Consider the following 72,089-nt stretch of genomic DNA (forward strand, 5'->3'; position numbering starts at 1 on the left):
AAAATATTGGAAAGAAATTCAAATCCTAGGTCAGCCTAAAGATGAAATTGAGATCTACAGTTTCATACATAAGAGCTCTCTTTCTTCATTTGAAGGGAACTAAGATCTAAGAACAAGGAAGTTTTGGAGAAGCAAGCACAAGGAGCCTTCTATGTAGTGAAAGAGAAGCCTATGTGGAGTCTTCAACAAAATTCAACAACATTTAACAATATTCATCAAGCATTCATCAAGTATTTGTCAAGCATTCATCATCAATTAGGAGCCTTGAAGATATTGAAGAATAATAGGAGATCACTGACTGACGATTGGCTTGTACCCCTCCCTTAGGGGTTGGGTATGGTTTCATGTTGTTTTCATGTCTTTATATGAGCTTCATTACATCAATTTACATATTTAAATTCATTCTTTATATCACTTCGCATCATTGATTTAGAGAATTTACTTTGTCAATTACAAGCGTTTAGGGTTTACTCTATAGGGTTGCTCTAAATTGTTTGCATTCATCCTAGGGTCTTGCACACACATGAGATTCCTACACACACTATTTTACTATACAAATCAGATATTTGTGGAGGTGTAAATCACCAACATATGGTTTTGACCAAGGCAAAGCTCTATAGCCACCCAAACCCCCTTCTTTTTTAGTTGCAAGTGTAGAAATAGGTACCTGGAAGGCTTCTCGTATCAGCAAAAGGCACAAGGACAGTCCCAAGGCCTTGGATTGCCCCAAATCCATCTAGGAAAGGTGCATGGTTCCTTGTTCCTACCCAATATAGGGGCATGGAGCCCTAGTCCCTCTCAATTTTAGTGAATTTAACAGGGTTAAGGCTCAGGATCTCAGGTTTACAGCCTTTTAGTTGCAGCTCTTTGTCAAATCATCAGGGACATGGGAATGGTCCCTTGGTCCTAGTCAGTTTGTCTCATTTTTTAGCATCAAGTACACATCCAAATTAATCCCCCTTCTCTACTTTCATCATCTTAGTTTGAGATCTGCAAGTTTATGTAATTTCAGTTCATATATGCTTCATTGTTCATCTCCTAGTCTAGTTGATCAATCCTTCACATCTTATCTTCATATTAAACAAAAGGAATAGAAACCCTAAGAGATAATCCTTGGCTCTCTCTTTCTCACAAGAATTAGAAAAAGTGAGCTATCTTCCTAGGCTCTTTCATATTCCTAATGTGTTGGCTAAAGTGGGATTAGGTCCTAGTCACCCAGTCTCGCTTTTTCCACTCCACATTTTGGTGAACCCGACGTAAATCCAATCTTCTTTAATTCTGATTTATGTTCTTAGACCTAAGTGTTCTTTCTATTTCAAATTCAAATTTACATTTACAAGTTTCAATTCCTTGCAAATTTAAAAAATTTAGAGGTCATTTTTGTTAAAACCCTATTTTTTTCAATTCAAAATTGAACTTGTGGATAACTTAATTTGGATCATTAACTTCAGATCTGATTTAGGAACACATTTCACTCATAAATTTTATTTTCTAAATCAACATTTAGAGTTATTGCATTGGTTAAAATTGAACATTTCCTTCTATTTTGCATATTGTTGTCATGATGCATTCATTTCATAAATGTGATAAGGGGTTAGCTTCCCTTGTTTTAATTTTTCCATCTCTTAAAGAACCTCCTAATATCTATGACAAAATTTTAGTGCCTAAAATAGTTTTTACCAACCCCTTAAAAAATCTCCTATGTTCTAAGGATGAAGATTTGAAGAGTGATCTTGACAATTCTCCTAAAATGTGCCCTTCCCATTTAGCTATCTTAGAGGAAGAGGATGATATCATAAACACCTTTCTTAATGTTACTTTACCTTCTTTACATTATGCCTCTCTAGTTGAAAAGGTATTTATGGACATTGACTTATCTTCTCCTAAATTTGGTCTTACCAATGTGGGTATGTTAGTGCAACAAGAGGTTATGAGCACTTCTTTCAAAGATCTCCTTCCTAAGCATGAATCTTTGGAGAAAGATGTTCATCTCCCTCCTAGATAATACTCCCTTCATGAGGATAATTTTGTGCAAGAGGATGGTATTGTCCCTATTTTTCCTAGTGATGGAATTTCCTCTTTTGACTTCAACAAAATTCCCACTAGAGATGATGCATTAATGAGAAATCTTCTCCTTGCTTTGAAGCTTGTCTTACCCATAAAGATGCCTTGGAAAAAGAAGATGAAATGATAATCAATTCCCTTAATGATCTCTCCCCTAAAGATCCTATTGAACAAATTTTGAGGCAAGAGGATGATTTAAACACATGTAGTGATGCTCTCCCTCCTAAGGATAAAGAATTAATGAACAATATTATCCCTTTTCCCAAAATTGGCAATAAAAATAAGGACATCTTTGTGCAAGATATTTCTAATACTTTTTTCAATGACCTTAATATTTGGGACAAATAATTAGAAGAAGGTGTTGATTATTCTCTACCACATGAGAGAACCCTAGCCAAAGAGGGTGAAATCATGATTGATAACTCTCTTGATAGCATCTCACCTTCCATGAATCTCAATCATTTTTCCTCTAAAGGTAAGGCATGTCCTTCTCCCCAACTAGGTTCTACTCGTAAGGATACCTTAGTTCAAGAAGAGATTGTTAACATCTCTTTCAAAGGTCTCCCTCTCAAAGGTGAAACTTTAGAGTAATTTTGATCCTTCTCCTAGAGAATCTATTCCCCATGCAGATCCTTTGATGATAAAGGATGATATGACCTTTCCTACTAATATTCTTCCTTCTAAAACATAAATGTCTACTCCTAGTCTACCTCCTAAAATTTATCGTATCCATGATAACATTTTAGTGCAAGAAGAGACTATCAACAATTCTTCCAACAATCTTGTCCATTCTTCTTCTAAAATTCATAAGGACACCTTTCATATTCCTAAACCATCTTCAATAAATTTGATACATGTGAATGAAACACCTAATAAACCCCTCTTCACAGTTCAAGGTGCTTGTCCTTCTCAAAATTCTAATGTAATCCTATCTTAGTGGTCCAAGGTGGTTATGGTAATGATTTTTTTTGCACTCCTAAGAAACCTATTATTACTATGCAAGGAGGTTATCCTACTAAGAGCCCTTATGAGTATGCTAATAAAATCACTGAAGAGAGTTATCATACGGTTGCTCATACCTACAAAACAAGAAACAATAGGCAGCCTGATCCTCCTCTAGTTATCCCAGCTTCACTTCCTCCCTCTCAACCTACTCTTCCACAAGAACCTCATATATCACCAACTCTTAGTAAGGAGTATGATCTCATTGAACAACTTAAAGCTACTCTTGCCAAGATTTTTATTTAGGATATGGTTAAAACTTCACCTGCTTATCATGGGATGTTACAAGATGCTTTAAAAAACTTAGATGTCCCACCTGCAGTGACACCTAATAACATGGCTTCTTTGATTGATCCTACAAATAAACCCAAACCTCAAATTGTATTCACACAAGATGAGTTACCTTCTCATGAAATGCAACATCAATATGATCCCCTTATGATTGTGTTTATTATCAACGATAGTGCTATAAGATGAACCCTTGCGGACAATGGGTTTGGCCTTAATGTTTGCGTTGTGGACTTATTGGATAAGATTAATGTGGATCGTTCTCTCATCAAACATCCTTTTATTTCTATTCGAGGCTTTGATAATGTTTCTAAATAGTGTTTAGGTGTCATAACCTTTCCTGTTAAGGTAGGTCTTGTTATTTTACCTACACCTATTCATTTCATTCTTGGTAATTTGACATATAACCTTCTATTAGGGAGATCTTGGATTCATAGCATGCAAGTTGTCCCCTCAACTTTGCATAGGAAAATCAAGTTCATTTATAACAATTAGACATACACCTTGTTAGCTATTACCAATCTTCAAGAACCATTAAAATCTGGATCTTCTTGTTCAACTACTTCCCATTCTTCTCCCAATCCTTCTACTTCTTCAAATATATCTATTTCCTTTGATGATCTTGTTCCTTCTAGTACTCTTGATTCTTCTACTCAATTGGAATCTCCTCCCAAAGATATATTTTCTCTCGAAAAGGAGCTCTCATATGATGATTAGGGATCTCTAGATTTTAACCCTACTTTTGTAGGAGAGTATAGAGTATCTTGGAAAGGATTTAAGACTGAGAAAGAGAAATCTTAGGAAGAACCTAAAGAGAAACCCACTTTGTGGCTGCTTCTAATTCAAATAATTCTTCAAATCCTTCCTCTAATTCATATAGCACTGAGACCTATGAGGCGCAACCATCTCTTTATGGTCTTGGTTTTAACATTTTAGCTAAGAGTGGCTATAATGGCAATGGTTGTGGCACAAATGAACAAGGAATTAAAGTTCCTTTAGAACATAACACACATGAAGCTTCATTTGGACTTGGATATAATCCTTCTAAGCCCACCAAAGCATCTAAAAGACCATCTCTCAATGTGAATTATATATTTAGTAGTGATGATGAACTCACCTCAATAAAATCATCTTGTACTTCTTTCAACACTCATTCCCCTCACAATGAAATCTTGGTGATGAACAAATACCTCTATGAATCTCCTCAAGAGATTTCTAATCCCACTTATGAGACTTTATCTTCTACTCATTCTAAAATCCCTTCTTCTAGGAATAAGGATCTAATGAATTACACTTATCCGTCTCCTAAGATTTCTTGTGTGCAAGAAAAGTATGATTTAGTGGCCTATTCTTCTCCTATGAACTTCTCCCTTTCTAAATACTTTTTAACATTAGTCATCTTATACATGTTTTTAATCTCACTTATAGTAGAGCATTTAACATGTCATATTCAAATACCTCATTCAATCTATCATGTCTTTAAATAACATTAATGGCTATTATGTTGCTCATCATTATGTGACACTGATAGCTCACTTACCAAGGGCTCATTATCATTCATGATGGTACAATTTCACATGAAATCATACTTTTGGAAGAAACATAATAGTTTTTTTCTATTTCATCTCTTCTCTCTATATATGGGGGGCAAGAGTGATTTCAAACATCTCTTCTTCTTAAGATTAAAATTTCCCCTTTGTGAAGTAGTGTCTTCTATTAGGATCTCTTATTGATTGTAGAGGTGTATTCATATTTCAATTCCTTCTCTCATATTGGAACAAGCATCCCTAATGGGGATCTTAAGTACATATCCTTAATTGGGACCTCCTCTTTGGTGTTCAAAGTCTTTTATTATTCATCAATTTATTTTATTCATTGAGTAGTATCTTTTATAATAAATGTTGGAAATGTGCCTCTAATTCACTTGACATTGGTTCATTCTGATCGGGTTAACTCTTGCCGATGTCTCTTCTTCCATCGAAGCTCAGAGAAGTAGGTTTGACATTATCTCGATGACCCAAAGAAGTCTACTTTGGTCATCAGGATAACTTCGGCTTTCAAGAAGACTACATCAGCATTGTGCCGATGAACCAATGGAGCTATCTTAGGAGGTTCCAGTTTGGAGTTAAGCTGATACCCGATGAAGTCACCTTCGGCAATCAGGTTGATATCAGCAATTGGGTTGATGTGTTTGAAGTTATGCTGAAGTCCAGATGAGCCGATAAGGTTGCCTACCAGTTATCGGAGATCGAGGTAACATTTCATCTATTTGGCTAATACCCCGATGGAGTCGCCTTCGGTGATCGGGTATCATCGGGAGGTCGGATCTACCGATTGAAGGCTATATCGATGGTCTGATGGAGCCGACCATTTTTGGAGCTGCTTTAGTGAAGTCATCTACCGGTTCATCAGGAGATCGGAGTAACATGCTTGTGGTCTGTCCGATGGCCAATGGAGTGGAGACCGATCGCGGATGTGCAATGGAACTGAAGTCCAAAAAAGGTGAACACTCAGACACTAAGGATGAGATTGTCAGTGTATATGAATACAAACCGACCTGACTCTCTATTGCATGTGGGATAATTGGTTTTCCATGATTGCAGATTGTCAAAAATAGTTGGACTTCCCAACCGTCTCGAGTAGATGTAACGGTCGACCTGTCTGGTATTTGAAGCCGAATGTGAACCAAATGAATAGTTATAAACCAGAATAGCTATTGAGTGACCTGTAATTGAGTTTTGACCTATGTGGTTTTGTTTCATCTAGAACGATTGTTCGAAAGAGTGAAGGAAGTCTACAGATTGGACTTTATTGTATTTTTGACATATTATTAATAAAGTCGTTATCTGTTAGTGGTGGGTTTTCTCTCGAAAGGGTTTTCCCACATTAATTATGTGTGTTCTCTCTCTGTGTTGTTTATTTGTGTATGCTCGTGCTTGTGCCATTTTCTATAAATGTTGAAAATTTATATACACTAGTATGTTCTCCCTTGCAAACTGAAATTAGGAAAGCAACTTTTCGCACTTGCTTTCCTTACACGTGGTATCAAAGCTTGGCCCATTTTGTTATCCTTGTTGGGTAGGGTTGGTTTTTTGTGTTAGTTTTGTTTCAGTGGGAGTCTTGTAGAGTGTCTACTTGTTTTACAGGTTGAGATGGTGAGCACCTTAGGGCACATAGACATGGAGAATTTTAATGGTTCCATTTTTGAACTATGGAAACTCAAGATGGAAGATGTGTTGGTCAATAGAGATCTCTTGGGTGTTGTGACTACAACTTCTAAGCCTTCAGAAATGAAGCAAGAAGATTGGGATTTAGTTGACTGGAAGGCAAGGGGTCTAATCAAGCTATGTCTTGCTGATTATGTTTTGTTAAATGTCCATGAGGAGAAGACTGCACATCTTCTCTAGAATAAGTTGGGAGATATTTATCAAGGCAAATCCTTGGTGAATAAACTTTTCTTGAGGAAGAAGCTATACTCTCTAAAGATGGATGCAGGAACACCATTGGCGGACCAATTTAATGCATTAAACATGGTTCTTGCATAGTTAACTTCTGTTGGTGTGTCCATCCAGGAAGAAGAACGTTTCATGTTGTTGTTGTGGTCATTTCCTGACTCTTGAGAACACTTAGTGATGGCTATCAGTAGTACTACGACCCAGTTCAAGATGGATACTGTGGTTAATACTCTTTTGTCAGAAGAAATGAGAAAGAAGTCTTTTGAGATGACAAAAGATGCACTCTCTATTCAAGGCAGCCCGAAGGACAAAGATAAGAAGAAAGGAAAGAATTCCAAGGCTTAAGAGAAATTTAAATCTCTAGGCAAGAAGTCAAAGGTGAAGTGTTGGAACTATGGGCAAAAAGGGCATATCCAAAAGGATTGCAAGGATGAGAAGAAGAAGAAGTATTCTAACACTAAATCTTCTCTGAGTGATGCAGATGCATTTGTAGCAGCACTAGCAGTACCTACCTCAGATGACACCTGGTTAGTAGATTCTAGCGCATCTTTTCACATGACCTCCCACAAGGAGTGGTTCTCAAAGTATGAATCGTATGCTGGTGGAAAGGTATATTTAGCTAGTGATTCTACATTGGAGATTGTAGGGAGAGGTAGAATTAAAATTCAATTCCCATATGGTAGAGTGAAGGGGATCAATGGAGTTCTTCATATACCAGGTCTGGCAAGAAACCTTCTCTCTCTAAGTAAACTTAATGATGTTGGAGTATAATTTACTTTTGTATCTGGTAGTTGCAAGATGACTAGGGGTTGCATTGTATTTGCAAAGGGTGATCGCATTGGTACACTATATAAGTTAAATGTTGAACCTATATGTTGTAATGTAACTTCTGAAAAGTCTATTAAGACAACTGCAATGATGCATAATGCTAATTCTTTGAAAGCTAAACTTCCTGTTGAGAAAACAATGCTCTGGCATAATAGGTTAGGCCACATAGGTGAAAAAGGTTTAACAGCCTTGAAGAATAAGCATCTGGTTGAAGGTTTGGATGATTGTAGTTTTGAGTTTGATTTCTGTGAACACTGCATATATGGAAAACATAACCAAGTTCAGTTTTATTCCAGTTCTCATAAATTTTCTGACATTCTGGATTATGTTCACTATGATGTTTTGGTCTAGTGGATGTTCCTTCTTTTTCTAATTCTAAGTACTATTTATCTTTTGTAGATGATTATTCAAGAAGGGCATTTGTGTATTTTATTAAAAGAAAATCAGAAGTGTTCAATCAGTTTAAGGAAATTAAGAACCTTGTTGAAAATCAGACTGGGAGAAGGATTAAATGTTTAAGAACAGATAATGGTGGTGAATATTGTAGTTTAGATTTTGACAAGTACTATGTTGATCATGGAATTAAGAGACATAAGATTATACCTTACACTCCACAGCAAAATGGAGTCATTGAAAGGTTGAATCGGTCTCTAATGGAGAAAGCAAGAAGCATGTTGAGAAGAGCTAGGCTAGAACAAACATTCTGGGCTGAAGTAGTTGCTACAACATGTTACCTACTGAATCATTCTCCTACTTCAACATTGGTTGACAAAACACCTATGGAAGCATGGTCTGGTAAGAAACCTTTTTTAAGGCACCTTCGTGTTTTTGGTGCAAAGGCATATGCTCATGTGCCTGATGTGAATAGATATAAGTTGGATAACAAAGTAGTGAAATGTATTTTCATTGGCTAATGAATTGGTGTGAAAGGATACAAACTTTGGAACACAGTGACTGGTAAGGTTGTGTACAGTAGAAGTGTGATTTTTCATGAGCTGAAGCCTATTTCACTAGATCATAATATAGAAAAGAGAGGAGAATCTGAGGTTGAAATTCCTCTAGCCAAAGAAGAATCTCTAGAGATACCTGAAGATGAGGAGATTTCAAGTAGAAGAACATGATGATGAGCCTCCTATGGAACCTCAAGAAGCCTCAACACCAGAGTTGAGAAGGTCTACTTGAGAGAGGCGGCAACCTAATAAGTATACACCTAATAAGTACAGTCATTCTATGTTGAATGTTAATTGTGCTTATGCTTTACTTGCAGATACTGATGAGCCTAGGACTATCAAAGAAGCAATGGAAACCCCTGATTCAGATTCCTGGTTGGAAGCCATGAATGATGAAATGTCATCATTGGATAAAAATGGAACTTCGGATTTGGTGTCATTGTCTAAAGGAAGAAAGCCTGTAGGCTGCAAGTGGGTGTTCAAAAGGAAGTATGGTCCAGGTGGCAGCATTGGCAAGTACAAAGCAAGACTGGTTGCAAAGGGGTATTCTTAAAAGGAAGGTATTGCCTATGGGGAAATCTTCTCTCATGTAACTAAGCTGAAATCTATCAGATTTCTCTTGTCACTTGCAGAAGCATATGATTGGGAGATTGAGTAGATGGATGTGAAGACAACATTTCTTCATGGTGATCTTGAAGAAGAAATTTATATGTCCCAGCCTGAGCATTTTGTGGAAAAAGGTAAAGAACATCTAGTATGCAAACTCAAGAAGTCTCTGTATGGTTTGAAACAGTCTCCCAGAATGTGATATCAAAAGTATGATACATTTGTTTTGTCCTTGGGATTTGTGAGATCAAAAGCTGATCATTATGTTTACTACAAAACTGATGGTGATAGGATTCTTATCATAGCTTTGTATGTAGATGATATGTTGTTCATAAGAAACACAAAAGGTATGGTCTCAAATTTAAAATCACAGCTTTTTATGAAATTTGAAATGAAGGACTTAGGACCAGCAAATTATATTCTAGGAATGGAGATCAAAAGGGATAGATCTAAGAGGAAACTTTGGCTTAGCCAGAGAAAGTATATAATCAATGTTCTTGACAGGTTTCATATGTCTGACTATAAACCATAGGTTGTTCCCATCTTGCGGGGGACTAAGTTGTCTGTGCTTGACAGTCTGAAATCTCCAAAAGAGATTGAAGACATGAAAAGTGTACCTTATGCAAGTGCTATAGGCAGTCTGATGTATGCCATGGTCTGTACAAGACCAGACATTGCCCAACCAGTGGGAGTACTTAGCAGGTTTATTTCGAATCCAGGAAACCCACACAGGGATGTTGTAAAGAGAGTGTTTAGATAACTAAAGGGTACTTCAGACTTTGCATTGTGTTATAATGGTAACCTGAAGGATTCAAAGATAACTCTTAGCTTTTGTGGTTATACTGATTTTGATTGGGTGGGGGATATTGACAACAGGAGATCCACTAGTGGATATGTTTTTGTTCTGAATGGTGGAGTAATTAGTTGGATGAGCAAGTGGCAAGCTGTAGTCACTTTGTCCACTACAGAGGCAGAATACATGGTGGCCACACATGCTTGTAAAGAAGCATTCTAGCTTAGGCGTTTGAGTTCAGATATTGGTTTTGATGCAGGGCAGGTTGAAATCTAGAGTGACAGTCAGAGTGCCATATGTTTGGCAAAGAATCCTACTTTCCATGCCAGATCGAAGCATGTTGATGTTCAGTATCACTTCATTCGTGACATGGTGGAAGATGGAGAAGTTTATCTTAACAAGGTAGACACTCTGGAAAATGTTGCAGATTCCTTGACGAAACCAGTGAGCATGCACAAGTTCAGGTTGTGTTCAAATTCTATGGGTCTTGATACCCATGTTCCTCAGTAACGTCTGAAATGGTAATCAGTCCAGTGAATTCCTCGTCAAGTGGGAGTTTGTTGGAAATGTGCCTCTAATTCACTTGACACTGGTTCATCTTAGTTGGGTTAACTCTTGCCCATGTCTCTTCTTCCATCAGATCTTGGAGAAGCAGGTTTGATGTTATCCTGATGACCTGACAAAGTCTACTTCGGTCATTAGGATAACTTCATCTTTCAGGAAGACTACATCAGCATTGTGCCAATGACCCAATGGAGCTATCTTAGGCGGTGCGGGTTGTCATCAGCTGTCGGAGGTTCCAGTCTGGAGTTAAGCCAATACCCGATGAAGTCACCTTTGACGATGAGGTTGATATCGGCAATTGGGTTGACATGTTTGAAGTTATGCCAAAGTTTAGATGAGTTGATAAGGTCGCCTACCAGTTATCGGAGATCGGGGTAACATTTCATTTGTCTGGTCAATGCCCGGGTGGAGTTGCCTTCGGTGATCGGGTATCATCGGGAGGTCAGATATACCAGTTGAAGGCTATACCGATGGTCCGATGGAGCCGACCATTTTTGGAGCTGCTTTGGTGAAGTCCTCTATCGGTTCATCGGGAGATTGGAGTAAACTGCTTGTGGTTTGTTCGATGGCTGATGGAATGGAGACTGATCGTGAATGTGTAATGGAACTGAAGTACAAAAAAGGTGAACACTCTGACACTAAGGATGAGACTATCGGTGTATATGAATACGAACCGACCGGACTCTCTGTTACATGTGGGATAATTGGTTTTCCATGATTACAGATCGACAGAAACAGTTTGACTTCCCAACCGTCTTGGGTAGATGTGACGGTCGACCAGTCTGGTATTTGAAGCCGAATGTGAACCGAATGAATGGTTACGAACTAGAATAGCTATTGAGTGATCTTTAATTGACTTTTGACCTGTGTGGTTTGGTTTCATCTGGAACGATTGTTCGACAGAGTGAAGGAAGTCTGCAGATTGGACTTTATTGTATTTTTGACATACTGTTAATAAAGTCATTATCTGTTAGTGGTGGGTTTTTCTCCCGAAAGGGTTTTCCCACATTAATTTTGTGTGTTCTCTCTCTATGATGTTTATTTGTGTATGCTCATGCTTGTTCCATTTTCTATAAATGTTAAAAATTTATATATACTAGTATGTTCTCCCCTACAAACTGACATTAGGAAAGTGAATTTCTGCACTTTCTTTCCTTACAATAAACCCTTCTATTTTGTGAACGTGCATGTCCTTGATGAGGAACTCTTTCCTTCTTTTAGAAGAGTGTTGCTATAAATAATTTGTCTTTGATGTCATTTCAATCCTCCATTCTTTTCCAATTTCCTTTAGAGAGTTGCATTTGTTTCCATTTAAATCTTTCATCTTGTGTTAGAGAACTCTCAAATCCTCACACTCTTTATTGTGGGAATTGAGGTTTAGTCCTCTTTCTTACCAAATGATTCTCCATTAATTTTTTATCTTGTATCAAATCTTCCTGTGAGCATTTGTCATCAATCTTCTTTCACAATTCAAAGTGGTAAACATGATACCCTGTTTCAACTCACTAAATTAGCAAGTCAAAATAGGGGGGGCATATAGCTACTCGTGAATTTCATCACCTTCCTTAGTAAGCATTAGGTGATTTTTTGATCTAACATGTGGTTTTGTAGGGTGCGGTTCCTAACTATGTACTGTAGATACTATCAGGGGTTTCATCTGATAACTTGTTGGATATCAAACCTTAAAGATTAAACCCTAAACGCTTGTAATTGACAAAGTAAATGCTCTAAATAAATGATGTAAAGTGATCTAAAGCATGAATGTAAATATATAAATTCATCCTAGGGTCTTGCACACACACAAGATTCCTGCACACTCTATTTTACCATACAAATTGGCTATTTGTGGACGTGGAAATCACCAAGATAGGTTTTTGACCAAGGAAACTCCCTATAGCCACCCAAACCCCCTTCTTTTTCAGTTGCAGGTGCAGAAACAGGTACCCAGATGGCTTCTCGGATCAACAAAAGAAACAAGGATAGTCCTAAGGCCTTATATTGCTCTAAATCCATTAAGGAAAGGGGTGTGGCACCCTATTACTTCACAAGATAAGGGCATGGCTCCCTGGTCCCCCTCAATTTCAGTGGATTTAATAGGGTGAAGGCTTGGGATCTTAGGTTTGCAACCTTTTAGTTGCAAATCCCTGTCAAATCATCAGGGACAGGGGTGTGGCATCTTGATCCTGATCAGTTTGTCTCAGTTTTCAGCATTAGGTACACATCTAAATTCCTCCCCCTTCTTTTCTTTCATCATCTCAGTTTTAGATCTACAAGTGTATGCAATTCCAGTTCATATATGCTTCATTGTTCATCTCCTAGTCTAGTTGACCAATCCTTCACATCTTATCTTCATATACAAAAAGAATAATATAAACCCTAAGAGATAATCCTTGGCTCTCTCTTTCTCACAAGAAGTATCCAAAGTGAGCTATCTCCCTAGGCTCTTTCGTATTCCCAATGTGTTGGCTAAAGTGGGATTAGGTCCTAGTCACCTTGTCTCGCTTTTTCCCCTCCAAAAATATCTATGGGGTACACTCGAGTGGTCTCACTTTGGCTAAAAATCTCTTACAAATAGGATACTGCTAGCCTACAATGGAAAAAGATGCATATAATTATGTGAAGAAATGTGTCCCTAGTCAAAAACATGGCGACAAGATTCACACTCCATCACAAGATCTACGGCCTTTTTATCAAACCTTGGCCCTTATCACAATGGGGGCTCGATCTCATTAGGAAAATACACCATGCATCCTCTAAAGGTCATAAATTCATCATTACCACTAGCGAATACTTCACCAAGTGGGTGGAGGCCATACCTCTTACCTTCACCACTGGGAAGTAGATCTCTAAATTTATTTTGAACTACTTAATCTGCCTCTATGGAATCCCCAAAGTTATTATCACAAATAAAAGTAGACCTTTCAAGAATCAAGATGTTAAAGAGCTCTGTCAGAAGTTTGATATCCAACACCACTTCTCCACCTCGTATTACCCGCAAGGTAATGGTCAAGTTGAGGCTTCTAATAAAACTCTAATCAAAATCCTTAAAAAGACAGTCAATGAAGCTAGTCATGATTGGCATCTCTAACTCCATCCTGCTCTATGGGCTTACCGCACCTCCATTCGCACACCCACAGGTGCCACTCCATACTCCCTTGTCTGTGGCTCAAAATTTATCCTCCCCCTTGAGATCGAGATCCCCTCCCTAAGGGTATCACTGCAGAATATCCTCCCTAATGAGGAATATAGAGTCGCTAGGCTACATGATCTTTAATTGCTAGATGAAAGGCATCTCAAGGCCTTGAACCACCTCCAGGTATATTATAACCATTTATGGTTGACCTATAATAAGAAAGTTGGAATCTAGGAGTTTGAAGTTGGTGATCTTTTCCTTATGGAAAATCAGAGAAAGCTTCAAAAAAGAGAAAAGAAAGGCAAGTTTTAGCTTAATTGGCTTGGACCTTTTGTGATCACAACAAAGTATGGATCAAGAGAATAGTGGTTGGCTACTCCTGAAGTAGATCCCTTGGATGAGCCTATGAACATCATGAACTTAAAGAGATTCTATGCCTAAGCCCTCAAAAAGTCACCAGTTGTTTAAAAATTAGTGAAAAAAAAAAAAAAAAATCAATGAAAAAATAATTTAAAAAACCAGTGAAAATTTTTTTTTAAAAGCAATCATAAAATAAAAAATCATTGAAAAAAGTCAAAAAAAAAGAAAAAAGCAAGATAATTACAAAAAAAATGAAAAAAAATGAAAAAGTAAAGAAGAATCAATGCATCCATCAGTGAAAACCACTTTGTGGCGCTATGGGCAAGTACCTTGGTGAAAAATTGGTTTCAAGTGCTAAGGTAAATAATGTAGATCCATCATCTATCTGCACAGACTCAAGTCCCCCCCCGATTCCCATAATAAAAATTGAATATTCTGACGTCATCCCCATCCCTTACCAATGAGGAGGATTGTACAAGCCTATTTAAAAGGCCATCCATGCAGGATGACTCTCGCCATCATGTTCCCCTCTTTGCTTGCAACTGATTGTCTCCTTCATTCTACAAAAAAGACATTCTTGTCCCATCCCCCTTTCCCACTTGCAATCATCCATTTTTGTAATCCATGCCACTACATAAGCCTTCTCACATAGCATCCACCACCTTGCTTGCTACCGGTTGTCTCCTTCATTCTATCGGAAAGTCAATATGATGATCTCACCATCCATTCCCTCCCCAAGATAAGGAAAAGGAATAAGGTGTTTATGACCACCTCCACAGATGTCGTGATTCATTTTAGTGTCCTCCGCAATATCCCTACCCGCTTTCCCCACCAAACTATCCTCAGCAGGCTGGTTATCTATTCCCTCCCCCAGTATATGATGATGAGTCTTTGTTTGAATCATAAATAAAGATTTTCCCATCACACTGAGCTTCATCCCATCACACTAAGCTTCCATCCCAGTAAACTAAGCTTAATCTCAGATTCTTGAGCTTGAACTTCTTGACTTGCACGTTATTCAAACATCCATCCACATGTACTCCATCAAGTTTTTGCAGTCATGTACCACATCTACATTCATGTACTTATGCCACCTATTATATTGCCTATCTCATCTCAATAGTTATTCATGTCCATTGGGATGCATCCTTCCCCTATCCGATAGTATATTCACAAAACCCAAGTCCTACTCTTGGCAAGAGATATCAGTTGGCCTTGTGCATTTTTTCTACATGATTTGGTCTATTTGCTTTGGCTTGCATCGTTTGGTCCTATAGCTACTCCTACCCACAACTGCCAGGATCATCCTGTATCTTGGTATTTTTTGGATAGGTGTATACTAGGGCATGTTTTTGTGGTATGGTGTGTTTTAAGGTCACTCACATGAACCTGCAATCTTGTATCTACATCTATATGGTGTTTACATGTCTACATGCTAGAGATTCATGTTTGTCTGAGAGTCAGTCCACACCTTGGATTTTTCATAACATCCTAGTTCCTACAATCATTGGTGTAGAATATCCTTGGCAATATTAAAACTAGGTTTTCTCTCCACATTTTTCACAACAAATTCCTTCCATTCCATCATCTGCATTTCATCCTACCAATATGCATTCTGGAGACCTCAATTTATTCACTTTCTTAATTTCTTCTAGTCCTATGTTGTTGTACTATGGTTGGCACATTCCAAAAACTCAATTCATTATCATCTAGTCTCATTGTTCATTTAATTGCATTATCATCTAGCATTAATTACATTATCCATTTAAGTTGCATTATCACCTTATTATCATCATAATCATTTTGTTCATTTAGTAGCAATTAGTTGCATTATTCATTGCAAACATGCAAACTGTTACATACAATCTTGACTATCTATCGAAATGAATCTATCATGCATGTTCACAATTATACATTTTAGGATCACAATAATGTAAGGTTAATATAAGCCCATTCAAACATCAATATCTCATGCAATCATTAGTAATCACTTTATTCAATATAAAACATTTGAAAGTAATCTCATTACATCACATCCTTAGGTCATTTTCGGTCCATTTAATTTGTTTATTTAAACATTAATATCTCACACGAATGGTAAGCCATCAAGTAGTCCATACATCACTAACCGACTTAATTAGTCACATTTTGGTTTGTTATTTTTATTAGTGGCTAAATAAGGGTTTTCATTACATTACCCGACATATTTAGTTATTATCCATTTAAGTGCATTTCATTAATCAAATCATATTTATCACATCACAAAACATGCATAAAGCACAATTATTTGCATCACATAAGCATACACATTATCCAAAAATATGTGCATCATATACACATATCATCCACATGCATCCTACATCCACAAACATGTTAGCACCATCATAAATAGCATATGTATACATATAAAATCATCCATCCTGCATCACAAAATAATCAGATACCACCACTGGTTGCACCTCTTGATGGTCCTGCACCCCCTATAGGTAGCCTCATAGCCACTGATGCTCCTGTCTACTGGCTCTAGGTCCGGTGTTGACTTCGAGTCATGTGAGATTGGACACTCTTGATATATGATGCAACTCTCTAATCTGTCGACACCACTCCATGGTACAAGCCTCTATAATAGACTGCCTCCCTAGTTGAGCTCTCTGCCTTGCCCCTGTACTTGGTATACTCACTGAACACCTATGAGAATCCCGTGGGCTCTAATAATCGATGGGTTGCATCTCGCTCTACCTACAACCTCCCTGCATCTACCTCTATAATGCCTAGCTAGGTGCGGAGAGCATCCATCTCTCCATCCATCCTCTCCAGCTCTATCCTCAACTTCCTGATAGCTCCCCCACTCCTAGCCCCCTCTAGGAGCTAATCAATCTCGTACCTCTCTTGTCGCACAACTACCACCTCTGCCCAAGCTGCCTCCAAGCTCTCCACTAGGTCATCTGCCTCCCTCCTTAACTGGGTCACCTCTATTTGTAGGCTATCTTCCCTAGCTCGATCCACTTGTATGTCCTCCTCCGCTCTCCTATATCTCTCCCTGGCAACATCCAATCCCTGCAGCTCATCCTCCAGACTCCTAGCCCTCACTCAAGCACCATCCCTCTCCTATATGATCCTATCATGCTCATCCCTTAAAACCATCTCCTGTGCTTCCATCTACACCTATAGCTATACCAGTTCCCCCTCAACCTATACCTATATGTCCTGGATGTCCATAGACTGACCACCACCATCCCCTCCCTCTCCCTCTTCTCCAACCTACCCAATCTGCACAACCGGTGACTAGACTTGTACCTATTGTCTCCCTCACCCCCTCTATTGGCCCTGACCTCTCCTCATCTCTCCTCTCCTTTTCCCCTAACCTCCATCCCCTCCCCCTGTCATTTCTTACCTATCTACATGACCCTCATCCTATCCACATACAACCTCATCAATCAATGGTCGTAACTCATCCTCCTCTAGAACTCCAGGAATAGTGAGTCACACTGGCAAGTGAGCCTCTGACCAAACCTTGTACACATCAGTCATTCTTGGGTCCTCTCCCACCTCCCTCCACTCATCCCACACCCTGGTGGTTGCACCCTCTCAACTCACTTGTACCTCCAAAGGGCTAATAGCTTTCCCCCATGTCCCAGTCTCTTGAGTGATCCTCAGATATAACCACTCAATTTCCACTATATCCTGAATATTCCCAAACTATCGAGCCACCCAATGTGGCAAATAGTGCTCAATGACATGCATAGATCTGCCAAATTACCACATCTCTGACTATACCTAGTGCAACTGCCAATCTACTCTCCACCTCTCACAATCCAAATAGGGTCTCCATCTGAAGAAAATCAGCTCATCGAAGACCCTCCTCCAAAACCATATCGCTCCAAGCCTGGTGTAATGGAGCAACCCCCTGTATCAATTCACATATGGGAACCATCATTGCCTATCATGTACCCCCACTGGTCATGTCACTGCGATGTGCTCCCATGCCCATACATGCAAGAGAGTCACTCCTACAGAAAGACTGATACTCTCGATACAAAAACAAATGCATGACATGGTACAACTGCCCTAGCAATAGCCGCTATGCATGCATACTCCATACAATCGTGTACCATGTAGTACACACACCTACTCCATCTTATCACTAATCCATATCCACCAAGATGTGACAACACTCATCCATTGATCAAACCACAAATAACAAGCACTAGGCGTGGAATGTGCCTAATCTAGATCACCTTCCCAAGATGTAACTGTGTCCTGTCCATAAGCAACCTATCATACTCACACACTTGGTGAAGGTAGTACTTTGCTACATCTAATGGATACTCAAGAATAATGTCATGGATGGGGATCTTCAAGATCCTCCAAACATCAAGTAAAGTGATAGAGGCCTCTCTTGTAGGCAGGTGAAAGGCATAGGTCCTGCTATCCCATCTCTCTACTAATGCACTAATCATGGCGGTATGTGCCCTAATCCTTAGCTATTTTCTAATGAAACCCAAGCCAATCATGCTCAATATCTCTCTCTCATGTGCTCTCAGCTACCTATATAGCCTCATGGTGGCCGACCAGTACTCACATGATGGGAGTGGTCCTAGATCCTCCCGCACCTAGTTAATCCACTTCATTAACCCTCATATTCTATCCTAATCCTCTCTAATTCTATCCAATTCTAGTCTATAACCTACTCCTAGGGCATCTATGTTCCCCGTCAACCCTCTCAATCCCCATTCCCCCTATCATTTCCCCCCTCTACTCACCAAATGCACATGCTAATTCATTCAGGCACATGTGCTAACATCGTGGCACATGTGTTGCACTATAGTCGGAGGCACTAATCTATACTCCTAGGGCATCTATGTTCCCCGTCAACCCTCTCAATCCCCATTCCCCCTATCATTTCCCCCCTCTACTCACCAAATGCACATGCTAATTCATTCAGGCACATGTGCTAACATCGTGGCACATGTGTTGCACTATAGTCGGAGGCACTAATCTACAAACCTCTTTCCTTTGACCCTATTGACCCCCTAGTCACACCAACTAGTGCAAGTGCACTCACTAGCCGCATGTGCTTGCCTTGAATCCCCTAACCTCGCACGCGCTCAGGTTGCGCGCGGGCCCACCCACTAACCCTAGAGTGGTGGTGCTGAAATGACAATCAATGCCTCCATTATGCTACCCTATTAAACCCTATTTTTAGCCCTAAAATTCACTCTAATCTACCAAATCACTGAGTTGATCTAGGGTACGTACTGGTGGTCCATAGTGCCATGGTCTCTCATATCGTTGGATTCTCTCTATGTGGTGCTCGTGAATGGGAATGTGTGCCATCTCTCTCTCCAAGGGATTTGTGCTCTATATTCTCCAATAGGTATATGTGACAATGACCCCTCCTTGGGCCCCATATGGCTTATATAGGGTCCCCTGTGGCCTTGTTTCCTTGTCCTTCCCCCCGTTCATTGATTTTTCTTCTTCCTCCATTATTTCCTTTTCTTTTCCTCTAATTTTTCTTCCTTCTCCCATCGTTTCCTTCTTCTTTCAATAATTTTCTGATTTTTTTTCAAACAAATTGCTGAAAAATTCTCAAGGGGGCATATACCATCCACGTTTTTACACTTGGGCATCCTCTTCTTCTATCTTTTACCCATCACCAATTCTGCCACTACATAAAAGAGGGGCAAAATGTAGACATCCAAAATTAATTAAATAAAATATTTAATTAATTTTATCCTTTCTATGCAATTAATTGATTTAATTATGTTCCCTTCTTGTTCTCCTCAGTATTAATTCAATTTAATTTAATTAATCTTGTCATTATAGTCTAGGTAATTGATTTATTTAATAAATTAATTATTCCATATTCTTCTAAAGTCATCAAAACTAATTAATTCTCTCAAAATCCCCTCTTAGTTAATTAATGACAATTAATTATCTAAATCAAGGGACTCCTACAAATCACTTTTCTAAATCCTCCATTACCTTAATTAATTCTTCTAAAATACCTCATAATCATTCTTAACATTATTCTTCAATTTTAAATTACCCCACACATGCTCTCTCATCTTGTCAGATCCTCCTACAAATCCTACTTGTCTCCTAATCTCCCATTAACCCACCTAATCATCTCTTTTAATCATTTTCTAGTGGCTAATCCCCATGATTAGTCACAAAGCCAATTCATGGCCATTTATGGCTAAATCCACTTGTCCCCTCCTCACCTTCCACCTTAAATGCACCCAATTGGGTCATTTCAAGGATTTTAAAATCTCACATTCTCCTATGGCTCTCACCTTCCCAAGGAATTTTAAATTCCTTTTCTTATTTCATTCCCCCATGCATCCAATGTTTTGGGAATTTTTAATTCCTTTTTGTCTTTCCAATGTACTTAGGGATCTCTTCCCCATGTACATTGTAGAGTGTGGAGACAATAAATGCCTTTATGGAAAATCTCTTGGTCTCCAGACTTTTCATCTCATGTCCTCTCAATCCATGTGCTCCCTCTCCTTCAATCTCCACCCTTGATTCATCTTCAATCTTAACTGTCCATTCATCCTCTCTCAAATCTATGAATTGGGGTCTCCTCCCCTTCATTTTCCATCTCTAATTCAAGTAATCTCATGATGGCCTAATAACTCTAGAATCCTCATTTGTGCACCCATACTATAGTCAATTAAGCATCCATTATCACTTAGCATCCATAGAAATCCCCTTCATCTATCCATCTTACATCCATCAATCCAACACTTAGCCATTTGTTGTGCAATATTGGAGAGCTACCCACATCTAAAAACTAGACCAATCCAAACAAGTCAAGGAGGGGCACATTTCTTGACTTCAACAAGAGTCCAAATCGGAGGCACAAGAGGGAACCCTCTCTTAGAAGGTATAATTTGTTGGTTTATTCTTTTTATTTGGTTTCTTGTGTTATTAGGATTTAAGCTAACCATTTAACCTTGCTTGTGTTTTCCCTTGGTTCAACTTGATCATATTATTTGATCTGGTTTATAGTTCAGTCTTTCTATGCAGTGGTTGGCAAAGTTTGGTGTTTGATCCAGTGAGCTCTTATCTTTGGTTGTGGATTTGGGAAGATGTTTTTGATGTTTATGTGTATCCTCGTTTCATATGGTTCATGATTTGGTGTTGTGCAAGTTATCTTTCTAGTCCGAATTATTGTTGTTGAGTGTTCCTATGAGTTAGTGTGTTGATTGATGAAGATTTACATAAGTGGTGTTGGTGCAGCTATTATAGAAGGTTATAATGTGCTTGTTGGTGTTTCCTATTTGTGTCATATTTGTTTTGGTGGTCTACATTGATCTTTGTTCACGTTCTTGGTTATTTCGTTGATCTAATGATATTCTTCATGTTATGTGGTATTCTTGGTGGTGTAGCGTGTTGCGCTTGATCTTGGCGAGATTTTTGGTGGTGATGCATGTTTGGAGATTTTATTTAGGTCCATTCTATATCATATATATCATTATATTGGTCTAGTGGCTCATATATGTATCGTGTGATGTAATTTTATAATTAAGGTTTCAGGGTTTGGCCAACCTCATAGTCAAGGTTGATGAATTGTATAAATAGGTGGTATAGTCATGTAATTTAGGTATTGATGTGGCGTTTGTATTATCAGAGAATGGTGTATGTCTTCTTAATTGAATTTTGATGGTATGATGAAATAATAAGTATCCAGTCAACTACTGAGAGGGGGGGTGAATCAGTAGATAGAAAAACTGATAATAACTTCACCAATCAATCTCTCAAAGTAAACTTAGAACTATTAATGTAATACCACTGTCAAGATAAAAACTCATAAGATAAACTGGTTGACTGTTACAACAAATTAATAGTAAACAACTTCTTCATTTCTCAATACTTCTAGTTATCATGACTTATCAAAGTAGTTAAGTAGTTAAGAAAATCAACCATCAAAACATAACCACAAAAGCATTCACCACTTGACACAAATATTTTTTGATGTGGAAACCCAAATAGGTAAAAACCACGGTGAGATGCGACTCACAAGATAACTATCTAAACTCTTCTAAAGTTCACCCTGTTAGGAGCCTAGCCTATTAAAGCTTTACAAAAGTCCTGTTAAGAACTGATCCTATTAGGAATCAACCAATTAAGGGAATGACTACAATGCCTTGTTAGAAGAAATACCCTATAAGGAGTAACCTCGGTAGAGAATTTGAAAATACAAGCTAATGGATCACCTTGTTAGAAGATTTGAATAACACCAAGCTTGTTAGAGCTTACCCGGTTAGGGGATTTCAATTCTATTGTAATTGTAAGAAAACAATAGGAGTTTTCTAATCTGTCTGAATAGCACTACACTTGCTTGATCGGATCCATTTCATGCTCCTATCTGCCTTTACTCAAACTGCAGACACATCATCTAGTTTGGCAACTACACACTCAACTGATGTTTGCTAACTCTTTGCCAACTTGTTAAACTAAAAAACTTCATCAAACTTATAAACAAATCAATTAGGTTGGTAACACAACAAAAACCTAATTCTCATAGAGATTACAAACAAATCGGTTCAAGTATGACTGTTGGATTACATAGCAATCTCTGCACATCAATCAAGAAAACCTTGAATGCTCCTTGATCATTGCTTCATCAAACTTAGTAACTCATCATGTGCTTTACATTAGATGCAATACATTTTCTCATTCCCTAGACAAAAACCGTTACAACAACTTGCCAAAATCTCTTGAACTTAATCGGTTAGGGTTTATCAAAAACAATAGGTAGGGTTTACTGGTTACATCAATAGATAGGGTTTACACTGGTTACCGGTTCACTCCATAAATTCTTCCTATAACGATTATAGTTTCCTTCACTTGTTCATCCTACTGGTTACAAAATAATATTACAACAATATCATTACCAGTTAATTGACATCAATGACAACATAACATATCATTAATGCAATCTTCATGCAAATGCCAACAATCTCCCCCTTTGGCATTGACGACAATATAAATATCAATACCATTGATTGATGCAGTGATTGTGAATATGAGTCCTGGTTTACATTACCATGTATTCACCATGCTCTCTATGTCTTCTCTTGTCACTGGTTTTTATTCCCATAATCACAAAATTCTTCTCCCCCTTTGACAACAATGCCAAATTGAAAGTAAAACATGTAATGTCAAATTTCATTGTGCATCATCAATAATCTACAACTTGATGCTCCCCCTATGGAATAAATCCACTTCTACACCAATCCTTCTATAAAATTCTGTAGGTAGCTTCAGGACTTATGTAATCTACATTATACTTAACTGACTTCATGAAGAGGGACAACCCCTAGCTGAATTCTAAGATACTCAAAAGTAGTATTAGGCAGAGGTTTTGTAAAATTATTTGCAAGCTGCTCCTTGGTAGAAACATTCTCTATGATCACATCTTTACTTTTTACTTTTTCCTTCAAGAAATGGTACTTCAATTCAATATGCTTGGTTTGTGCATGCAAAACAGGGTTCTTGGAAATATTTATGGCACTTGTATTATCACATAAAATATTTATAGGTTCTAAAATCTTCATCTTAAAGCCTTCCAAAATGTGCATCCATATAGCTTGAGTACAATTCATGTAAGCTGCAACATACTCAGATTTAGCAGTAGATTGTGAAGTACAACTCTGCTTTTTACTACTCCATGAAACAAGTCTTCCTCCAAGAAAAAATGCTCCACCAATTGTGCTTTTCCGATCATCAACATTTCCTACCCAATTTGCATCTGTGTACACCTTCAAGTCAAAATTTCCTCCATATGGATACCATAATCCATAATCAATACTACCTTTCAAGTAACTAAAAATTCTTTTGGTTGCTATCGGATGTGTTTCCTTAGGATTCTTCTAGAATCTAGCAACTATGCCAACTGCATGAGCAATGTTTGGTCTGCTATGAACAACATAGTGCAATTTTCCAATCATTGACCTGTATTCCTTCTCATCAACAGATTTGGACTCATCTTCCTTAGACAACTTACAACTTGTAACCATTGGTGTCCCAACTAATTTACAGTCACTCATGCCAAATGTCTTCAAGACCTCTTTCACATACTTAGACTGTATGATGAAAATACCATTCTTCATTTTCTTTATTTGCAAGCCTATGAAATTTTTTATTTCTCCCACTAAAGACAGTTCAAACTCATTTTTCATTTCATCTGCAAAACTGTTGCTCATGTTATCATTACCTCTAAATATGATATCATCAACAAATACTTCGCTGACTAGTATTTTATCTCCTTCAGATTTGAGATATATGTTACTATCATCACTAGTTCTCAGAAATCCTATCTTCATCAGATGTGTATGAAACCTTTCATACCCGCTCTCAGTGTCTGATTTAATCCATATAAATCCTTATGCAATCTGCATACCATGTCTTTCTTATCAGTCAAAGTCTAATCATCTAGCTACTCAATGTATACTTCTTCTTCTAGTATCCCATTCAAAAATGTTGACTTAACATCCATCTGGTATACCTTGAATTTCTTATGTGCTGCAAATGCAAGTAAAGTTATGACACCTTCCAATCTTGCCACTGGTGCAAAATTCTCACCATAGTCTTCTCCTTCCTCTTGTGCATAACCTTTGCAAACCAACCTAGATTTGTTGCGAACTACAACACCATCTTCATTCAGATTGTTTCTGAATACCCACTTAGTACCTATCACTTTTTTATTTATTGGACAAGGTACTAGGGTCCATGTGTTGTTCTTCTCAATTTGATCTAATTCCTCCTCCATAGCTTTAACCCAATGATCATCACAAAATGCTTCCTTAGCAGTTCTTCATTCAATAGTGAAGAACATGCAAGAGTTTGTTGGCATTTTGTATAGAGATTGCATTAATGATATGTTGTCATTGCATTAATGATATGTTGTCATTGATGTCAAGTGAACTGTTAATGGTATTCATGTTATTGCTTATATTGTTGTTTTTGATATTGGCTAGTAACCGGTAAGAAGAGATTTGTGGAAATGTTGTAAACTGGTATGTAAACTTTGTGAGTTGAACCGGTGTAAAGGGTTAAACCTTTCTATGCAATGTAACTAGTAAACCCTATTAGCTATTAAACCCTAACTAATCTAGCTTGTTGGTTTATTATCTGATAAGCAGTAATAATGGAGACACGTGTGATCATTGTATGAGGATAAGTTCAAATTGTTTTGGCATGTTTGTTTTTTGTCTAGGGAAGGAGAAAACTGGATTGAATCTAATGCACAACGCGTGATGAGTTACAAAGTCTGATGAAGCGGTGATCATGGAGCAGTTGGAATTTTCTTCAAGAATGTGAAGAGATTGTCATTATTTCTAACAGTCCAGATTGTACCAACTTGTTTGTAATCTCGATGATGATAATTAGGTTTTTGTTGTGTTACCAACCTAATTAATTTGTATTTTTAAGGTCGATGAAGTTGTTTGTAAAGGTTGTTGTCAAGATTGATAGAAACCTGTTGAGTGTGTTGTTGCATAACTAGTGAATGGATCTGCACTTTGAGTGAAGGAAGATTGAAGCTTAGAAGGATCTGATCAAGCAAATGTAGTGCTACTCAGATAGATCAAGAAAACCTGTTGTTTTCTGATTATTACAGCAGAAGTGAAATCCCTTAACCGGGTAAGCTCTAACAAGCTTGGTTACTCATTAAATCCTCTAACAAGGTGGTCCATTAGCTTGGATTCTTAAATCCTCCAGTGAGGTTACTCCTAACAAGGTATTGTTCTTTTCATCAAGGTATATTGGTAAATCCCTTAACCGGGTGATTCCTAACCGGAATTAGTTTTTAACAAGACTTATTGTAAAGCTTTAACAGGCTTGGATCCTAACAGGGCGAAGTTCAGAAGAGTTCAGATAGCTATCCTTGTGAGTCTCATCTCACCATTGTTTTTACCTATTTAGGTTTTCCATGTATATATATTTGTGTCAAGTGGTGAATATTTTTGTGGTTATGATCTTATTTGTTGATTTGATTAACTTTTGATAATGCATGATAAGTAGAAGCATTGAGAGATGAATATGTTGAGTTATGATTAAGCATTGTTGATGTTTACAAGATTGAAGTTGTTTAATGTTAGTTGTCATAATAGTTAAACCGGTTGATATCAAGTATTCTTATGAATATTGATCTTGATAGAGATATGTTTACTTTGTGTGACTGAGTTTAAGTTTGGGAACTTTGTATTAGTTTTTCAATATACTAATTCACCCCCCCTCTCAATATTCTATCAAATACTTATTCTTTCATCATACCATCAATTCGTATTAGAGCATCTCAGGTCCTCTTAATCTAAAATCCTAATAGCTTGAGGGAAAGATCTTGCAGATCATGATGAAGAAAGAAGGTCTGAAGTTCAACAAAGATAACTATATAATATGGAGTGATAGAATGAAGATTTACATTAAGAGTCTTAGTAGTCAGTATTGGGATCATATAGGAACTAAGTATATTACACCTACTGGAATCCTGACTCATGATCAGAAGAAAGAATAGCAAGAAAATCGCCAAGCATTGTAGGCTATTATCAGTTCCTTGTCTGATGCTAAATATGTAGATGTTCATGGTCTTGAAAGTGCACCTGAAGTGTGGCAAAAACTTGAAGAGATTTATAGCAGTGATGAACATGTTAAGATTGCCAAATAGGAGAGTTTAAGAGGAAATTTTGATGACATGAGAATGTCTGAAGGTGAGAATATCTAGCAGTATGGTAAAAGGATTAAAGAGATAGTTGCAGCGATAAATAGTGCAGGAGGGAAAGTAGAAGATGCCATAGTGATCAATAAGGTACTGAGAACCCTTCTACTAGTCTATGCTATCTGAGTTGCAACTATTCAGGAGCTGAAATCCATTGACAAGACAAAGGTAACTCTTAACTCTATTATTGGCAAACTTACTGCTTTTGAACTAAATGGCTATGATGGTAGTGTATAGAAATCAAAATCTGCATTCTGAGCTTCTATCTCTAACCCATCTGTGAGAAGTAGAGATACCGGCCATAGATATGAATCTAGATCCAGCAGAGATGTTGAACATGAAGACAACTTAGTGGAACTTGAAGCATTGTTGGCAAAATGACTGCCTAGAGGCATTGGTAAATATAAGGGTAAGCTACCTTTAAAATGTTTTGCATGCAACAAGATTGGTCATATAGTTGCTAATTACCCTAATGGTGAAAATCAATACAAGAGAGACAAATTTAAAAACTATAAGGGTAAAGGAAAGAGAGATTGTCTTGTATCTATTGACAGTGGTATTACTGATGAAGAATTTGATGATGACGCTAGTGAAGATATTGTGTTTGTAGCTATTAAGGAAGAAATATCAAATAAAAAGGCACTAGTATCTAGAATGGATAAGTCTGATGATTGGATCATTGATAGTGGTTGTTCACATCACATGATAGGTGATCGAAGAAAATTTCTTTCCCTGAAGGAATTTGATGGTGGTGTTGTCAGATTTGGCAATGACTCATCCTGTATGGTTAAAGGTAAGGGAGTTATTTCTCTTAATGGGAAGAGAAATGCTCACAATGTCTATTGGGTTGAAGGCCTAAAGCACAATCTTATAAGCATGGCACAACTTAATGATAGAGGATACCCACTGGAGTTTAGAAATGGAATGTACAAAATCTTTGACGACAACGGTAAATTGATTGCAATAAGGAAACACACCAGAGGTAATCTATTTCATCTCAATCCTAATGTTAGCAACTGTTTGATTACAAAAATAGATGATAGTTGGCTTTGGCATAGTAGATTTTGTCATATAAATTTTGACAATATTGTTAAAGTAAGCAAGTCTAAGATAGTAAGAGGTCTGCCTCAACTAGACAAACCGGTAAATGCTCTTTGTAAAGAATGTCAGCTAAGAAAGATGACTTCTTCAACTCTCAAGAGAAAGTCCTTATCAATAGAGCACTTTTTAGATTTGGTTCATATAGATCTATGTGGACTAATAAGAACAAGAATTATTCAAGGTGAAAGATATTTCATGATCTTCATTGATGATTGTTCAAGGATGATGTGGGTCACATTCTTGAAGGATAAGAATGAAGGTTTTGGTAAATTCAATCCATTCAGAGCCTTAGCTGAGAAACAGAGTGGCAAAAAGATAAAATGTCTAAGAACAGATCAAGGTGGTGAATTCATTTCTGTGGAGTTCACTAAGAATTGTGATGATAATGGTATCAAGCAACAACTTTCTGCACCAAGGACACCATAGTAGAATGGTATAGCAGAGAGAAACAACCGGTCAATGGTTGAAGCTGCTAGGACTATGTTGATACAAGGATGTGTAGCAAAAACATTCTGGAAAGAAGTAATAATTACAACTGTCTACACAATGAACCGAGTTTTAGTGAAGAGAGGTAAGGACAAGACCCCATATGAGTACTGGTATGGGAGATCACCTGATGTTATCTATTTTAAGATATTTGGAAGCAAATGTTTTATTAAAAGAGGTGATCACATAAGCAAGTTTGAAGCTAAGAGTGATGAAGGCATATTTCTTGGCTATTCCACCAAGAGTAATGCCTATAAATGTTTCAACAACCAGACACAAAAAAATGTTGAGAGTGCTGATGTTCATGTAGATGAATGTACTGAAGTGACAGAAGGAACCCATTCTGAGAAGAAGGATGAAGATCCTTGCATTTTGCTTTTGTAACCTAAAAATGTTAAATCAGAAACCGATAAACCAAATCCTGATGTACTTTTTCAACCAGAACAAATAAATTTAGAAGAAGATGATAATGAAGAAGTTGAACTTGTAGAGAATGATCATGTTATTCCTAGGTATGTGAGACTGAATCACAGTCCTAAACAGATAATTGGAGATAAGGATGTAGGTGTACTAACTAGAAGGAGAATAAGAGAGAACTCTTGCATGATCTCCACCTTTGAACCTAGAAGTGCTAAGGAGGAATTTGATGATGATCATTGGGTGAAATCTATGGAGGAGGGGTTGGATCAATATGAGATGAAGAGCACTTGGACCCTGGCACCAAGACCGGTAAACAAGAATGTTATAGGTACTAAATGGGTGTTCAAAAACAAGTTAAGTGAAGATGGTGTTGTAGTTTGCAACAAGGCAAGATTAGTATGCAAAGGTTATGCGCAAGAAGAAGGAGAAGATTATGGAGAAACTTTTGCACCAGTAGCAAGACTGGAAGGTGTCAGGACATTACTTGCATTTGTAGCTCATAAGAAGTTCAAGGTATAGCAGATGGATGTTAATTATGCATTCTTGAATGCGACACTGGAAGAAGAGGTTTATATAGAGCAGGCTGATGGTTATGCATTGACAGATAAGGAAGACATGGTATGAAAATTGCATAAAGCTTTGTATGGATTAAAGAAAACACCCAGAGCATGGTATGAAAGACTTCATACTCATCTGATGAAGATATGCTTTGCTAGAACCAATGATGACAACAACATTTATCTCAAGACTGAAGGAGATGAAATATTGGTCAGCGAAGTATTTGTTGATGACATTATATTTTGAGGTAATGATGACATGAGTAATTATTTTGCAGATGAAATGAAGAATGAATTTGAGATGTCATTAGTAGGAGAAATAATTTTTTTTGATAGGCTTACAGATCTAGCAGATGAAGAATTGTATTTTCATTACTTAATCCAAGTATGTGAAAGAGGTTTTGAAGACTTTCGATATAAGTGACTATAAACGAGTTGGAACCCCAATGGTTATAGGTTGTAAATTGTCCAAGGAAGATGCATCTAAGTGTGTAGATGAAAAGGAATACAGGTCAATGATTCACAAATTACACTATGTTGTTCACAGTCGACCGAATATTGCCCATGCAGTTGTTATTGTTGCTAGATTCCAGAAGAATCCAAAGGAGGCACATCTGATGGCAACTAAGAGAAGTTTTAGATATCTGAAAGGTAATATTGACTATAGGTTATGAATTTCATATGGTGGAAATCTTGCAGATATCTTTACCAAACCTTTGCCTAAGACAACTTTTGAGTATCTTAGAAGTCAATTGGGGGTTGTCCCTCTTCATGAAGTTAATTAAGCATGATGTTGATTACATTAGTCCTTGAACCACTTGTAGAATTTTACATGGATTAATGAAGAAGTGGATGTATTCCATAGGGGGAGCATCCATTTGTAGAATGATGTTGATGCATAGTGAGAGAAGAATTACATGTTTTACTTTCACTTGTGCATTGTTGTCAAAAGGGGAGAAGAATTATGTGATTAAGGAGAATAACTATGTGTTTGATTAGGTGAATCAGCGGCAAGCTGAAGATAGACAAAGCAAGGTCCATACTTGGAAATGTAAACTAGGATTCCTATTCACCAATCTCAATAGCAATCAGAGGCATTGATATTTGTATTGCCATCAATGCCAAAGGGGGATATTGTTGGCATTTTGCATAGAGATTGCATTAATGATATGTTGTCATTGATGTCAATTGATTCAGTAATGGTATTCAAGTTATTACTGATATTGTTGTTTTTGATATTGACTAGTAACCGGTAAGAAGAGATTTGTGGAAATGTTGTAAATCGGTATGTAAACTTTGTGAGTTGAATTGGTGAACCGGTGTAAAGGGTTAAACCTTTCTATGCAATGTAACTGGTAAACCCTATTAGCTATTAAACCCTAACTGATCTAGTTTGTTGGTTTATTATCTGATAAGCGGCAATGATGGAGACACATGTGATCATTGTATGAGGATAAGTTCAAATTGTTTTGGCACGTTTTATTTTTGTCTAGGGAAGGAGCAAAGTGGAATGCATCTAATGCACAATGCGTGATGAGTTACAAAGTCTGATGAAGTAGTGATCATGGAGCGGTTGGAATTTTCTTGAAGAATGTGAAGAGATTGTCATGATTTCTAATGGTCAAGATTGTATCGACTTTTTTGTAATCTTGATGATGAGAATTAGGTTTTTGTTGTGTTACCGACCTAATTGATTTGTATTTAAGGTCGATGAGATTGTTTGTAAAGGTTGTTGGCAAGATTGATAGAAACTTGTTGAGTGTGTTGTTTCCTAACCAGTGAATGGATATGCACTTTGAGTGAAGGCAGAGTGAAGCTTAGAAGGATCTGATCAAACAAATGTAGTGCTACTCAGACAGATCAAGAAAACCTGATGTTTTCTAACAATTACAGCAGAAGTGAAATCCCTTAACTGGGTAAGCTCTAACAAGCTTGGTTACTCATTAAATCCTCTAATAAGGTGGTCCATTAGCTTGGATTCTTAAATCCTCCAGCGAGGTTATTCCTAACAGGGTATTGTGCTTTTCATCAAGGCATATTTATAAATTCCTTAACCAGGTGTTTCCTAACCAGAATTAGTTCTTAACTGGACTTATTGTAAAGCTTTAACAAGCTTGGCTCCTAATAGGGTGAACTTCAGAATAGTTTAGATAGATATCCTTGTGAGTCTCATCTCACCATGGTTTTTACCTATTTGGGTTTACCACGTATAAACATTTGTGTCAAGTGGTGAATGTTTTCATAGTTATGATCTTATTTGTTGACTTGATTAACTTCTGATAAGGCATGATAACCAGAAGCATTAAGAGACGAATATGTGGAGTTATGATTAAGAATTGTTGATGTTTAGAAGATTGAAGTTGTTTACTGTTAAGTTGTCATAACAGTTAAACTGATTGATGTCAAGTATTTTTATGCATATTGATCTTGATAGAGATATGTTTAATTTGTGTGACTGAGTTTGAGTTTGGGAACTTTGTATCAATTTTTCAATATACTGATTCACCCCCCCCCCTCTCTCAATATTCTACCAGATACTTATTCTTTCATCATACCATCCATTGGTATCAGAGCATCTCAGGTCCTCTTAATCTAAAAGCCTAACAGCTTGAGGAAAAGATCTTGTAGATCATGATGAAGAAAGAGGGTCTGAATTTCAACAAAGATAACTATAGAATATGGAGTGACGGAATGAAGAATTACATTAAGAGTCTTGGTAGTAAGTATTGGGATCATATAGGAACTAAGTATATTACACCTACTGGAATCCTGACTAATGATCAAAAGAAAGAACAACAAGAAAATCACCAAACATTAGAGGCTATTATCAATTCCCTTTCTAATGCTAAATATGAAGATGTTCATGGTCTTGAAACTACACATGAAGTGTGGCAAAAACTTGAAGAGATTTATAGCGGTGATGAACATGGTAAGATTGCAAAATAAGAGAGATTGAGAGGAAATTTTGATGACATGAGAATGTCTGAAGGTTAGAATATCTAGCAGTATGGTCAAAGGATTAAAGAGATAGTTGGAGAGATAAAGAGTGTCAGAGGGAAATTGGAAGATGCCACAATAATCAGTAAGGTATTGAGAAACCTTCTACCAGTCTATGCTATCCGAGTTGCAGGTATTTAGGAGCTGAAATCCATTGACAAGAAAAAGGTAACTCTTGACTCTATTATTGGCAAACTTATTACTTTTGAACTAAATGGCTATGATGGTAGTGTACAGAAATTAGAATCTACATTGAGAACTTTTGTCTCTAACCCATCTGTGAGAAGAAGTAGAGATACCAGCCATAGCAATGAATCTAGATCCAATAGAGATGTAGAAGATGAAGACAACTTAGAGGAACTTGAAGCATTGTTAGCAAAATGACTGCCTAGAGGCATTGGTAAATATAGAGGTAAGATACCTTTAAAATGTTATGCATTCAACAAGATTGGTCATATAGCTGCTAATTACCCTAATGGTGAAAATGAATACAAGAGAGAAAAATTTATGAAGTATAAGGGTAAAGGCAAGAGAGATTGTCTTGTATCTATTGACAGTGGTGTTGTCTTCAAAATCTGATTTCCTTTAACATCCTTAGAATAATACGGTTAAACTCGGTGCAGAAGAGACATTAAAGATAAGGAAATTCTCAAGACAACATATGACAAGGTTTGATTGAACCTTCTACACTTTGGACTTACTCAAAGCCCAGGTGGGTATACCTTTGTGAATTAAATTCACACTTTCAAACATAAACCCACAGCAAACCAGTCCAGAAAACCAGTGGATCTATTCACCTTGAAATCAACTGAAAACAAAGAATGGAAATTATACTTAAATTCAGCATTTCGATCAACAAAACATGTAATAAACAACTTCAATTAATACAAGTGCCTTATCCAAGGTCACAGAGTCATCTAAACTCAAATAAGACTCCTTAAACAAAACATCTTTATGCTTCCCGTTGGCTTGGTTTCTATTAATCCTTGTATATGCCTGACACCTACAAGAATTCATGCATTCCAAATTAAACTATGATCATCAAAATTCAAAGTCTCTTCCAAAGAGTTTACTGGTATGAGTGATCCCCGCATCTTTAATTTCCCTCCTAAAGAGAAAAGCTAACAAACACTTCTACTAAAATTGCTTTGCAATTCCATTCAAACAGAACAACCCTGGATTATTCAGAATGAAAGCAGTAAACAAATTTTCAAACACACTTGAAGACAACACAAAGCTTTACTCAAAACCGATGGTCTGTATATTGATATTTAGTTCAAGAAATATTACAAGAAATCTTGAGTATTCTCCATTAGACTTAGAAAAGCTCAGATAAATTTCTGCAGCGTTTTCTTACAATTCTTTGCGATCCCTCTTCCTCTAGTCCTGGTATCCATTTATAACAACATGGATGCACAAAGCTTCGGACTTCTTGAGGAGATTTTGTTACAATAATTTCTTTCAAAATTAAAGAGGTTACAAGCTTTTCACAAAAAATAGTTACAAGCTCTTTTCGGCCTCTGTAGTTTCTTCAACAGGCTATTCGGTTGCAACCTCTTCTATCTTTTCAAGGGTGCTCTCCAACTATTCTGGATCATGGGTGGCATATTTAATTGTCCACTCATCATACACCTCTTCTGTCGGCCATGAGAAATTAATCACTTTATCTTTAGTCTTAGTCAACCTTTTCCAAGAATTTCTCATTTTGTTGACTTCTGAATTGAGAAAGCCATAATGTGACTTAATTTTCTCTATCTCTTGTATTGTCACAACAAAGAAAGAAGCATCATCAAGATCAATAATTCCTTTAACTCTTGCTGACAATTTATCTTCTATCTCCTTAAGCCACATTTGTTTGTCTTTTAATTGATCTAGGCTAGCAAAAACTCCTGGGAGCAACTCAAAAACTTGATCAGTGTACTCCTTCTTGCACAAATTAACCTTCCTATCCACATTATCCACCTCTACTGCTAATTGTACTAAGACTTTAGTGACATCAAAAGTGGATTTGATGATGGGATTGGCCCTTGCCTCATTGCAAGATACACACATAAACTCTAAATCTTGCTCCCTAGGCCTCCATTTATCAAAAATAGGTGTCAAAATGGCCTTGTCTCTCCTGAGCTCATTCCATATATCCATAATTTTACCTACATTGTTGTAGAGCAATGAGGCATTTATTGTATCTACAAAACTGGAAATTGTAGCTCTTACTCTCTCCTCATACTTCTTTGCATAAAAGGCCTGAGCCTGTTTCAAGTTTTCCAATTCTTGAGGAGTAATTTCAACCATTTGAGAGCTGGAGGGTGCTGGAGATGGTGGAAACTCAATGATAGGGCTAGTAGGTGGAGGTCTTGCAGGAGAAGAGGAAATTATCAGTGTTGAAGACTCACCTTGGTGGTATTGTCCAGTCAATTGGCTCTGCAGCTTGGCAATGATGCTATCCTTCCCTCTTACCTCCTCCTTGGCATTGTTATAGGCCTTCAAAACTGTTTCCAACTTAACTTGGAGGGCCTCTTTCTCTTTGGCTTCCTTCTCTGCTACTGCAACACTAAATTTTGCAGTCTCTAACACAGTGCTAGTAGCCTCCACTACCCTTGTACTCTGCACTCTCTTCACCATCATTCCACCAAGGTAACTCGACCTTGGGGTGTCTTTGCTTTTCTTACTCTCATTTCTCTTGAGAGACCACATGATGAGTGCAGCATTGTCCTTATTGAAAGTAATCCCCTCCATGGGTTTAGTCTCTTTTCTCAATGCATCTAGTACCAGGGTGTCTGCTATATCCCATTCAGGTAAGATAAGCACTCCAGCTTGTGCTACCATATCTCTTCCCTGCTCAAGGGTGATGGTTTTGAATTCTTCCATCATCTCTTGCTTTATTTCCTCTTCCACCAGGGCTGGATCTTTATTGGGCTACTCAGCCTTTCTCGTTTCACATCTAGCATTATATTTATCTATGTGTTGTTTCCATATAAATTGCATAAATGCTTCTGATGTGACAAAATTGTTATCAGCTAAAAAGGCACTACTTGCCTGTTTTATCTCAGGATCCCACTCCTGGCCTTTGAGTTCAGTGGTAGTGACATCCATTTCAGCAGCAATGGGTTCTTTTGGCATTCCTTCCTCCACTTCATCATAAGTGTATGTAATTTCCCCTAGACTACCTAACTATAGGAGTTGCTCGGCTGTTGCTTGCTCATTTCCTATATGGATAGGGGATTGGGATGGGGAATACAAAGGTGTATCTAATTGCACTTCTTTCCCCACCCTTTGATTCTTTGGGCTTTCTTGGATGTCAATCACATCTTGTATCTTCCTCTTTCCTTTGGAGGTAGAGGGCTCCCCTATTGTAGGCGTCAGCACACTATAACTGGATTTCTTATGCAGTGTGCAATCACCAGGAGGGATTGCCTTGCTGGAAGATGACCTACTTAGGATCATTCTTTCCTTCTCAAGGTTGCTCTTGATTACAGCTTCCCTCTTCTCCTTCAGTGTTTGCATCACATCTTCAAAGCAAACAATCAAAAACTTTATTTTCTCTTCCAGTGGGAAAAAGCTAGACAATGGGTCATAGCTGGCGTCAAACTGATGCACAAAATCCAAGGCTTTCTTATAAGCCACCCACTTCTCTTTTCTTAGCTCCTACTCATCTAGATCAAACTCATTTCAGATGAGGTCTTCAGGAAACTAGAATTGATGAGGCCTACCTCTGCATGCTACCTTCTTCCTAAACATACCGTTGAAGAAGTCTTCTGGATCAGCACACCTGGACACTATAGTGGACAAATGATAAGGCTTGAGGAAATCCTCAAAGCAATTCTAGCCTCCTTTTGTTATTACAAATTGGTGAGCTATGGTAGCTGTAGGGAAAATAGTCCCTTTACCCCTGCCTATCAACTCTGCCTCTTGTAAGCCACCAATTTGTCTAAGGATCTCTGCGATTCCTACTTTGAGAGGGACCTGATAAGGTAGCAAAAATGGGGTGCCTCTACAACCAAACACTCTGAAAACTATGGAGACTGGATACAAGTAAATGTCACCCCAGTTATGAACAATTTTTATGTTCTCTGCGAATTCTTTTGGTCTTATGAATTCCAAAAGAACTTTGGGGATTCTTGGGTTCTCAGAGTAGAGGAGAGTCCTTATCTTTGATGCAAAATATTTATCAAACTTCAAAAAACTGGCATCCTCTCTATCCCATGACAATGCAGTACTCCATAATTGTACCGGCATTTTTTCTCCTTCCTTCTCCTTAACAAGGTCCAGTCCACTGGCAAAGTAATCACCATCTTTGAAGAGAAAAAGATGCATCAGGAGTGAGTACCATCTGAAAGGCCTATCCACCTTTCCATTCTTGATTTCTATTAACCCTCCATGAATAGAATCAACAATGAAAGAGGCATAATCAAATGTAATTGCAAGACAAGGATTCAAAATCTGAGCAATCATTAACAAGTAATGATTTGACATATTTGCTTCAGCATCTTCTCCCAAAACTTGGCAAAGTGCCCAATACATTCTTTTAGCCCTCAAGGTGAACATACTTAATGAAAAGGGCTCTTGAGTGTTGGGTCCTACAACTGTTAACCCTCCTATTTTCACAAAAAACTCCTTCAGAGGCCCATTCCTGAGATGACTCCTCTGTGCGCCATAAATTTGGGCTAATGATGTGAAATTTATAGGTTCTAGAAAATTGGTGAACTCATTAAGCCCAAAAGTTGTCCTGAACTCTTCAGCATTAATCTCAACAAGGGTTTTCCCATTTACATCCCAAATGCTTATTGTGTCTGGATCATAGTTGAGCGCAATTTGGGTCAGCAAATCTGTATCCATAAATACCCCTGGGACAACTAATTTCCGGACATCTAATTCCCAAATACAGTTTTGCAGGGCAAGAGAATTTCTCATTCCGAATCCAACTTTAAACAACCCCAACCCAGACAATCCAACTTGTGGGTCTCTCAACCAGTTACCCTTGTCATATAATCCTTCTCCTATCTTTAAACGGGGAGCCTTGGGCACTAACTCTTTTGCCTTTGAAGCCTGATTAGTTGACAACGTCAACTGTTGTAAAAAATCATCACATACACTCCTTTCTGAATAGTTAACTTTGCCAGAAAATTCTCTTTTAGGAGCCATTTTGAAAACTTAAGAAATGAATACCACTCTTAAACAATTCTATGATGAATCAATTATCTTGTCTAAAACACTACATAGGAATTGCTACACAAGAATACGAGAGAACCTGTTCTTCGCTTGAAGGAATTTGCTCTACAACTGAACCGACTTGCTCTATACCTGAAGAAAATAACTCTGCATCTACTCTTCTGCAAAATCCTTTAAAAGATATCTTCACCTGGTTGATAGGAAATCAAATATTGTACTCAAGGCATTAACTACAACATTGATTCTGCATGCTTCGATCGTCCCTTCGAAATTGAATTCATACGAGAATTCATATTTTTTGCTCCAATGGGTTACAACGTTCCTGCAAGTGTTTCATTTTGCTCTTTCGCAACTTCGCGAAGCATAACTATCGGGCAGCTTAGTCCTGCGAAATAGTGCCGACCATCCGATCAAAAGAAACTTGATCAAGCGTTAGATTAATTAACAACTTTGGCTCTGCGCCGGGTCCCGCTTCTCTATTGGCTATATGATACCACATGGCACCTAACCATTAGCCTTGAAATTTGCTTCGCATTCAACTTAACGTTGGTCGCGTGTCTTTCCTTTATACTGCCGGTTCCACCTTGGTGGGCCCACACTTTCTTCTTAGACCACGTGTCATCATAACACATGGACGACTCTCATGCACTCTTGCTATTTCATGGGGTATAAAGAACGAGCATCTTACCCTTGCAAAATAGCGTGGGCCGTCGGATCATCTCTTAAGTTGATCGGCTTTTAATCATCTGAAAAGGCTTTCAGGAGGGGTGGGCTTGCTGACTCACTGTGAACACCTAGCATCCAGTCACCGTCGGAGTTGACTTGTCACTTTTTCATTTGCCAAGAGAAAACCACGAGGCCCCAACAAACTCTTAACAGTTGTATCCTCTAGGGCCGCCATCATGACACGTGGACGGCTCTCATGCACTCTCGCTATTTCACGGGGTATAAAGAATGAGCATCTTACCCTTGCGAAGTAGCACGGGCTGTCAGCTCATCTCTTAAGTTGATCGGCTTTTAATCATCTGAAAAGGCTTTTGGGAGGGGTGGGGCCACTGACTCACTGTGAACACCTGGCGTCCAGTCACCGTCGGAGCTGACTTGTCACTTTGTCATTTACCGAAAGAAAACCACAGGGCTCCAGTGAATTATTGACAGCTGTACCCGCCAGGTCATCTCCTGAATGTGACCTGACTCACCTCTGGGGCCCACCTTTTAGCCTTTAATCCTGACCCACTGACTGTTGTAACTTACGTCATGTGCCACCATTTTACTCGCTATCATCAACCAGCTGGACCATATATGTGGCATGCCATGTCATTTTCACAACTTTGCTGGTTTTAAATTACATGCAACTTCGCCTAGCAAAATAACGCGAGCCGTGGATCCACCCGCGAGATGCGCACCAGTTACTGGGCCCGACAACATTAGGAGAAAAACATATAAGGCATAAATTTTTCGATTAGTTAACATGACCGCCTAGGCAAACAACAAGGGGGGACACTTCCTACGACCCCATGACCCATTACTTAGTGAATAAAGTAACGAAAGATTAGAAACCAGAGGGTTTAAAACAAACACAAGAGGATCTAAAATCAAAAAACCCTTAAACCCTTGAGGTCAAGAACAAAGCTGAAGCATTTGAAACTGCACCCTATTCCAAAAAAATCAACAAACCATAGCCAATCATGGGAAAAGAAAAACCCATTTTTAATCAGTGATAACAAGTGGTATTACTGATGAAGAATTTGATGATGATGCTAGTGAAGATATTGTGTTTGTATCTATTAAGGAAGAAATATCATATCAGAAGGCACTAGTATCGAGAATGGATAACTCTGATTATTGGATCATTGATAGTGGTTGTTCACATCACATGACCAGTGATCGAAGAAAATTTATTTCCCTGAAGGAATTTGATGGCGGTGTTGTCAGATTTCACAATGACTCACCCTGTATGGTTAAAGGTAATGGAATTATTTCTCTTAATGGGAAGAGCAGTGCTGACAACGTCTATTGGGTTGAAGGCATAAAGAACAATCTTTTAAGTGTGGCACAACTTAATGATAGAGGATACCCACTGGAGTTTAGAAATGGAATGTGCAAAATCTTTGACAACAAAGGTGAACTGATTGCAACTAGGAAACAGACCATAGGTAATCTATTTCATCTCAATCCTAAAGTTAGAAATTGGTTGATTGCAAAAATAGATGATAGATGGCTTTGGCATAGGAGATTTTGTCATATAAATTTTGACAATATTTGTTTACGTAAGAAAGTCTAAGACAGTAAGAGGTCTGCCTCAGCTAGACAAACCGGTAAATGCTCTTTGTAAAGAATGTCATCTAGGAAAGATGACTTCTTCAACTTTCAAGAGCAAGTCCTTCTCAATAGAGAACTTGTTAGATTTGGTTCATATAGATCTATGTGGACCAATAAGAACAAGAATCATTCAAGGTGACAAATATTTCGTGATCTTCACTGATGATTATTCAAGGATGATGTGGGTCACATTCTTAAAGGAAAAGAATGAAGCTTTTCGTAAATTCAAGCCATTCAGAGCCTTAGCTGAGAAAGAGAGTGGCAAAAAGATAAAATGTCTAAGAACAAATCAAGGTGGTGAATTCACTTCTGTGGAGTTCACTAAGTATTGTGATGATCATGGTATCAAGCGGCAACTTTCTGTGCCAAGGACACCATAGTAGAATGGTATAGCAGATAGAAACAACTGGTCAATGGTTGAAGCTGCTAGGACTATGTTGATACAAGGATGTGTAGCAAAGACATTCTGGAAAGAAGTAGTAAGTACAACTATCTACACAATGAACCGAGTTCGGGTGAAGAGAGGTAAGGACAAGACCCCATATGAATACTAGTATGGGAGATCACTTGATGTTAGCTATTTTAAGATATTTGGAAGCAAATGTTTTATTAAAAGAGGTGATTACATAAGCAAGTTTGAAGCGAAGAGTGATGAAGGCATATTTCATGGCTATTCCACCAAGAGTAAGGCCTATAAATTCTTCAACAACTAGACACAAAAAATTGTTGAGAGTGTTGATGTTCATGTAGATGAATGTCCTGAAGTGTCAGAAGGAACCCATTCTGAGAAGAAGGATGAAGATCCTTGCATTTTTCTTTTGTAACCTAAAACTGTTAAATCAGAAATTGGTAAAGAAAATCCTAATGTACCTGTTCAACCAGAACAAATAAATTCAGAAGAAGATGATAATGAAGAAGTTGAACCTAAAGAGAATGATCATGTTATTCCTAGGTATGTGAGACTGAATCACAGTCCTGAACAGATAATTGGAGATAAGGATGTTGGTGTACTAACTAGAAGGAGAATAAGAGAGAACTCTTGCATGATCTCCACCTTTGAACCTAGAAGTGCTAAGAAGGCATTTGATGATGATCATTGGATGAAAGCTATGGACAAGGAGTTGGATCAAATTGAGATGAACAACACTTGGACCCTGGTACCCTGACCGGTAAACAAGAATGTTATAGGTACTAAATGGGTGTTTAAAAACAAGTTAAATAAAGATGGTGTTGTAGTTCGCAACAAGGCAAGATTAGTATGCAAAGGTTATGCGCAAGAAGAAGGAGAAGATTATGAAGAAAATTTTGTACCAATAGCAAGACTGGAAGGTGTCAGAACATTACTTGCATTTGCAGCTCATAAGAAGTTCAAGGTATACCAGATGGATGTTAAGTTTGTATTCTTGAATGCGATACTGGAAGAAGAGGTTTATATAGAGCAGCCTGATGGTTATGTATTGATAGATAAGGAAGACATGGTATGCAAATTGCTTAAAGTTTTATATGGATTAAAGAAGGAACCCAGAGCATGGTATGAACGGCTTCATGCTCATTTGATGAAGATAGGCTTTTTGAGAAGAAATGATGACAACAACATTTATCTCAAGTCTGAAGGAGATGAAATACTAGTTAGTGAAGTATTCGTTGATGACATTATATTTGAAGGTAATGATGACATGAGTAATTCTTTTGCAGATGAAATAAAGAATGAATTTGAGACATCATTAGTAGGAGCAATAAATTTTTTCATAGGCTTACAGATCCAGTAGATGAAGAATGGTATTTTCAATACTCAATCCAAGTATGTGAAAGAGGTTTTGAAGACTTTCAGTATGAGTGATTGTAAACCAATTGGAACCCCAATGGTTACAAGTTGTAAATTTTCCAAGGAAGATGCTTCTTAGTCTGTAGATGAAAAGGAATGCAGGTCAATGATTGGTAATTTACACTATGTTGTTCACAATCGACCGGATATTCCCCATGCAGTTATTATTATTGCTAGATTTCAGAAGAATCCAAAGGAGGCACATCTAATGGCAACTAAGAGAATTTTTAGATATCTGAAATGTACTATTGACTATGGGTTATGCTATCCATATGGTGGAAATTTTGACTTGAAGCCATACACATATGCTGATTGGGCAGGAAATATTAATGACCAGAAAAGTACTATCAGTGGAACATTCTTTCTAGGAGGAAGGCTAGTTTCATGGAGTAGTAAAAACCAGAGTTGTACCTCACAATCTACTACTAAGTGCAAAAAAAGTGCAATAAAAACCAGGTTTGAAGATGGAAATCTCATAACCAATACAGATTTTGTGTGATAACACAAGTGCAATAAAAATTTCAAAAAATTCTATTTTTCATGCAAGCACTAAGCACATTGAATATAAATGTCACTTTTTGAGGGAAATTGTTCAAAAGTAAAGATGTTATCTTGGAGCATGTTTCTACCAAGGAGCATCTTGCAGATATCTTTACAAAACCTCTGCCTAAGACCATTTTTGAGTATCTTAGAAGTCAATTGGGGGTTGTCCCTCTTCATGAAGTTAATTAAGCATGATGCTAATTACATCAGTCCTTGAACCACTTGCAAAATTTTACATGGATTGATGAAGAAGTGGATGTATTTCACAGGGGGAGCATCAAGTTGCAGAATGATGTTGATGCATGATGAGAACAGAATTGCATGTTTGACTTTCACTTTGGCATTGTTGTCAAAGGGGGAGAAGAAATATGTGATTGAGGAGAAGAATTATGTGTCTGATTAGGTGAATCAACGACAGGCTAAAGATAGACAGAGCAAGGTGAATACTTGGTAATGTAAAACAGGATTCCTATTCACCAATCTTAGCAGCAATCAGAAGCATTGATATTTGTATTGCCATCAATGCCAAAGGGGGAGATTGTTGGCATTTTGCATAGAGATTGTATTAATGATATGTTGTCATTGATGTCAATTGAACTGGTAATGGTATTCATGTTATTGCTGATATTGTTGTTTTTGATATTGGCTAGTAACCAATAAGAAGAACTTTGTGGAAATGTTGTAAACCAGCATGTAAAGTTTTTGAGTTGAACCAATGAACCAGGGTAAAGCGTTAAACCTTTCTATGCAATGTAACCAGTAAACCCTATTAGCTATTAAACCCTAACCGATCTAGTTTGTTGGTTTATTATCTGATAAGCAGTAATGATGGAGAAACATGTGATCATTGTATGAGGATAAGTTCAAATTGTTTTTGCTCGTTTGTTTTTTGTCTAGGGAAGGAGCAAAGTGGATTGCATCTAATGCACAGTGCGTGATGAGTTATAAAGTCTGATGAAGCGGTGGTCATGGAGTGGTTGAAATTGTCTTGAAGAATGTGAAGAGATTGTCATGATTTCTAACGGACAAGATTGTATCAACTTGTTTGTAATTTTGATGATGAGAATTAGGTTTTTGTTGTGTTACCGACCTAATTGATTTGTATTTAAGGTCGATGAAGTTGTTTGTAAAGGTTGTTGGAAAGATTGATAGAAACCTATTGAGTGTGTTGTTGCCTAAGCAGTGAATGGATCTACACTTTGAGTGAAGGCAAATTGAAGCTTAGAAGGTTCTGATCAACTAAATGTAGTGCTACTCAGACAAATCAAGAAAACCTGTTGTTTTCTATCAATTACAACAGAAGTGAAATGCCTTAACCGGGTAAGCTCTAACAAGATTGGTTACTCATTAAATCATCTAATAAGGTGGTCCATTAACTTGGATTCTTAAATCCTCCACCGAGGTTACTCCTAACAGGGTATTGTGCTTTTCATCAAGGCGTATTTGTAAATCCCTTAACTGGGTGTTTCCTAACCGAAATTAGTTCTTAACAGGACTTATTGTAAAGATTTAACATGCTTGGCTTCTAACAGGGTGAAATTTAGAAGAGTTTAGATAGCTATCCTTGTGATTCACCTCTCACCGTGGTTTTTAACTATTTGGGTTTTCCACGTATAAACATTTGTGTCATGTGGTGATTGTTTTGTGGTTATGATCTTATTTGTTGATCTGATTAACTTCTGATAAGGCATGATAAGTAGAAGCATTGAGAGATGAATATGTTGATTTATGATTAAGCATTGTTGATGTTTACAAGATTGAAGTTATTTACTGTTAAGTTGTCATAACAGTTAAACCGATTGATGTCAAGTATTCTTATGAATATTGATCTTGATAGAGATATGTTTACTTTGTGTGATTGAGTTTGAGTTTGGGAACTTTGTATTAGTTTTTCAATATATTGATTCACCCCCCCCACCTCTCAGTATTCTACTAGATACTTATTCTTTCATCATACCATCAATTGGTATCAGAGCATCTCAGGTCCTCTTAATCTAAAATCCTGACAGCTTGAGGAAAATATCTTGTAGATCATGATGAAGAAAGAAGGTCTGACGTTCAACAAAGATAACTATAGAATATGGAGTGACAGAATGAAGATTTACATTAAGATTCTTGGTAGTCAGTATTGGGATCATATAGGAACTAAGTATATTACACCTACTGGAATCTTGACTGATGATCAGAAGAAAGAACAAAAAGAAAATCACCAAGCATTAGAGGCTATTATCAGTTCCTTGTCTGATGCTAAATATGTAGATGTTCATGGTCTTGAAACTGCACATGAAGTGTGATAAAAACTTGAAAATATTTATAGAGGTGATGAACATGCTGGGATTGTCAAATAGAAGAGTGTAAGAGGAAAGTTCGATGACATGAGAATGTCTGAAGGTGAGAATATCTAGCAGTATGGTCAAAGGATTAAAGAGATAGTTGGAAAGATAAAGAGTACAGGAAGGAAAGTGGAAGATGTCATAATAATCAGTAAGGTACTGAAAACCCTTCTACTAGTCTATGCTATCTGAGTTGCAGCTATTCAGGATCTGAAATTTATTGGCAAGACAAAGGTAACTCTTGACTCTATTATTGGAAAACTTACTACTTTTGAACTAAATGGCTATGATGGTAGTGTACATAAATTAGAATTTGCATTGATAGATTTTCTCCCTAACCCATCTGTGAGAAGAAGTTGAGATACTGGCCATAGCTATGAATCTAGATCCAGCAGAGATGTTGAAGATGAAGACAACTTAGTGGAACTTGAAGCATTGTTGGCAAAATGACTACCTAGAGGCATTGGTAAATAATGCAACAAGATTGGTCATATAGCAGCTAATTGCCCTAATGGTGAAAATCAATACAAGAGAGACAAATTTTAAAACTATAAGGGTAAAGGAAAGAGAGATTATCTTGTATCTATTGACAGTGGTATTACTGATGAAGAATTTGATGATGATGCTAGTGAAGATATTGTGTTTGTAGCTAATAAGGAAGAAGTATCAAATAAAAAGGAACTAGTATCTAGAATGGATAACTCTGATGATTGGATCATTAATAGTGGTTGTTCACATCACATGACCGGTGATCGAAGAAAATTTCTTTCCCTGAAGGAATTTGATGGTGGTGTTGTCAAATTTGGCAATGACTCACCCTGTATGGTTAAAGGTAAGGGAGTTATTTCTCTTAATGGGAAGAGCAATGCTCACAATTTCTATTGGGTTGAAGGCCTAAAGCACAATCTTATAAGTGTGGCACAACTTAATGATAGAAGATACCCACTGGAGTTTAGAAATGGAATGTACAAAATCTTTGATGATAACGGTAAATTGATTGCAATCGGGAAACAAACCAGAGGTAATCTATTTCATCTCAATCCTAATGTTAGCAACTATTTGATTACAATAATAGATGATAGTTGGCTTTGGCATAGGAGATTTTGTCATATAAATTTTGACAATATTGTTAAAGTAAGCAAGTCTAAGATAGTAAGAGGTCTACCTCAGCTAGACAAACCAGTAAATGCTCTTTGTAAAGAATATCAGCTAAGAAAGATGACTTCTTCAAGTTTCAAGAGAAAGTCCTTCTCAATGGAGAACTTGTTAGATTTGGTTCATACAGATCTATGTGGACCAATAAGAACAAGAAGCATTCAAGGTGATAGATATTTCATGATCTTCACTAATGATTGTTCAAGGATGATGTGGGTCACATTCTTGAAGGATAAGAATGAAGCTTTTGATAAATTCAAGGCACTCAAAGCTTTAGCTGAGAAAGAGAGTGGCAAAAAGATAAAATGTCTAACAACAAATCAAGGCAGTGAATTCACTTTTGTGGAGTTAACTAAGTATTGTGATGATAATGGTATCAAGTAGAAACTTTCTACACCAGGGACACCACAGTAGAATGGTATAGCAGAGAGAAAAAACCAGTCAGTGGTTGAAGCTGCTAGGACTATGTTTATACAAGGAGGTGTAGCAAAAAAATTCTTGAAAGAAGCTGTAACTACAACTGTCTACACAATGAACTGAGTTCGGGTGAAGAGAGGTAAGGACAAGACCCCATATGAGTACTAGAATGGGAGATCACCTGATGTTAGCTATTTTAAGATATTTGGAAGCAAATGTTTTATTAAAAGAGGTGATTACATAAGCAAGTTTGAAGCTAAGAGTGATGAAGGCATATTTCTTGGCTATTCCACCAAGAGTAAGGCTTATAAATGCTTCAACAACTGGACACAAAAAATTATTGAGAGTGTTGATGTTCATGTAGATGAATGTCCTGAAGTTTTAGAAGGAACCAGTTTTGAGAAGAAGGATGAAGATACTTGCATTTTTCTTTTGGAACCTAAAACTGTTAAATCAAAAACTGGTAAAGAAAATCTTGATGTACTTGTTCAACCAGAACAAATAAATTTTGAAGAAGATGATAATGAAGAAGCTAAACCTGAAGAGAATGATCATGTTATTCCTAGGTATGTGAGACTGAATCACATTCCTAAACAGATAATTGGAGATAAGGGTGTCGGTATACTAACTAGAAGGAGAATAAGAGAGAACTCTTGCATGATCTCCACCTTTGAACCTAGGCATTTGATGATGATCATTGGGTGAAAGCTATGGAGGAGGAGTTGGATCAAATTGAGAAGAACAACACTTGGACCCTGGTACCCCGAATGGTAAACAAGAATGTTATAGGTACTAAATGCGTGTTCAAAAACAATTTAAATGAAGATGGTGTTGTAGTTCCTAACAAGGCAAGATTAGTATGGAAAGGTTATGCACAAGAAGAAGGAGAAGATAATGGAGACACTTTTGCACCAGTAGCAAGACTGGAAGGTGTCAGAACATTACTTGCATTTCTAGCTCATAAGAAGTTCAAGGTATACCAGATGGATGTTAAGTCTGTATTCTTGAATGCGATACTAGAAGAAGAGGTTTGTATAGAGCAACTTGATGGTTATGCATTGACAGATAAGGAAGACATGGTATGAAAATTGCATAAAGCTTTGTATGGATTAAAGCAAGAAACTAGAGCATGGTATGAAGGAGATGAAATACTAGTCAGTGAAGTATTTATCTCAAGTTTGAAGTAGATGAAATACTAGTCAGTGAAGTATTTGTTGATGACATTATATTTGGAGGTAATGATGACATGAATAATTGTTTTTCAGATGAAATGAGGAATGAATTTGAGATGTCATTAGTAGGAGAAATAAATTTTTTCATAGGCTTACAAATCCAGCAGATAAAGAATGGTATTTTCATTACTCAATCCAGGTATGTGAAAGAGGTTTTGAAGACTTTCGGTATGAGTGACTGTAAACCAATTGGAACTCCAATGGTTACATGTTGTAAATTGTCCAAGGAAGATGCTTCTAAGTTTCTAGATGAAAAGGAATAAAGGTCAATGATTAGCAATTTACACTATGTTGTTCACAGTCGACTGGATATTCCCCATGCAGTTATTATTGTTGCTAGATTTTAGAAGAATCCAAAGGAGGTGCACCTGAAGGAAACTAAGAGAATTTTTAGATATCTGAAAGGTACTGTTGACTATGGGTTATGGTATCCATATGGTGTAAATTTTGACTTGAAGCCATACACAGATGCTGATTGGGCAGGAAATATTGATGACCGAAAAAGTACTATCGGTGGAACATTCTTTCTAGGAGGAAGGCTAGTTTCATGGAGTAGTAAAAACCAGAGTTGTACCTCACAATCTACTACTGAAGCTGAGTATGTAGTAACTTATATGAATTGCACACAAGCTATGTGGATGAGGCACATTTTGGAAGGTTTGAAGATGGAAATCTCAGAACCAATATAGATTTTGTGTGATAATACAAGTGCAATAAACATTTCAAAAAATTCTATTTTTCATGCAAGGACTAAGCACATTGAATATAAATATCACTTTTTGAGGGAAATTGTTCAAAAGTAAAGATGTTATCTTGGAGCATGTTTCTACCAAGGAGCATCTTGCAGATATCTTTACCAAACCTCTGCCTAAGATCACTTTGGAGTATCTTAGAAGTCAATTGGGGGTTGTCCCTCTTCATGAAGTTAATTAAGCATGATGTTGATTACATCAGTCCCTAAACCACTTACAAAATTTTACATGGATTGATGAAGAAGTGGATGTATTCCATAGGGGGAGCATCAAGTTGCAGAATGATGTTGATGCACAGTGAGAGCAGAATTACATGTTTTTCTTTCACTTTGGCATTGTTGTCAAAGGGGGAGAAGAATTATGGGATTGAGGAGAATAATTATGTGTCTAATTAGGTGAATCAGCAACAAGATGAAGACAGACAGAGCAAGGTGAATACTTGGTAATGTAAACTAGGATTCCTATTCACCAATCTTAGTAGCAATCAAAAGCATTGATATTTGTATTGCCATCAATGCCAAAGGGGGAGATTGTTGGCATTTTGCATAGAGATTGCATTAATTATATGTTGTCATTGATGTCAATTGAAATAGTAATGGTATTCATGTTATTGTTGATATTGTTGTTTTTTATATTGGCTAGTAACCGATAAGAAGAACTTTGTGGAAAATTTGTAAATCGGTATGTAAAGTTTTTGAGTTGAACCAGTGAACTGGTGTAAAGCGTTAAACCTTTCTATGCAATGTAATCGGTAAACCCTATCAGCTATTAAACCCTAACCGATCTAGTTTGTTGGTTTATTATCTGATAAGCGGTAATGATGGAGAAACGTGTGATCATTGTATGAGGATAAGTTCAAATTATTTTTGTGCATTTATTTTTTATCTAGTGAAGGAGCAAAGTGGATTGCATCGAATGCACAATGTGTGATGAGTTACAAAGTCCGTTGAAGCAATGATCATGGAGTGGTTGAAATTTTCTTGAAGAATGTGAAGAGATTGTCATGATTTCTAATAGTCAAGATTGTATCGACTTGGTTGTAATTTTGATGATGAGAATTAGGTTTTTGTTGTGTTACTGACCTAATTGATTTGTATTTAAGGTCGATGAAGTTGTTTGTAAAGGTTGTTGGCAAAATTAATAGAAACCTGTTGAATGTGTTGCTGCCTAAGTAGTGAATGGATCTACACTTTGAGTGAAGGTAAATTGAAGCTTAGAAGGTTCTGATCAAGCAAATGTAGTGCTACTTAGATAGATCAAGAAAACTTGTTGTTTTCTAACAATTACAACAGAAGTGAAATCCCTTAACCAGGTAAGCTCTAACAAGCTTGGTTACTCATTAAATCCTTTAATAAGGTGGTCCATTAACTTGGATTCTTAAATCCTCCAGTGAGGTTACTCCTAACAGGGTATTGTGCTTTTCATCAAGGCATATTTGTAAATCCCTTAATCGGGTGATTCTTAACCAAAATTAGTTCTTAACAATACATATTGTAAAGATTTAACCGGCTTGGCTCCTAACAAGGTGAACTTCAGAAGAGTTCAAATAGCTATCCTTGAGAGTCACATATCACCGTGGTTTTAACCTATTTGGGTTTTCCAAGTATAAACATTTGTGTCAAGTGGTGAATGTTTTTGTGGTTATGATCTTAATTGTTGATTTGATTAACTTCTGATAAGGCGTGATAAGTAGAAGCATTGAGAGATGAATATGTTGAGTTATGATTAAGCATTGTTGATGTTTACAAGATTGAAGTTGTTTACTATTAAGTTGTGTCAGTCTGCCAGACCCATATTGGAAAGAAATTGTTCATACTACTGCATATACTTTAAATCGGGTTCAATTAAGAACAAACAACAACATGACACCTTATGAGTTGTGGTATGATCGGAAGCCATCAGTCAAATACTTCAAAGTATTTGGAAGAAAGTGCTTTATCAAGAAAGATTTGGATAGTCTAGGAAGTTTTGATTCCAGGAGTGATGAAGGAATCTTCCTTGGTTACTCATCTAACAACAAGGCCTACAAATGTTATAGTAAAAGACTAAGAAGAGATGTTGAGAGTGTGCATTGCTAACTTAACATCCATCTGATATACCTTGAATTTCTTATGTGTTGCAAATGCAAGTAAAGTTCTGACACCTTCCAATCTTGCCACTGGTATAAAAGTATCACCATAGTCTTCTCCTTCCTCTTGTGCATAACCTTTGCAAACTAACCTAGCTTTGTTTTGAACTACAACACCATCTTCATTTAACTTGTTATTGAATACCCACTTAGTACCTATCACTGTTTTATTTACTGGTTGGGGTATTAGGGTCCATGTGTTGTTCTTCTCAATTTGACCTAATTCCTCCTCCATAGCTTTAACCCAATGATCATCACCAAACGCTTCCTTAGCAGTTCTTGGTTCAATAGTGGAGATCATGCAAGAGTTCTCTTTGATTCTTCTTCTGGTTAGTACTCCAACATCCTTATCCCCAATAATCTGTTCAGGATTGTGATTCAGTCTCACATATCTTGGAATAACATGATCATTATCTTCAAGTTCAACTTCTTCATTATCATCATCTTCTTCTGAATTTATATGTTCCGGTTGAACTTTTACATCAATATTTGCTTTGTCGGTTTCAGATTTCACAGTCTCTGGTTACAAAAACAAAATGCAAGGATCTTCATCCTTTTTCTCCGAACTGGTTTCCTCTGAGACTTCAGGATATTCATCCACTCGAACATCAACACTCTCAATAATTCTCTGTGTCCGATTTTTAAAACACTTGTAGGCCTTACTATTGGTGGAATAGCCAAGAAATATACCTTCATCAATTTTAGCCTCAAATTTGCTAATATAATCACCTCTCTTAATAAAACATTTGCTTCCAAATATTTTGAAATAACTAACATCAAGTGATCTACCATACCAATATTCATAAGGAGTCTTGTTCTTGCCTCTCTTTACCAAAATCTGGTTCATAGTGTAGACAGTTGTGCTGATAGCTTCTCTCCAAAAAATTTTTGCTACACCTCCTTGTATCAACATCGTCCTAGCAGCTTCAATAACTGACCAGTTGTTTCTCTCTACAATACCATTCTGTTGTGGTGTCCTCAGTGCAGAAAGTTGTCATTTGATACCATTTTCTTCATAATACCTAGTGAATTCCTCAGAAGTAAATTCAGTGCCTTGATCTATCCTCAGACACTTTATCTTCTTGCCACTCTCCTTCTCAGCTAAGGCCCCGAATGCCTTGAACTTACCAAAAGCTTTAGTCTTATCCTTCAAGAATGTGACCCACATCATCTTTGACCAATCATAGTAAATATCATAAAATATATGTCACCTTGAACACCTTTTGTCCTTATTGATCCACAAAGATCTGTATGAACCAAATCTAACATATGTTCTGCTACAAAATATTTTCTCTTGAAAGTTGAGGATGTCATCTTTCCCAATTGACATTCTTTGCATAGAGCATTAGCCGATTTGTCTAACTGAGGCAAACCTCTCACTGCCTTGGACTTATTCACTTTAACAATGTTATCAAAGTTTATATGACAAAATCTCCTATGCCAAAGCCAGCTATCATCTATCTTTGCAATTAAACAGTTGTTGACTTTACGATTAAGGTGAAACTATTAGGTCTCGGATACAACTGAGAGGGGGGGGGTGAATCAGTTGTATAATAAATTCAAACCAAAAACTTATTAACCAACTTAATGCTTAATACCAGTAAACTAGTTAAGTATACCGGTAGACAGTGTTAGTAGTAAATTGCTATACCAGTAATATTTAATGCATGAAACATAAACATAAACTCATCCACAACTCATGACACCAATATTTGTATGTGGAAACCCTGTAAGGGGAAAAACCACGGTGGGAAACCTTACCCACAATCAGATGATACTACTGCAGATAGTAAGTGTACAAAGAGGGGTCTGCACATGCAGAAAGGCCAACAGCCTAGAGCTCACTACTCAATCACAAATGGGAGTCACACTGACTATAGTTGGATGGTTAAATCCAATAAGAATGTACTGCTCAAAATAGCATCTTCATATGCTGGATTCAGTACCGGTGTAATGCTGATATGCTTCTACAAAAACCTAACTTCACCTTCAAATGATGTCTTTGTGTAGGCCTCTACTTGATCTCGCATATACCTTTACTCAAATCTTTTTTGCATTTCACACTTGATCTTACAAATAAGATCTTACATTTATACCATACCCTACGACCAATTTTAGTAGGTCGGCTCTACAAGATATTACAATAAAAACATTTTACAAATAATATAATATCCGATGCAATAACCGATTAAACGTGTCGGCTTAATGCATTTACAACAATAATAAATCATCTCCATAGCATGCCATGTTGATCTGGAAAAGATAAACCTGCCGGTGTAACCCTAGATAATCCTGGACCTATTTGCCAGTAAAAGCAAATATACAAATATGAATATACCAATGATTATTTCTTCAAAATAAAGTGTCCACATGATGTCTTCGATATTACCAAGTTTCTTCCATGTCATTCCAAGTACTGGTGAACATTATATCCTACTGGTTAACCATATACCAGTAACTATTGCACAGATTACTGCTTGCCAATGAATGTTGTTGGATCTCCAAAGTAGGTGTATTCAGTAGGTGTTGACATCAATGACAAAACCATACCAAAATACCAACAATCTCCCCCTTTGGCATTGATGGCAACACAAGATGGAAAAACGATCAAAGTGCCAAAATAGAAATGCCAAATACAAAAACCAACAATCTTCATTTCTCCCCCTGGGAGTAACAATACCAATTTCTCATACCAATTTTCTTTAAACGTGTTTTTCAAAATCTCTCCCTTAAAATCTCTTTTTCTTACCAAAAAGATAATGTGTTTTTCCATAGATATCTCACCCCCTTTGACATCAAATGCCAAAGTCACAAAAGGTCAAGTTCATACAAAATACCAACCAATTCAATATACCAACTACTCCCCCTGAGAAGTAGCTTCCTCATCAAAGACCGGGATAAAAGATTTGTCCATTTAATTCTATCGGTTGATGACAATCATCAACTATCTAAGTCTCTACCGATGGTGGTATGACTCCAAGCTGATCTTTGAGATACTCAAAAGTCTCCTTAGGCAAAGGTTTTGTGAAAATATTTGCAAGTTGTTCTTTAGTATTCACATAAACCAGTTTTATCTCTTTTTCTTCAACTTTTTCCCTTAGAAAATTCAGTTTGATAAAAATATGTTTTGTTTTAGAATGTAATACCAGATTTTTAGATATATCAATTGCTACGGTGTTATCATAGTATATAGTAATAGGTTCCTTGCATTTTACCTTTATGTCTTTCAACATTTACTTAAGCCAAAGTACCTGTTTACAGTTTGTTGCTGCTGCAACATATTCTGATTCTGCTGTTGATAAAGATGTACAACTCTGTTTCTTACTCAACCAAGAAACTAATCTCTTTCCAAGAAAGAACGTTCCTCCAGTGGTGCTTTTTCTATCATCCACATCTCTTGCCCAATTTGCATCTGTGTATGCACATAGATCAAAATTTTCATCTTTAGGATACCATAATCCAAGATTTGTTGTGCCTTGTAAGTACCAGAAAATCCTTTTCACTGCTGATTCATGATTTTCTCTAGGATTACTCTAAAATCTAGAAACTATACATATTACATTCATAATATCAGGTTTGGTTTGTGTCAAATACAGTAAACCTCCTATCATAGATTTGTATCTAGTTGGATTAACAGGTGTAGATTCATCCCTTTGAGATAATTTGTCATTTGTAGTCATAGGTGTGCTTACTAGTTTAGAGTTCTCCATCCCAAATTTCTTTAGTAGTTCTTTCAAGTACTTAGATTGACTCAAAAATATACCTTTATCAGTCTGTAAAATCTGTAATCCTAAAAAGAATTTTATTTCTCCAATCATAGACATTTCAAATTCTTGCTGCATTTCAAGAGAAAATTCTTTGCATAATCCATCTTCTCCTCCAAAGATTATATCATCAACAAATACTTCAATAATCAAGATGTCATCATTAGTTACTTTGTAATATAAATTGCTATCTGCATTTCCTTTAGTAAAACCAATCTTTAAAAGACACTTATCCAATCTTGCATACCAAGCTCTTGAGGCTTGTTTTAATCCATACAGAGTTTTTCTTAACCTGCAAACCATATCATTGTCATCTGTCAAAGAAAATCCATCAGGTTGTTCAATATAAACTTCCTCTTCAAGATCTGCATTCAAAAATGCACATTTAATATCCATTTGATAAACTTTGTAATCCTTGTGAGCTGCAAAGGCCAAGAATAATCTAACTACCTCAATTCTGGCTACCGGTGCAAAGGTTTCATTGTAATCAACTCCTTCTTTCTAAGTATATCCCTTACACACTAGTCTTGCTTTATTTCTGACAACCTTACCATCTTCATTAAGTTTGTTTCTAAATACCCATTTGGTTCCAATTACATTATTATCTTTAGGTCGGGGAACTAATGTCCAGGTATTATTTTTCTCAATTTGTCCTAATTCTTCTTCCATAGCTTTAATCCAAAATTTATCTTCACATGCCTCATTGATAGATAATGGTTCAATTTGAGAAATAAGACATACTTCTTCATTTGCCAATCTTCCTCTTGTCATAACTCATTTAAATTTGTTTCCAATTATCTGATCTTCAGAATGATTCAATCTTACATACCAGGGTGTCTTAGTTTGTTGTTGTTCTTCAATTACTGTGGAATCCTCTGATGATATCGGGGTAATTGGATCTTCATTTTGCACCGGTGGGTTCAGTGTAGGTTCATTTGTCACAATTTTTGTTGCCAGTTCAGAATCTATATACCTTGAAGTTCCTTTGAATTGTTCATCAATCTTTACATTTGTACTCTCAACAATTTTTTGCAATCTTTTATTTAAACATCTATATGCCTTTCTCTTAGATGAATAACCAAGAAATATTCCTTCATCACTTCTAGGATCAAATTTGCCAATATACTCATCTCTTCTAATATAACATTTACTTCCAAAAATTCTGAAATACTTAAGAGTAGGAATATTACCAAACCATAGTTCATGAGGGGTCTTACCGGTTTCACCTTTGATGTGAACTTTGTTGAATGTATAGACAACAAAGCTTACTACCTCTCTCCAATACACATGTGGTAGATTTGCTTCTGATAACATACTTCTTGCTGCATCCAAGATAGTTCTATTTTTCCTTTCAACAACTCCATTTTGTTGTGGTGTCCGAGGTGCTGATAATTGTCTTTTGATTCCATTCACTTCACAGAATGTATTAAAATCTTTAGATGTGAATTCTTCTCCTTGATCTGATCTTAAACATTTAATTTTCTTACTAGTTTCATTTTCAACCATTGCTTTGAATAGTTTGAACTTCCCAAGTGCTTCTGATTTTTCTCTGAGAAAAGTAACCCAACACATTCTAGAATAATCATCAATAATTAGCATGAAATATCTATCACCTTGTAAGCTTTTAGTTCTAGCTGGACCACATAAATCAATGTGAATTAAATCAAGAGCATTATTGGATTTTTCTGGAATACTTTTGAAACTAGCTCTAACTTGTTTTCCAAATTGACATTCCTTGCAAATTGTATTCTGAGGTTTCACAATTTTAGGTAGATCTCTAACTGCCTTAGAAGTATTGATTTTTACCATGCAATCAAAATTTACATGACATAGTCTTTTATGCCATAACCAACTTTCATCTATATGTGCAATTAAGCATGCCTTTTCACTAGTATTCAAATGAAAGATATTACCTCTAGTCTGATTACCGGTTGCAATTTCCAAACTAGTTCTATTCATGATTTTGCATTTTCCATTTTTAAATTGTAACTGAAAACCCTTCTCAACTAATTGACCAACACTTAGAAGATTATGTTTTAATCCTTCAACATAGTAGACATTGTCAGTGTTATGTTTACCATCAAGAGATATTGAACCCTTACCTTTGATTGAACAGGCTTTGTCATCTCCAAATCTTACTAAACCTCCATTGTATTCTTGAAAGTTCAAGAATTTACCTTTGTCTCCAGTCATGTGATGTGAGCATCTTGAGTCAATAATCCATTCATCCTTTGATTCAACTTTAGCTGCTAGGGCTTGTTCTACTGGTTGAGCAATAGGTTCCAGTTGATCTTCTGTTATAGCAACAAAAACCCATCCATTGTCTACTAGATCCTCATTAGAATCATCAGTCACACCTTCATCCACAGTGTAACAAGATTTATCTTTGTTCTTCTTAAATCTGTATCTCTGATATTTAGGATTAGGCTTGTATGTTCTTCTAGCTTCTTCTCTTAGTCTAGCATGTCTATCAGGGCATCTTGAAGCCATATGACCAATCTTATTGCAGTTAAAACATTTAAAGGGTGCTTTACCTTCATACTTACTTCCAATTGGACCTTTTGGCATTTTCCTAGCAAATAGTGCTTCAAGTTCTTCAATCTCTTCATTCTCCTTTCTGGTTTCTTCAAGTTCTTTTGCATAAAAGGCTCTCCAGTCTGATTTCTCAAATGATGGAGCAGATGATGTTGATGCTTTAAAGGCCAAATCAATCTTTATAGTAGCAACAGGACCAAATTCCTCAATTTCAAAAGCTGAAAGTTTTCCAATCAATGTATCCCTAGTTATTGATGCATTAGGCATTGTTCTCAACTCATTTATAGTAGTAACCTTCATTTTATATGCCAGTGGCAAACCTCTTAAGATTTTTGAAACAATTTCATCCTCACTCAAGGTTCCTCCACAACATTTGATACCTAAAACAATTTCATTTACTCTTTCCATAAAAGCATAGATCCTTTCATCTTCTTCCATTTTCAGATGTTCATACCTGACTCGGAAGCTTTCAAGTTTTGCAATTTTGACTGTGGAATCTCCTTCATTCAGTGTTTCCAAATGATCCCAAATAGCTTTAGCAGTAGACCTATCAGATAATCCCATGATTTGTTGATCTGATAATGCGCTCAAGAGTGCTTCTCTTACTTTGCAATCATTTTCTTCATCTTTGGCTAAGGTAGTTGGAGCAATTTGACTAGCTACAGCAGCAGTATAACCATTCTTAGTAACTTCCCAGATGTCTTTACCAATGCAATTTAGATGTGTCTCCATTCTGATCTTCCATATCCCATAGTTGGTTCCATCAAGTTTAGGACTATCCTTCCTGAAATAATTAGTAGTCATTGGATCTCCTCAAGTTGTTAAACTTCTACAAAAGAGGACTAAGCTCTGATACCAATTGTTAGGTCCCAGATACAACTGAGAGGGGGGGGGGTTGAATCAGTTGTATAATAAATTCAAACCAAAAACTTATTAACCAACTTAATGCTTAATATAGGTAAACCAGTTAAGTATGCCGGTAGACAGTGTTAGTAGTAAATTGCTATACCGGTAATATTTAATGCATGAAACATAGACATAAACTCATCCACAACTCATGACACCAATATTTGTATGTGGAAACCCTGTAAGGGGAAAAACCATGGTGGGAAACCTTACCCACAATCAGATGATACTACTGCAGATAGTAAGTGTACAAAGAGGGGTCTACACATGCAGAAAGGCCAACAGCCTAGAGCTCACTGCTCAATCACAAATGGGAGTCACACTGACTACAGTTGGATTGTTAAATCCAATAAGAATGTACTGCTCAAAATAGCATCTTCATATGCTGGATTCAGTACCGATGTAATGCTGATATGCTTCTACAAAAACCTAACTTCACCTTCAAATGATGTCTTCGTGTATGCCTTTGCTTGATCTCGCATATACCTTTACTCAAATCTTTTTCGCATTTCACACTTGATCTTACAAATAAGATCTTACATTTATACCATACCCTAAGACCAATTTTAGTAGGTCGGCTCTACAAGATATTACAATAAAATCATTTTACAAATAATATAATATCCAATGCAATAACTGATTAAACATGTTGGCTTAATGCATTTACAACAATAATAAATCATCTCCATAGCATGCCATGTTGATCTGGAAAAGATAAACCTGCCAGTGTAACCCTAGATAATCCTGGACCTATTTGCTAGTAAAAGAAAATATACAAATATGAATATACCAATGATTATTTCTTCAAAATAAAGTTTCCACATGATGTCTTCGATATTACCAAGTGTCTTCCATGTCATTCCAGGTACCGGTGAACATTATATTCTGCTGGTTAACCATATACCAGTAACTGTTGCACAGATTACTACTTGCCAGTGAATGTTGCTGGATCTCCAAAGTAGGTGTATTCAGTAGGTGTTGACATCAATGACAAAACCATACCAAAATACCAAAAGAAACAAGTTACCTTTAGTTTGCTTCCCGGTTGCAATCAGTTCACCTTTGCTGCCATAGATTTTGCACATACTATTTTTAAACTCCAATGGGTATCCTATGTCATTGAGTTGTGCCACACTCAAAAGATTGTGCTTTAGACCTTCAACCCAATAGACATCATTTGCACTATTCTTTCCATTAAGAGAAATAGTTCCCTTACCTTTAACCATGCAGGGTGAGTCATTACCAAATCTTACAACTTTGCCTTCAAATTCCTTCAAAGAAAGAAATTTGCTCCGATCACTGGTCATGTGATGTGAACAACCACTAGCAATGATTCAATCATCAGAGTTATCCATCCTGGATACTAATGGCTTCTGGTCTGATATCTCTTCTCTAATAGCTACAAACACAATGTCTTTATTAGCATCACCATCAGATTCCTCATCAGTGATACCACCATCAACAACAATAAGACAATCTCTTTTGCCTTTACCCTTATACTTCTTGAATTTCTCTCGTTTGTGCTCATTATCACCATTAGGATAGTTAGCAGAAATGTGTCCAATCTTGTTGCATGCAAAAGATTTCAAAGGTAATTTACCTCTATATTTACTTGTACCTCTAGGCAACCACTTGGCCAACAATGCTTCAAGTTCAACTAAATTGTCATCATCATCAACTTCTCTACTGGATCTGGATTCATAATTGTGACTGGCATTAATACTTTTCCTCATAGATGGGTTAGAAACAGAAGCTCTAAATGTAGACTCAGATTTTTGTACACTACCATCATAACCATTTAATTCAAAAGTAGTAAGCATTCCAATGATGGAGTCAAGAGTTACCTTAGTTTTGTCAATGGACTTCAGCTCCTAAATAACTACAACTCGGATAGCGTAGACCGGTAGCAGAGTTCTCAGTACCTTACTGATCACTGTGGAATATTCCACTTTACCTCTTGCACTCTTAATTTCACTGATTATCTCCTTTATCCTTTGACCATACTGCTGGATATTCTCACCTTCAGTCATCCGTATGTCATCAAACTTTCCTCTTAGACTCTCTTCTTTAGCAATCTTAACATGTTCATCACTGCTATAAATCTCTTCAATTTTTTTCCATACCTCATATGTAGTCTCAAGACCATGAACATCTACATACTCTGCATCAGACAAAGAACTAATAATAGCCTCTAATGCTTGATGATTTTCTTGTTTCTCTTTCTTCTGATCATCAATCAACATCCCAGTAGGTGCAACATATTTGGTATCGACATGTTCCCAATACTGGCTTCCCAAACTCTTGATATAAATTTTCATTCTGTCACTCCATATCCTGTAGTTCTCTCTATTAAACTCTGGATCTTCCTTCTTCATCATGATCTGCAAGATCTTTACTTCAAGTTGTTAGGCTAAGACCTTAGAGGTCCTAATAAGCTCTGATACCAATTGATGGTATGGTGAAAGAATGAGTATCTGGTCAACTACTGAGAGGGGGTGTGAATCAGTAAATAGAAAAACTAATAATAACTTCACCAATCAATCTCTCAAAGTAAACTTAGAACTATCAATGTAATACCACTGTCAAGATAAAAAATCATAAGATAAACCGATTGACTATTACAACAAATTAACAGTAAACAACTTCTTCATTTCTCAATACTTCCGATTATCGTGACTTATCAAAGTAGTTAAGTAGTTAAGTAAATCAACCATAAAAACATAACCACAAAAACATTCACCACTTGACACAAATATTTTTTGACGTGGAAACCCAAATAGGTAAAAACCACGATGAGATGAGAATATTGGTATTATGGATGACTTTGTCATGTGTTGCATTGGTTTTGTCATTGATGTCAGCACTTGTCTTCTTGGAGGTTTACATTATGGTTCACTGGTATGGTTAGTGGCTTATGCATAGTCATCGGTATATGTTCACCGGTAGTGATGATAACTTGGAGATCATCTGGTTATGTCGAAGACATGGATTGGAAGTTCGGTTTTGGTGTTTTTCTTATTGGTCTAATTAGGTTGACAAATTTTCCTTTACCGATAGATAAGTCTAGGTTATGGACCGATACTCCAAATCAGCACGACACATCATGGAGATTGTTTATTGATTGGTTATTATGGTAAATGTATTGAGCCGACATGTTGTATCGCATCAAGACTCATTTGTAAGTAATTTAATTGTAATATATTTAGTGAGCTGACCTATTCATTTGGTCTTAGGTTTTGCATATATGATTGTAAGATCTTATTGAATATCGTGGTCATGTCATGAGTGAGTATGGATATTGAAGACCGAAAATAAGCAGATCCTTGTGCGAATCACACAGACATTATTTGAAGGTTGAAGGAAGGTTATGAAGGTGTTTTGACACTCATGTTCAGAGCTTAACTGATACTGAATCCAACATTGTAGATGATATTTTGAGCAGTACATTATCTTTGTATTTAACCATCCAATTGTGTAGTCAGTGTGACTCCTATTTTATGATTGAGCAGTGAGCTCTAGGCAGTTGGCCTTTCTGCATGTGCAGACCCCATTTGTATACACATACTATCTGTAGTAGTATCATCTAATTGTGGGTAAGGTTTCCCACTGTGGTTTTTCCCTTACAGGGTTTCCACATCAAATCTTTGTGTTATGTGTTGTGGATATTGTTTCCGTTTCTGTTTCATGCATTAAGTTATATTAGTATTGCTATAATTGTTAAACTATTCTACCGATACTTAACTTTGGTTTACCGGCATTAAGGTTAAATTGGAATAGCTTGCATTTGAATTACAATTTATTAACAATTGGTTCACAACTGATTCACCCCCCCCCCATCTCAGTTGTCATTCCCGAGACCTAACAATTGGTATTAGAGCTTAGTCCTCTTTTTGTAGAAGCCTAACAGCTTGAGGAGATCCTATGGAAAATAATATTTTTAGGAAGGACAGTCTGAAGCTTGATGGAACTAACTATGGCATATGGAACATCATAATGGAAACACATCTGAACTATATTGGAAGAGATATATGGGATGTTACAAAGAATGGCTATGTTTCTCCTATTCTGAATCAACCTCATCCACCAACATTTCCTAAGGACATGGACAATGATTGCAAAACAAGAGAAGCACTTTTGAGCATATTATTAGATCACAAAATCATGGGATTATTAAACCGATATACTGTTAAACCTATTTGGGATAAACTAGAGACACTGAATGAAGGAGATACCACTATCAAAATTGCAAAACTGGAATGTTACCAGGTCAGGTATGTAAACTTGAAAATGGCAGAAGAAAGAATTTCTGTATTTATGGAAAGAGTCAATGAAATTGTTTTAGGAATACAATGTTGCGGAGGATCTTTAAGTGAATATGAAATTGTATCTAAAGTTTTAAGAGCATTGCCACTGACTTACAAAATGAAAGCAACTGCTATTAATGAAATGAGATCAATGCCTAATACTTCAGTTTCTAAAAATACTTTGGTTGGAAAACTTTCAGCATTTGAACTTGAGGAATTTGGACATGTTGCTATCGTTAAGACTGAGTTAGATTTCAAAGCATCATCATCATCATCAGCATCATCATCATCTGACAAAACTAATTGGAAAGCACTTTATGCAAAAGAACTTGAAGATATGAGGAGAGAAAATGAAGAACTTGAAGCACTATTTGCAAGGAAAATGCCTAAAGGTCCAACAAGAAGTAAGTATGAAGGTAAAGCACCTTTCAAATATTTTAATTGCAATAAAGTTGGTCATATGGCATCTAGATGTCTTGATAGACATGCAAGATTAAGGGAAGAAGCAAAAAGATCATATAAACCTAACCTTGAATATCAGAGATATAGATTCAAGAAAAACATAGATAAGTCATGTTACTATGCAGATGAAGGTGTTACAAATGACTCAGATGAAGATCCAGCAAATAATGGATGGGCTTTTGTTGTAATAAAGGAAGAACAACCGACACCTATTGTCAAACCAGTAGAGCAGGCACTGGCAGCAAAAATTGAAGAAAAAGATGAATGGATTATAGATTTCGAATGCTCACATCATATGACTGGTGATAAAAGCAAATTCTTATCTTTTCAAGAAATTCATGGAGGTCTAGTAAGGTTTGGAGATTATAAAGCTTGTTTAATCAAAGGAAAAGGCACTATGTCCTTTGATGGTAAGCACAATACTGACAATGTTTATTGTGTAGAAGGTTTAAAGCATAATCTTTTGAGTCTTGGTCAGTTAGTGGAAAAAGCATTTCAGTTACAGTTCAAGAATGGGAAATGCAAAATCATAAACAAAACTACATTGGAGATTGCAACCAGTAATCAGACTAAAGGTAATATCTTTCACTTGAATACCAGTGACAAAACATGTTTGATTGCACACATTGATGAAAGTTGGTTATGGCATAAAAGACTTCATCATGTGAATTTGACTTTGTATTGTAAAGATCAGTTCAACTAAGGCAGTAAGGGATTTACCTAAGATTGTGAAACCTCATAATCTGATATGTAAGGAATGTCAAATGGGAAAGCAAGTTAGAACAACATTTAAGAGCATTACTGAGAAATCAAATAATATTCTTGACTTAATTCATACTGATTTGTGTGGTCCTGCAAGAACAAGAAGTCTACAAGGAGATAGATACTTTATGCTAATAATTGATGATTATTCTAGAATGTGTTGGGTTACTTTTCTCAAGGAGAAACACAAAGCTTTTGGAAGATTCAATATATTCAAGGCAATGGTAGAGAATGAAACCGACAAAAAAATCAAATGTTTGAGATCAGATCAAGGAGGAGAATTTACATCTAGGAAATTTAATACATTCTATGAAGTGAATGGAATCAAAAGACAACTATCAGCACCCCGGACACCCTAGTAGAATGGAGTTGTGGAAAGGAAGAACCAAACTATTATGGATGCAGCAAGCACAATGTTAATGGAAGCAAATCTACCTCATGTCTACAGGAGAGAAGCAGTGAATACAACGGTTTATACTTTCAATAGAGTTCACATCAAAAGTGAAATTGGTAAGACCCCTTATGAACTATGGTTTGGTCATATTCCTACTCTTACATACTTTAGAATATTTGGAAGCAAATGTTATATTAGAAGAGATGAGTACATTGGCAAATTTGATCCTAGAAGTGATGAAAGAATATTTCTTGGTTATTAATCTAAAAGCAAGGCATATAGATGTTATAATAAAAGGTTACAAAAAATCAATGAGAGTACTAATGTGAAGATAAATGAACACTTTAGAGGAGATTCAAGATCTGTGGAACCAGCAGTTGAAATGATTATAAATGAACCGACACAAACTCCACCGGTACAAAATGAAGACCCAATCACACTGACATCATTAGAAAACTCAACAGTGACTGAAGAATAGCAACCTATGAATGTTAATCAGAACAAACCCAGGTATGTAAGATTGAATCATTCAAAGAATCAAATAATTGGAAACAAGAATCAAGGTGTTATGACTAGAGGGAGACTAGGAAATGAAGAGGTATGCTTAATTTCTCAAATTGAACCAGCATTTGTTATTGAAGCATGTAAGGATGAACATTGGATAAAAGAAATGGAAGATGAATTAGAACAAATTGAAAAGAATAATACTTGGACATTGGTTCCCTCACCTAAAGACAAAAATATAATTGGAACTAAATGGGTATATAGGAATAAACTTAATGAAGATGGAGAAGTAATCAAAAACAAAGCAAGATTAGTTTGTAAAGTTTATTCACAGAAAGAAGGAATTGATTATAATGAAACCTTTGAATCGGTAGCCAGAATTGAGGCAGTCGGACTATTTCTTGCATTTGCAGCTTATAAGATCTATAAAGTTTATCAAATGGATGTAAAATATGCATTTTTTAATGGAGATCTTGAGGAGGAAGTTTACATTGAACAACTTGATGGATTCTCTTTAACAGATAATAAGGATATGGTTTGCAGGTTAAGGAAATATTTATATGGATTGAAGTAAGCTCCCAGAGCTTGGTATGCTAGATTGGATAAATATATTTTGAAGCTTGGTTACACAAAAGGTAATGCTGACAACATTTTGTATTACAAAGTCACCAATGATGATATTTTGGTTATTGAAGTCTTTGTAGATGATATCATTTTTGGAGGTGAAGATGGATTATGTAAGGACTTTTCTAATCAGATGCAAAAAGAATTTGAAATTTCTATGATTGGAGAGATAAAATTCTTTTTAGGTTTGCAAATTTCAAAAACTGATAAAGGTATATTCATATGTCAAACAAAGTACTTGAAGGAATTTTTGAAGAAATTTGGTATGGAAAATTCCAAACCGGTAAGTACTCCTATGACTACAACTGATAAATTGACATTGAAGGATGATTCAGCTTCTATTAATTCGATAAGGTACAAATCTATGATTGGAGGTTTACTGTATTTGACACAAACAAGACCTGATATAATGAATGCAGTATGTATTGTTTCAAGATTTCAAAGCAATCCTAAGGAAAATCATGAATCAACAGTAAAAAAGGATTTTTCGGTACCTACAAGGCACAACAAATCTTGGTTTATGGTATTTAAAGATGAAATTTTTTATTTATGTGCATACACTGATGCAAATTGGTCAGGTGGTGTAGATAACAGAAAGAGTACCACTAGTGGTGCATTCTTTCTTGGTAGTAGATTGATTTCATGGATAGAAGCAGACTTATATATCATTATCAACAACAGAATCATAATATGTTGCAGCAACAACTAATTGTACTAAGGTATTATGGATTAAGCAAATGTTGAAGGATATAAAGGTAAAATGCAAAGAACCAATAATCATTTATTGTGATAATTCAACAACAATTGATATATCAAATAATTTGGTATTTCATTCTAAGACAAAGCATGTTTCTATTAAGTATAATTTTCTGAAAGAGAATGTTGAAGCAAATGAAGTGAAATTGGTTTATGTGAATACTAAAGAGAAAATTGCAGATATCTTTACAAAGCCTTTGCCTAAGGAAACATTTGAATATCTCAGAGAGAAGCTTGGGGTAATTTCCCTACTGGTAGAGACTTAGATGTTGAAAATTGGCATCAAACCAGCAAGAACTCACTGAAAAAATCTTTTTCTGGCTTTGATGGAGGAGAGCTACTTCTCAAGGGGAGTAGTTGGCAGAATGTTAAGTTTGAATTCTTAACTGCTTTGGCATTTGATGTGAAAGGGGGAGAGATATCTATGGAAAAACATTATTCCTTTAGGGAGATATTATTCATTGGGAGAGATCTACTTTTTGGTATTGGTTTCTGTTTCTTTTACAGAACTTTGTATTGATCTATCTTTGGGAGATTGATTGGTTTACTGGTTTTGACATTCTATTTTTTGGCACTTAGATGTTTTTTTCCATCTAGTATTGCCATCACTGCCAAAGGGGGATATTGCTGGTATTATGGATGACTTTGTCATATCTTTTATTGGTTTTGTCATTGATGTCAACACTTGTCTTCTTGGAGGTTTACATTATGGTTCACTAGTATGGTTAGTGGCTTATGCATAGTCACCGGTATATGTTCACTAGCAGGTTATATTGTTCACCGACAGCGATGATAACTTGGAGATCATCTGGTTATGTCAAAGACATGGATTGGAAGTTTGGTTTTGGTGTTTTTCTTATTGGTCTAATGGGGTTGATAGATTTGCCTTTACCGATAGATAAGTCTAGGTTATGGACCGGTACTCCAGATCAGCATGACACATCATGGAGATTGTTTATTGATTAGTTATTATGGTAAATGTATTGAGCCAACATGTTGTATCGCATCAAGACTCATTTGTAATTGATTTAATTGTAATATCTTTAGTGAGCCAACCTATTCATTTGGTCTTAGGTTTTATATATATGATTGTAAGATCTTATTGAAGATTGTGGTCATGTCATCAGTGAGTGTGGATATTGAAGAGAGAAAATAAGCAGATCCTTGTGCGAATCATGCAGACATTATTTGAAGGTTGAAGGAAGGTTATGAAGGTGTTTTGACACTCATGTTCAGAGCTTAGCTAGTACTGAATCCAACATTGCAGATGCTATTTTGAGTAGTACATTATCATTGGATTTAACCATCCAATTATGTAGTCACTATGACTCCTATTTTGTGATTGAGCAGTGAGCTCTAGGTAGTTGGCCTTTATGCATGTGCAGACCCCATTTGTATACACATACTATCTGTAGTAGTATCATCTGATTATGGGTAAGGTTTCCCACCGTGGTTTTTCCCTTACCGGGTTTCCACATCAAAATCTTTGTGTTATGTGTTATGTATATTATTTTTGTTTTTGTTTCATGCATTAAGTTATACCGGTATTTCTATTACTGTTAAACTATTCTACCGGTACTTAACTTTGGTTTACCGGTATTAAGGTTAAATTGGAATAACTTGTATTTGGATTTGAATTTATTAACAATTGGTTCACAACTGAATCACCCCCACCCCCCTCTCAGTTGTCCTTCCTGGGACCTAATAAAGACTCACAAGATAAGTATCTGAACTCTTCTAAAGTTTTCCCTATTAGGAACCTAGCTTGTTAAAGATTTACAAAAGTCCTGTTAAGAACTGATCCTATTAGGAATCACCCAGTTAAGATTGACTATAATTCCTTGTTAGAAGTAATACCCTGGAAGGAGTAACCTTGGTAGAGGATTTGAAAATCCAAGCTAATGGATCACCTTGTTAGAGGATTTGAATAACACCAAGCTTGTTAGATCTTACCCGGTTAGGGGATTTCAATTCTGCTGTAATTGTTAGAAAACAATAGGAGTTTGTTGATCTATCTAAATAGCACTACACTTGCTTGATCAGATCCATTTCATGCTCCTATCTACCTTTACTCAAACTGCAGATACATCATCCGATTTGGAAACCACAAACTCAAATGATCTTTGCTAACTCTTTGCCAACTCATTAAACTAAACAACTTCATCGGCCTTATAAACAAATCAATTAGGTTGGTAAGATTTAATTGCTAAAGCTACGGGTCTCAACAGGGAAGGCTACAACTTCTACAGAGACAGGAAGGTCAGCAAGGAAGCCATTGAAATGTACCCAATTACTGAGAAAGAGAAAAAAAGACTGGTAAAGTTGAGCAAAACCTATTACCCGCCTAGGGCTTTTGCCAAACCCTGGCGAGAAATTCTCTTTGTTTTAATGTGGTATATAACTCTAGATGGTAGGTTTACGAAAGTCTATGGGTATCATTTTGTTCTGTTAAACCATTTTAGGCATAATGATAAGGTGAATTTTCCTTATTTCCTGCTTTGCTCAATGAATGCCTCCCTAAAAGCCTACAAAGAGAATCCTCTAGGCAATACTATAATGCACCAAGGTCTTATGGTCCTCATTTATGACCATTTAAAGGCCGATCAAATTAACCGGATGTAGCTCTCTGTGGACTCTGAGGAAGATATGTTTGATTCTTCTTTTTCAGAGGAGGAGGAATCTGACAATGACTCCTCGTCTGATAATGAGGATAGCTCTGATGACTCAGAGTATGAGAGTAGTAAGAAGAGGAAATCAAGACCCTCATCTTCTAATGGAAAAAAACTTCAAAGCAAACCCTTGATCAGCATCTCTTCGGAAGAAGAGGATTCAGATTATTTTGAGGAGAAGAAGAACCCTAAGGGGTTACTGAAGAAGAAAAGTAAAAACCAAGCCCAGACCCAAAAGAAGCATAAGAAAAAAGAGGAGACTGGCAAGGAACCAAAAGCTAACAAGCAAGCTAGGACCCTGGAAGCCGAGCACAACCTGGATAAGGAGACAATGGAAGAGACTCTTAGGGCTGCCGACACTATCTCCGCCCTCCATATCCCTAAAGATGAATAGGTAACCCCTGGAAAAGTGACTCCCTCTTCTGGCCCTCCTCTCGAGGCCTTGAATGGTTTTATGAAAATGATTGAATGGCTCATTGATGGTTCCAAGAAAGCTATGGATGAGTATAAAAAACTATGCAACAGAGTCCTGATTCTGGAGACCATTAATATTGGAGAGGGGAATACAATGGCTGACTATATCGAGGACCTGAAAAACACTATTGCTAAAGCGAAAGACATCAGAGATGCTTTTAACCCCGGGTTTGAGAAGATTGAAAAGGAGATGCTAGACAGAAAAAGCCTTGCGGAAACTAGTGAAAAAACACTCTCGGATACAGTCACCAAAGTGGAAAAAATTGAGGAGTGCCTTAAGAATATTGCGGAGCAGAGCCTTAGTATTCTAAAAATCTCGGCCAATAATACTCATACCCTCATCAGTAAGCTTGATGACAACAAGGAAATCCAGGAAATTGATCTGGACGCTAAAGGAACAGGGGAAGCTCAAGGCCCCAGAACCCGCACCAGAGGCAAGAGGAAGGAAAAGAAAGTGAATAAGGATCTGGAAGAGCTGAAAGCTGTTGGGGCGACCTATGATGAGCTGGTGATAAAGGCAGAGGATCTACTAAAGAAAATTGCTATGTAGTGTCTCCTCGGTTTCTTTGTTGTGTTTTGTTGTTTTGTTGTTCTTTCTGTTCGCTAGTCTTTTGGACAGTTGCTATGTATGCAGACTTTAATTCCTTTTGCTGCTCTTTTTCTATCTATGTTGTAATGGTTTTGGGTCCTTAAAACCTATTTTTTAATCAATCAGAACATAACAAAAACCTAATTCTCATAGAGATTATAAAAAAATCGGTTTAAGTATGATCGTTGGATTACATAGTAATATTTGCACATCAATCAAGAAAACCTTGATCACTCCTTGATCACCACTTCATCAAACTTAGTAACTCATCATGCGCTTTGCATTAGATGCAATACATTTTCTCATTCCCTAGATAAAAACAGTTACAAAAACTCGCCAAAATCTCTTGAACTTAATCGGTTAGGGTTTATCAAAAACAATAGGTAGGGTTTACAAGTTACATCAATAGATAGGGTTTACACCAGTTACCGGTTCACTCCACAAATTCTCCCTATACTGGTTATAGTTTCCTTCACTTGTTCATCCTACCGGTTACAAAACAATATTATGACAATATCATTACCGGTTAATTGACATCAATGACAACATAGCATATCATCAATGCAATCTTCATGCAAATGCCAACAAATTTATCCTTCGGAGTGGTGAATTGAGTAGAGATTGTTGTAAGGAAGACAAATGTGCTTAACCAAAACTATCATCAGGCATTAGTAGATTCTATAATTACAGTTCATGCAATCCAGATTGTAGTCTTGATCTTATTGTAAGGTAGTGAGCCTTCCCCGAGGGTTGGAGTCTATAGGGTCATCTATTTTGAGCAATGATCTATAGGCAGTGTGCCTGAATGCATGTGCACTCCCCATTGTAATACTTACGCATACTACTGTAGAGTATCATATTATTGTGGGAAGGTTCCCACTGTGGTTTTTCCCTTAACCAAGTTTTCCATGTCAAAATATTGGTGTTAAGTATGTTGGTGCTATTGTGATTATCTTTATTCTTGTTGTAGCCGTTTAGATCTAAGATTTTGGTTAATTTATTGAATTTAAAGAAAATTGATTCACCCCCCTCCTCACAGTTTTCCTTCTCGATTGTTGCTAATAATTCAGATCCAGGTGCACGACAAAATCCTGAACTTGTTGCTTATCATTTTCTCAGTTTTGTCTTCAATTTCAACACTATACCCTAAATCAGCATTTCAACTTATAAAAGAGGTAAAAACACATCATAATCAATCAATCCACTTAGCATTTAGTCCTTATATGATTTGTGATTGAATCTGGTGGATTCCTCCCCACTTTTGAATGTAAAGGAATTTCTCCCCCAAAGCAAAAAAATGATTTGGTGATTTCTCCTTCTATGTTGCAAATTGTTAAATCAAAATTTTCCCCTTTACATTTTGGTGAATCCAACATGTCTTATGATTACTTCTAATTTTTGTTTTCAGATCTGAGTAGGTATGCGATTTAAATTTCAAATTTTTATTTACAAGTTTGATTTTCTTGCAAATTTGAAAAATTTAGAGGTTAATTTCATTAAAACCCTAATTTTCATTTTCAATATTGATCTTGTGAATTACATAATTTGGGTTAATTGTTTCCGATCTAAATGTTACTCAATTTCAAAATTCAATTTTTCACTTGCAAGTCTAATTTCACATTTAAATTTTAAAATTAAGTGGTTAATTGTGAAAACCCTAATTTTCAAAATTTTAAAAAAATTGAGCTTGTGGGTTGTTTAAAGTTTGAATTTCCCTCTTCACATTTGGTTGCTAATTTCAATTCAAAATCAAAATTGCAATCTTGGATCAAATTTGAATTTTAAAATTAAGTGATTAATTAAAACCATGTATTTAAATTTAATTAGTCTTGTGCATTTCCCAATTTTTCAATTTCCAAGTTTTCATCTTAGATAGAATCTTAAATTTAAAATTAAGAGGTTCTTTTTACAAGGCCCTAATTTTAAATTAAAATCTGTTGTGGGCAATTTCAAATTTAAATTTTAAAATTAAGCAATTAGTTTTACAAAGCCCTAATTTTAAATTTAATTTTCTTTTCAACAATTTCAAATATTAAAATTAAGAGGTTATTTTCACAAGGCCCTAATTTTAAAATTCAATCTCTTTTGGATAATTTAAATTTTAAATTAAGAGGTTATTTTTACATAGTCCTAGTTTAAAATTTCAATTTCCTAGGAGGTCACATTATTGCTCTTTATTTTTTCAAGCAATTTGTTCATTTAATTCAGTAATCATTTTTTCTAGAATTTTTCATTATTCAATTATTTTGCAACTTAGATTCCAAAATTCAAATTTCAAACTTCAAATTTTCTCTCTTATGGCATGAGTTTTACTACTATTAGTCCAACCTACAATATCTCTGTGAGAAGAAGTTGTAGGATTAAGGCTTCCCAGGGTTTAATTACCGAGGAGATGGAGCCTAATTCAGATAGCTTTTTCAATGAGGATATTGGTGGTTCTTCCAATCCTACAAATGTCCCCGTTTATCCTCATTCTTTAGATAATTCTCATGATGTGGAGGAATCACTAACTAGGGTTTCCGTTAACCAATTGGAGAAGATTGACAATCAATTTAAAGATCTTCAACAATGGATAAGTCAAAAATACCCAGAAAGTGAAGCTCTCCCATTGATTGAATGATTAAAAAGAATAGTTCAAAGTGATAAAATTGTTGTTGATATCTTGCATGGTATTGCTCATATTGTTGATTCTAATATTATGCCCATGAAGAGATGTGCTAAAGCCCTAGGTTATACACAACTTCCTAGTCAAGTTAATCATTCTATAGACACTCAAAATTGGTCATCACTCCTATGTTGCTAACCTAATTTTTAACATGTCTTCTATGTCTCATTTCATCTTCATCATATGTTGACATTGTGTCATTCCTCTAGTTTCAGTTCATTTCAAATCCAACCCTAATCAGTCTTCTTCATTTGCATTTGGTTCTAAATCATTATGATTGGCGTTTTATCATTTTCAAATCATTCGAATTGATCTCATCTTGACAATTAGACTCAATTTCCTCTTTGTTGATAATTAATCGGTCATTAATTATTAACCTCTTTATCAATCAATTTTAGTCGGTCCTCTGTGATGCTCTATTTGCTTTTCATGGCACTTTATCAATCGATCTTATCAGTCCCTTATCAAAATCAT

Source organism: Cryptomeria japonica, chromosome 8, assembly GCF_030272615.1.
Source record: "Cryptomeria japonica chromosome 8, Sugi_1.0, whole genome shotgun sequence".
In the NCBI taxonomy this organism is placed as follows: domain Eukaryota; kingdom Viridiplantae; phylum Streptophyta; class Pinopsida; order Cupressales; family Cupressaceae; genus Cryptomeria; species Cryptomeria japonica.